The 55,273-nt window shown below is 41.3% G+C and overlaps 2 protein-coding genes across 3 annotated transcripts; one reads left to right on the top strand and one right to left on the bottom strand.

The window, feature by feature from the left end:
• The first annotated feature begins 6,216 nt into the window (after positions 1–6,216).
• abcd3a (ATP-binding cassette, sub-family D (ALD), member 3a) lies at positions 6,217–36,053 on the top strand. Of its 2 annotated transcripts, none has more exons than XM_086102030.1 (23): positions 6,217–6,559; positions 7,679–7,715; positions 9,964–10,062; positions 11,775–11,863; positions 12,853–12,922; positions 15,289–15,386; positions 18,028–18,151; positions 18,882–18,938; positions 20,932–21,074; positions 23,152–23,221; positions 23,682–23,751; positions 24,613–24,710; positions 25,771–25,862; positions 26,463–26,551; positions 27,247–27,319; positions 27,391–27,454; positions 27,707–27,784; positions 27,951–28,016; positions 28,108–28,197; positions 30,259–30,378; positions 30,944–31,048; positions 33,539–33,595; positions 35,049–36,053. In XM_086102030.1, the coding sequence occupies exons 1-23, from the start codon at positions 6,450–6,452 to the stop codon at positions 35,124–35,126; spliced, it is 1,977 nt and encodes a 658-aa protein (XP_085958156.1). In that variant the 5' UTR covers positions 6,217–6,449; the 3' UTR covers positions 35,127–36,053. The 2 variants fall into 2 exon arrangements, with proteins under 2 accessions (XP_085958156.1, XP_085958155.1); XM_086102029.1 differs by having other exon boundaries at positions 26,463–26,560.
• Positions 36,054–41,130: 5,077 nt separating this feature from the next.
• Positions 41,131–54,080, bottom strand: f3a (coagulation factor III, tissue factor a). The gene is made up of 6 exons (XM_086102097.1): positions 53,848–54,080; positions 51,418–51,526; positions 51,113–51,306; positions 45,866–46,047; positions 45,601–45,769; positions 41,131–41,854 (listed from the first exon to the last, which is right to left on the bottom strand). The coding sequence occupies exons 1-6, from the start codon at positions 53,921–53,923 to the stop codon at positions 41,712–41,714; spliced, it is 873 nt and encodes a 290-aa protein (XP_085958223.1). The 5' UTR covers positions 53,924–54,080; the 3' UTR covers positions 41,131–41,711.
• Positions 54,081–55,273: the final 1,193 nt, after the last annotated feature.

The raw sequence follows: 55,273 nt of genomic DNA, 5'->3' as shown, positions 1-55,273 counted from the left end.
GAAAAGGTGCTTCTTTTGGAATATAGAAAAAGGACAGCACTGTTTCAAATGAATTTGGCTCCACTTTTCCCAAGACGGAGAAAAAAAAATAGTGTGTTTCTGGTAACGCGACCGACCGAGAATTTCTACGTCGAAAATGCCGACCGTAACGTTTTTTTTCCAAACAACCCTCTACATTTTTGTGTAGAGGGTTTACATCGGTGCAAACTCTCGCAATATTCACGTTGAGCACTTGCGTTGTTTGCCCAGTCAACAACATTGAATCATGGCGGCGGCCGCGAACTCCGACGACAGTTTAAACCGCGTTTTCTGTGTTACAGTCGCATGCTCGCACCATAATGTTAAGAAAATAGCATCCATTGATGTATCTAAAAAATTCAGTGAACTATTTGATGAACACCACGGGGGGAGTATAAACCACGCGAAAATAGCACAGTGTCAATGTGCCAACGGTGAATTCTATGACATTGATGATATGAATATGTCAGTGTTTCAAGTTTTAAATACTTCACCTGACCTAAGATCGATTCGATTGAGATATATAGAAAAAACACAAGAAACCGTGGCAAAAACAGAAAGTGTAGACGTATTTGATGTCATGATGAAAGCAGACTGCGGTCAAGCCAGCCTCCACTCGCAAAATCGAAGTCAAGTGAGCCGCCACTGCAATTGTCAATACTGTGCATTACGGTAATCTGTTGCCAGCGAGCGGCGTTGGCCACCTTCAAAATAAAATAGCCACCACTCATGCATAAACGTCATTTGTTTGGGTTAAAAGAAATTAATAAAAGTATAAAATAAGTAATTTCTTGGCTGTCGGGTAAAGATTCACCGAGGAAGAACAAGAACTCTCAGAACAGCACCAATAAGCGTTCTCAAGTGGAGATAGAAAATAAAGTCAATGGTAATTCTACATCAATTTCACCTGATATTAAAAAAAAAAATCTGGGTGATCGCGCAACCACACCAGGTTGTCGACATACTAGGGCACGCCAGGTATACAACCACAGTACTGGCATTCAGATCGAATGTTCCATTACCAATTAAAATGCCTCTCAAATATGACATTTGGAGCTCCTCTGCTTATTTCAAAAGATTCTTGAAAATGAATTTGAGTTATCCCTCAATCAAACCAGACCTGCAGAACACTCGAGCACTGCAGGTATCCAACAAGACCATTCGGATCTGACAACATGGCCTGCGTTCTGACATGACCTGCATTCTTATATGTTAATCTTTTTGCCCATTTATAGAACATCCTAAAAGAAGGAATCCAGCACCCCGGCTCTACACCCAGACCACCCTCGTCTGGATCAGATGTTGCATTTTGAAATGAAAGGCCTCTGAAAACTGGCATGTTGACCTGATTTCTGACGAGATGATCTGAACGCCTAACATGTTGACATTTCAACCGTTTTGAAAATATTCCTGAAAATTGAGTTTTCGTTATCCCGCGAGGGCTGTAGGTCTGGGGATAACTCCAGCACTCCAGCTATCCAACGTGACATCTCCCGTCCGAATCTGATTATGCATTTGGGAATAAAAGGCCTCTGAAATGTGGCAAGATGACCTGGGTCCCGACAAGTTGATCTGAACATGTTGACATTTTCAACCGTTTTGAAAAAATTCCTAAAAATTTAGTTTTCGTTATCCCGTGAAGGCTGTAGGTGTGGGGATAACTACAGCACCCCGGCTTTCCATCGCGACCACTCCCGTCCGAATCTGATTATGCATTTGGGAATAAGAAGCCTCTGAAATGTGGCAAGATTACCTTATTTCTGACAAGGTGGCCTGAATGCCTGACATGTTGACATTTTCGACCGTTTTGAAAAATTTCCTAAAAATTGAAAGTTTGTTATCCCGTGAGGGCTGTAGGTCTGGGGATAACTACAGCACTACGGCTTTGCAACGCGACCACTTCTGTCCGAATCTGATATGCATTTGGGAATAAGAGGCCTCATTAGTTCTACCAACAGTTAACATTAGCATTACTACACCTTGTGACGAATGTTTTATTCATAAAGTTACCATGCTACAACCAGTAAATTATAGAATAACCAATACTGTTTCATAATATTTTTCATAGAGATTATCCTACAAATCTAATGACCAACTTGCCTCATAATCATGCCTCTTGCTCTCGTGTTCTGTGCATACGTCACAGGTGAGTTTAGTGATACGCCCTTTGGACGATTCATACGATAAATCAGACTGGCATTCCCATTCTTAAATGTCGTAATTAGTAGACATTTGTGAGTTTTTTTCGCCGCCATCTCAAACTTTCATCCGCGCGATTCCTCAGTTTGCGGACTAAAATAGCAACCCGCATGCGCACATAACGTTATCTGTTGCGTCCCCCCAACACTGAAAACAAAACAAAACGAAAGTAAATTCGAAGAAACACACTCACAAACCACACCACAAACACACGTACAGGCGTAGTGAAATCGCGTTGATCACACAGTCAACTCGTGTGCGGTGACTTTTATGGTTAAACTATTTTCGGTACCGTATTTTCATCTGATATTAAAAAAAATAAATAAAATTAATCAATCTGGGTGATCGCGCAACCACACCAGGTTGTTGACACACTCGGGCACCCCAGGTATCCAACCTCAGTACAGGCATTTAGATTGAATATTCCATTACCAATTAAAATGCTTCTCAAATATGACATTTTGAGCTCCTCTCCGAATTTCAAAAGATTCTTGAAAATGAATTTCAGTTATCCCTCAATCAAACCAGACCTGCAGGACACGAGAGCACTCCAGGTATTCAACAAGACCATTCGGATCTGATGTCGGCCTCTGAAAAGTGACAAGATGACCTGCATTCTAACATGTTGATCTTTCCGTCCATTTTTAGAACATCCTAAAAGAAGGAATCCAGCACCCCGGCTCTCCACTCAGACCACCCTCATCCGGATCCGATTTTGCATTTTGAAATAAAAGGCCTCTGAAAACGGTCATGTTGACTTGATTTCTGACAAGTTGGCCTGAACGCCTAACATGTTGACATTTTCGACCGTTTTAAAAAAAATCCAAAAAATTGAGTTTTTGTTATCCCGTGAGGGCTGCATGTCTGGGGATAACTACAGCTCTCCAGCTATCCAACGCGACCTCTCCCGTCCGAATCTGATGATGCATTTGGGAATAAGAGGCCTCTGAAATGTGGCAAGATGACCTGGGTCCCAACAAGTTGATCTGAACATGTTGACATTTTCAACCGTTTTGAAAGAATTCTTAAAAATTGAATCCTAATTATCCCTCAACCGGACCCGCTGTGTGTATCATCTGTAAAAAGTAATATGGTTATTGTGGAGATGGATAAACAAGTTGCTTTTTTAAATCTAAACTTTAAATGATTACAATACGATACAATAAAGCCTTTCAGCCAGAGGTGATTGCTCTCAGACTGCAAAGGGAGCTCAGCTTCCCCTAAAATGTCTAAAAATAAGTGATAGAATATATGTGTGGATGTTATGCGGCGAAACAGCAGGCCAGGTGAAAAAAGAATAAAAAGGCAATTCAGCCAGGATTCAGGAAGGTGATTTTCCAGTTTTCTTTATTTTCAGGAGTGACAGTTGACCAGTTTTGAGCAGCCCACGTGTAGCACTGCTCTCCAAGTTGTCCGGCCCCCAGTGACTTCCTCATTCATCTTTTAAAGGGAGTTCACTTGAGCTTCAGGCCAATCAGGTCCAAGCAACAATTGGCCCTTCCCAGGTGGTTGCAATTACCTCATATGAAATCATTCATATGAAATAATTCATATGAGGTGTGTTAAATTCTTTCGTTAAATTGATAGTAGATTACACATGCATCGTCTTGGGAAGAGGATGTTAAGCCACATCAATAATATTAATGATTACCAGTAAATTAATCTTTGCAGTGTGAGGTTGGAAAAAATACTCTGATGATGCCACATGAGTACACCAGTTTTTGATCCATTTATTTTTTGGAATAAACCTGGAGTACACAGCTGCTGATGTAATGTTCATTGTTAATGCAGTTTTCAAACATTTAACCTTGAAACATTATACTTTTGAGTTTCAGAATTCTTGATTAAGAATATCAGTCAAAATAGAAAAATGGGTTCCCATGATGAACGTTTACGGAACCCAACATTAGTTACCGTGGTTTCCCATTGGGTAATCCGACGGAACCGAAAAACGGTTACCATGAATTTCCGAAATCCTCTGGCCTGCTCCTGAATTATTTAAATTTTTGCAGCATTTGTTTATAATTGTATGTATATGTTGTTGTTTGTGTTATTATCATATGCAATTGAATAAGTAGACTGTTTCAGAATTCAAAATTTGGGACTCTCTCAATTGGAGGGGGAGCTGTCAATTTGCTCTTGGCCCTCCTTGGACACAGGTTCTTTTATCTCTCTATAAGGTGGAAGAAGACCCAACACCACGTCGTCTTTTCTTCAGTTTATCACAACGCAACACGAATCGATTCGGGCTCCTGTGAGTCTCAGATTTCATCAGGAAGCCCCGACAAAATACAGTCACACGTTTATATAGGCGTACTATGGTAATGAGGGGCGAGCAGTCCTTCCCCTTATGTAAAAATCGGAAACAAAGAAAGGTCAATGCAGTTCGATCTTGGCATTTTGACAAAGTACAGACCACGTCTGCTGTGCACAAATTATGAGATTGGAGTTCCTTTCTCAGGGAACTTGACAACCCTGAGGGGCTCAGCATAGGTGGGAGACCAGAAGAAGACACTTGGGGGCTGTTAATCACTCAAGGGGAAATAGGATCTAAACTTCACACTACATTCTTTGTTTTAAGTACTTCAGCAGATGTTCAGGACAGAGACTAGCATCAATAGTTCTCATAGCAAGGTGAAATTCCTCAACAATGTTCTACTAACTACTTCTGGCAGAATAATTCCTTAAAACAATGCATAATGGGACTCATACTTTTCTGATCAGCGAACTGCCAGTAAACTGTAAAATTATCACTGATGGCATACATTGACATAATTTTTCCTTAAAAAGTTTTTCCTCTTGTCTTGTTGTCTGTTTGAGAGGGAAGAAATTTAATCTGCGCTGTATGTTGCACATACCGCACATTTGACAATAAAGTTGTACTTGACTTTATAATATACAACTACAGGCTGTGCTTGGTTTAGGACAGAAGTTGCAGTCCAATGGAGTCCATCTTTTGGAGCTTCCCCGTACAACGTGAAACAGGAAGTGTCTCACGCAACAACATCCGATGTGCCCTTCGCAATACTTTACAAAATAGAGCAGCTCTGTAACTGTAGAACAGGGGTGGACAACCAGTCAGAGACGAAGAGCCAATTTTTTTACTGAGTTACTGCAAAGAGCCACATCATACCCTTCCTCGCGCACGCGCGTGCACACACACACACACACACACACGCACACACACTTTTTTAGCCAAATATCGACTTTTGAAGCGACCAACTTCTCACGAACGACCCGATCGCGCATGTGCAAGCATACACAGACGCGCGCACACACACACACACACACACACACACACACTCGCGAGCCGCGGGTTGGCCACCCCTGCTGTAGAAACAGAAAACAAATGTTACATGGCTCTTCAGGAGCTCGAATAGATGTTATTGTGTGATGCTGAGTATTGCTGGTGTAAGTCTCGTGAAAAATAAATAAATAAAAAATGAAAAATGTGTCTTTTCAGATAATTGACAGATTTAACCCATGGAAAGTGTTTCAACAACAATAAGAATGCTGTTTACGGGGCAGGATTGGAAAAGATGGAATCTATCTTGCAAACAGGAAGACATCACTCAAACAGCATTACATTTAAGTTACCCGTTCAAATGACATTTTTTCACCATAGTGGCCGAGATGGAGGTGAACCAGATATAACCTATAATATTCTGCCAGAAAAAGACGCATGATTTAAATTGCGGGTTAATTTGTTTTGAGAGGGTATGCCCACTCGTGCAACCACACAACTTTGTTTGTTCAGTTTTATTTTCCCTCTTGAAAAGAGTCAAATCCCCCCCCCCCCCCCCCCCAAATGAGTTGTACCGTTACGTTCAAAACCCGAAAAAATATTACTTCCTTAATATGACCGACAGACGGCGATATTGCAACCAGGAAAATAGAGAAACCACACGCATCCTGTTTTAGCCAGACAAAGATCTTATAAGGGCAGAGATTTTAACGAAATGTGGGAGGAAGTGTAGTACCACGTGACCATCGTTTCCCTAAAACATTTAGCAGTCCTGAATCTGGCTCTTACTAAAGCAGACTTGACAACATGGTCGTATTTTTAGCTATTAAGGAAATACGAACAACAGTTTTTGAGATACAAAGTCTAAGTAGCGTAATACCAGACTTTGAGGCGTAAAGTAGTTTTCGTCGAATCTTCTTTTTCGACGCAGCGTCTCTGAAGCACATACAGACCATTCGACTCATAGATCAACCCTTGTGTTGAAACAATGGCGGCTTTTAGTAAATATGTCACAGCCAAGAATTCCTCAATAGCAGGTGCCATTTTGCTGGTGTTATATGTGGTGAAAAACAGAAGACGAAAGCCAAAGCAGCACGGGTAAGTGGATCATGGTGTAACACGAAAATACTTTACGAAAACCTGAAGCTCGTTCTTCGATAGTTGGTGGTTGGTGACTTTGACAGGTGACCATCTAAGTGTGCTAAACTTCAAATTGCAGAACGGAACACAGATTTATATGTACCTAGCGAAACTTGTCGTCAGCTCAAATAGGCTAACCTTTTACTTTTCACTAGATACTATCGAATGCTGTGTCAAATTGATATTGATACTGGTCAACGATAAAATGCATTCAGTTTGCTTATGCATGTATTCTCATGCCACTGAAAAGTGTAGTTTAATTCAACAAATCACCTCGAACACATCGTGATCAATACCTATTTTCTATCTTAATTTCGATGCAAATGTCAAGCATTCTCAAGTTATCTCTGGTTAAAATATGCCAAAGGTCATTGTGCATTATCAAATCACGGTTGGTTAATATTTGCATGTCATGTTGGCAAAGTCTAGCTACACAGTGTGTTATCAGTTTCTCAAAATCATCAGATTAATTTTGCTTCGAAAATGTTATTAAGCCAGTAATGTGGTAATTAACCGTATTTTGTATAAAAACAAAAGGTACATCAACAGTATTTGAGTATTGAGCAAACACTATAAAATGTTTTGTTAAAATGGAAAAAAAATCACTTGCACTTGCTCACTTGCTTTTTTCCCCCATTTTCCTATGTTAGGTGTACTATATGTAGTGCTGTCAGCGAAGTGTTTTCAGCTTCACTTCTCAGCTTACTGTGTTTGCGTTTATGAAATACTATAATTCTTACAGACTATAATGCGATGCCGTTAAAAAACAATCACTTTTTGTGGCTCCGGTACAGTGCACAAATATTACTTCAAGTTATGGCTATTTGAGGACAGGTGTATTGTAATGATATGTAAATCAATGTAAAAGGGTTTAAAATGTTGATATTTTTTTGGTCACAGCAATGATATTTCTCCGGATTCACAAAATATTCAAAGGAATGACAATGCGTAGTTTTGATATGTAGTCTATGTAGTTAATAAATGACAGCTCTCACAAAGGGATGTTAACCTCTACTTGTCAAAGGAAAATATTGAACAATATAGCCTGTTCAACTTAATTTTGTTCTTTTCTTGCAGTCCAAAACAAGGATCAGATTTGGTGCTGAACTTGGATGTAAGTGGATTTTTTTCAAATATTATAATAATATCATGCCTCTGTGAGCCATCACCTCACTGTGGAGGTTTACATGTCCCCAATAATCCTACGAGTTAAATTGTCTGGGATTTTATGCCTCTGCTTAGAGTCACCCATGGCAAACAAGTTCTAGATGAGGGACCAGACAAAGCATGCCGGGCCTGGAGGTGGGGCTCGCTGGCGATTGCTTGCTGGCACAGCCCGAAAAGGCATGGTGATTCCTTCTTCCCATGGGTTCACCACCAGTGGGAGAGGCCAATGGATCGAGTGCTCTGTGAGCTGGACAGCGACAAAAGGCAGGGATTTTGGCGGTCCAATTCCCGGCGACAGAAACTGGCTCTAGGGATGTGTAACGTCACCTCTCTGGCAGCAAAAGAGCACGAGCTGGGCTGCATGTCAGAGATGTTCTTTCCGACTAGATATAATCAGGCTCACCTCCACAAAAAGCTTGGACTCTGGTACCAGTCCTCTCGAGAAGAATTGGACACTCATCTGTAGCATTGCCAACAGTGAGAAGTGTCGAGCAGTGAATGGGGTGCTGCTAACCTCAATTCGGGACGTTATGAGTCAGTGGTGAGAATACTTCGAAGACCTTTTAAATTCCACTGATACAGTACTCCTTCCATTGAGGAACCCCAGCCTGGAGACTCTGAGGTGGGCTCTCCTATCTCTGTGTTTGAAATCACCAAGGTGGTTAAAGAGCTCTTCGGTGGCAAAGACTCGTGGGTGGATGAGAACCGCCCGAAGTTCCAAAAGGCTCTGGATGTTGTGGGGCTGTCCTGGTTGACACGCCTCTACAACATCGCATGGCCATCAGGGACAGTACCTCTGTATTGGCAGACCAGGTTGGTGGTCTCCCTTTTTAGGGGCCCGCAGGGTGTGTTCCATTTATAGCGGAGTCACACTCCTCAGCTTCCCTGGTAAGGTCTGTTCAGGGGTGCTAGAGAGGAGTCCATTGGTTGAATATCAGAATCTGGAGGAGCCATGTGGTTTTCGTCCCGGCTGTGGAGTAGTGGACCAGGTCTACACCCTCCGCAGGGTCCTTGAGAGTGCATGAAAGCTCAATCAACCAGTCGACATGTGTTTAGTGGACTAGGTGAAGGTATTCATCTGTGTCCCTCAGGACATTCTCTTGAGGGTGCTTCGGGTGTGCAACGTAACTGATAAAGACAGTTCAGTCCCTGTACCGCCAGAGTTTGGATTGCATTGCCAGCAGTAAATCGGATTTATTTCCTCTGAGGGTTGGACTCCACACTGCTTGCTCTTTGTCATTTGTTTTTTTCATAATTTTTATGGACAGAATTTCTTGCCATAGCCGAGGCGTGGAGCAGGTCCGGTTTGGGAGCTTCAGAGTTGCATCTCTGCTTTTTGCAGATGATTTGGTACGCTTGGCTTCTTCAAGCCGTGATCTCCAACTCTCACTGGACCGGATCGCAGCCGATTGTGAAGCGCTTGGGATGAAAATCCAACCTTCAAATCTGAGGCCATGGTCCTCAGTCGGGAAAGTGTGGAACGCCCCTTTTCCACTTCTTGGATGAAATCCTGCCCCAAGTGGAGGACTCTAAGTATCTTGGGGTTTTGTTCACGAGTCAGGGCAGATGGAGTGGGAGAACGACAGACGAATCAGTGCGCCGTCTGCTGTGATGTGACTCTGTATTCTGTCATGGTGAAGAAGGAGCTGAGCCAAAAAGGCGCACAGCTCTTGATTTACTGCTCCCTCTACGTTCCTGCCCTCACTTATGGTCATGTCCAAAAGAACAAGATCCCGGACACAAGCGACTAAAATGAGTTTCCCACGCACGGTGTCCAGGCTCTCCCTAAGAGAAGGGTGAAGAGCTCAGCCACCCGGGAGGGACTCAGAGTTGAGCTGCTGCTCCTCCACGTTGAGAGGAGCCAGATGATGTGGCTGAATCTAATTAGGATGCCTCCTCGACGCCTCCCTGCTGGAGTGTTCCTGGGAGGTCTCACTGGCCATAGTACCCCGGACACACTACTAGAGAGAGTAGGTTTCCCAGCTTGCCTGGAAACGCTTTGGGATCCCTCCTTAAGAACTGATGGCTGAAGTTGCTGGGGAGAGTGAAATCTCAGCTTCCCTGTTTAAGCTGCTGACTTTGTGACCTGAGCCCGGATAAGAGGAAAACGATGGATGGGTGGATGGATGATCATATCAATTAAAATTATTCTATTTTTCTTAATTGCAATTTTATTTGTCATGTCTTTCACACAGAAGGATGGCAAGAAAGACCGTGCAGCAGTCGACAGAATTTTCTTTCTTCGAATTTTACGGATATTGCGGATCATGGTACCTCAGATTTTTTGCATGGAGGTAGGAATTCATTCTTATCTTGCTTTTGTTTTTCTATAACAATGATTGTCAACCAGTGTGCCATGGTACATAAGTGCGCCTTCAGAGATTATCAGGTGTGTTGCAGAAAATGATCCGATTTGAATTATTTGGACAAGAAATGTACTATTGTTAGTGTATGGGTCAACCGCATATTGTAACAGGCAAACAATGAAACACTCTTCCACTAGATGACCAAAGGTACATAATTAACCTGTTTATCCACTTTAAAAAAAGATTTTACTAAGTGGTGTGCCATGATTTTTTTTTGATATGAGTGTCATAATGCTGAATTTGGGGAAAAAAAACCCACTGACATACATAGATTTGGAATAACAGGCTTTATTTATAAATCACATATTTACAAGTACCCTGTACAACATTAAAGACATTTAAAAACAAAGTCTGGAAATAAAGATATCTTATTAGAACATACAATGCAAAAAAAAAAAATCTTTAAAAAAATGTTTTAAAACAACTCAATCACAATCACAGGCTTGGGAAAATAATCATCGTTTTTAACCTGGACTTGAAAACTTTCACACTTTGGGTTGACAACAAATTCCTTAATAAACCCTTTTATTGTTTAATGAATCTTTGGCTCAAATAGCTAACATTGTACTTGTTCATGAACCAAGTGTTCCATCAATGACTATATTCAGTGTCTTTTGGTGGGTGCAAAGGATCCTTTCTCCCAGTGACAAAGGTCATCATGGTTACATGCTCCACTTTATCTTCTTTCCTACATACCCTGCAAATGCACAAAGAATCAACAATGCAATTAGAGGCATATTTTTCCGTTCGCACACGAGCTGGGCACGTCACGTCTATGGATTTCACGACTGGTTAGAATGAAGAATGAATGAAGACCAGCTGATATTTTTGAAGGAAAATATGTAAGCCTTCGGCAAAATCGTTGACTGTTGCTCACAGTTGTTCTTTCAACAGAACAATCACTGCAGCAGGTTAATTGAATATGAAAATATACAAGTTTGGATATTTTCATATCGTCGTGTTTGTGTGTGTGTGCCCTTCATCGTTTTTTTACGTTGATGTTTTATTGCACAAAAATACCCTTTTTGTCTGATGATAAAGTAAGTTTCTGTTTAGAAGGAGAAATACTTTGTTGCATTGCACTTTTTGTATGCTAGAATATGAAGCTCGTTGTCACTTTTTTTTTTTTTTACATCTTGGAAACAGTGAATCTGAGCTAGTTTTAAAATATAATCCAATGGAAGATTTTTTTTTTCTCAGCATGACCTTTGACGAGGATAGGTTTATTTTCAGAAAAGTCATTTATATTGTATCCAAATATCATATTGAAGTCACTTTTATGGTATTGTATTGTTCAAAAAAAGTGATATTTCGCTTTGTTTTGAATCGTGAGGCCTTCTATTATATTGGTCAAAAACAGTTTTCGAACACACCTATTTACTGACATGTATGAAGGTAAAGATTTCCATAATATTTGCTGGTTTGTGTACATGTGTAAAATACATCATTGAACATGAAGTTGCAACACAAATGACAGATCTCTCAAAAATTGATAAGTTGGTTCCAAAAGTCAAGGTCACTGGCGCCATTTTGACTCGGCCTTAGTCGGTGAGCAAGGACAGAATGATAAAAAAAACATTATCATCAAGAGTGTTTTACAATCTGTAAGATTTCTTCTCTTGTTACTGTTTTCCTGCTAGACTGGATACCTGATCCTTATCGCCGTGATGTTGGTGGCAAGGACCTACTGTGACGTATGGATGATCCAGAATGGAACCATGATCGAAAGGTCAGGCTGTTTTCACAGTTGTGATGGTGCTGTATTTTACATCATAAATACTTTATATCTGCCATTGACTGGTAAGCAGTCCAGAGTGTGCCCCATCAATGGCCCAATGAGAGCTGGGATAAGCTCCAACTTTCTCATCATTTGGAAGAAAATGAAGTGTCTATAAAAAGTATCTATTTTTGGAGGATTGTATCGTGTGTTTGTATCAAGTCCATCCATCCATCAATCCATTTTCTGAACCGCTATATCTTCTCAAGGACGTGCTGGAGCCTATGCCAGCTGTCTTCGGGCAGTAGGCGGGGGACACCCTGAACCGGTTACCAGCCAATCGCAGGGCACACTTAAAACGAACAACAAGCACACCTAGGGACAATTTCGAGTGTTCAATCAGCCTGCCATGCATGTTTTTGGAATGTGGGAAGAAACCAGAGTACCCAGAGAAAACCCATGCAGGCATGGGGAGAACATGCAAATTCCACACAGGAAGGCCAGAGCTGGAATTGAACCCGGTCAAATGGTTAATGCATCGGCCGCACAGTGCAGAGGTGCAGGGTTCGATTCCGGCTCCGGCTTTCCTATGTGGAGTTTGCATGTTTTCATCGTGCCTGTGTGGCTTTTCTCCAGGTACTCCGGTTTCCTCCCACATTCCAAAAACATGCATGGCAGGCTGATTGAACACTCAAATTTGTCTCACCTGAGTACCTGGAGAAAACCCACGCTTGCACGGGAGAACATGCAAACTCAGGAAGGCTGGGGCTTTCCCACAATATGTCCTGTTCAATGTTGTTGAAGAGTTTGCAGCCCCAGGAGAAAACCCACTGAGGATTTTGAGGAACATGCAAATTCGACACAAAAAGGGCCAGGAGGATCATATTTGGATTTAGTGTCCAAGATGAAATTCAACCAGCAAACCCCGCCCACCACCCAAGTCAATAATCAGTGTGATACATGCTTTTTCTGACTTGTTTGTCTTTGTGTATGTTTTGCAGTGCAATAATTGGCCGCTCAACTAAAGATTTCAAGACCTTCTTGCTCAGCTTCATCCGATTCATGCCAGTTGTAAGTGTCTGTATTATTTCTATTTTTATGTTGTATTTTTATCGTGAACATCAACTTTATTTGCTTCACAATGTCTTCACAATTTCATTTCAAAAAGCTCTTTTATTTAGTTATTTTTTAACTCCTTCACTGTTAATATGGAAAATAACACAAAGGTTTTTTTTTCCTGATCTAGAATAAAAACTGAAAAATCACCTGTACATTTCAATTAAAAAATGAACAGTTTATGGATCAAAATGGATTGGTACAGTGATACCTTGACTTTTGAGTGACCCCACCTAGGTTTTTGGACTAATGAGCAGGTCTCTGTTGATTTTTCTTTTCCCCCTTGCCTTGTGTTGCGAGCCAAAATTTCAGTGGCCAGCATGCTTCAGACACATGACAGCACAGGCAATTGCCGCTGCGCTTTCAGCCGCACATTGTGCAAGACAAACAGTAAAAACATTGAAATACAGAAACAGAACTCTATTCGGCCAAAACTCAGATGTTCATACGCTGCTCAAACAGCTTCGATTTCTGAATTTCACTGATGAGGGCTTGGCCCTTGCCAGGCACACATATAGAAATTTTGCACGCCAAGTGCTATATGCTTACAGTACATTACATGCATATTATGTACAATGCCAATTTTTAGGACCAAATTGTGTGAACCTGATGATGTCAACGCGAAATTGTCCCAAACCGATTGCTATTGTTTCCTTGGTTGCTGGGCGTTATTTTCTCACTGTTGCACCCCCCCCCCCCCCCCCCCTCTTTTGCGCCCTTGTTCCACACTTCGGCTGAGCCCGCATCCATATCCATGTTTGATGACGCAGTCCAACACAGTAGCGCAATCTGATGACGTAAAAGGCGTTCTCTCAGTTCTGAAATTTTTGCACGCTTGTTTACTTTAATGACTCTGCGACACTGTTTTCTTCCTGATTGCTCAGCATCCAACTTACTGAAGAAATGCAATGAGCGCATTGCTTTTAGGAGAGCTGACTGGACCACCTATTTTATTTTATTTTATTTTATTTTTGGTGATGCCTCTAACCGAGAGAATGGCAAAAAAAAAAAATCCCACCCCACCCTTGAGGGTCTGCTGTCTTATTTTATCCATCTGTACTATCTCCATGTACCTTCCCCTTTCTGCATGCAAACTGTATACAGACTACATCTCCATCCTATTCCCTTCTTCTATTCCTGCTATTATACTTCTTTTGTAACATGATCCTTGCTGATTTTTTTTTTTTACAAACAGTGCCGCCTGATGGCAGGCGTTTAAAATGATTAATGTTGCAGTCAAGCCGGATCCTTAAGTCAGAAGTTGTGTGAGACTCTCCTGTCCATTTTCGAGTGAAAACCCCCCATAAAATACTTGTGTATAAGTTCTGGTTCGGTGAGGACTACGTTTTATACATATGTATACGTATTGCGTATGAAATGAGTGAAGCTTTTATGTTATGCAGTGCTGTTTCTTTATTTGTGGTTTGGTTTTAGATCTGGAATAGATAAATGGCATTTTAATTCATTTTAATGGAGAAAATGGATTGAAGTAAATTGGGTTGTCAAGCTGGGCGGCACGTCGGTTTCGCAGTGCAGAGGTGTAGGGTTCGACTCCGCTCCGGCCTTCCTGTGTGGAGTTTGCATGTCCTCCGCGTGCCTATGTGGGTTTTCTCCGGGTACTCTGGTTTCCTCCCATAATCCAAAAACATGCATGACAGGCTGATTGAACACAATAAATTGTCCCTTAGTGTGAGTGTGAGCATGGATGGTTGTTCGACTCTGTGTGCCCTGCGATTGGCTGGCAACCGATTCAGGGTGTCCCCCGCCTACTGCCCGAAGACAGCTGGGATAGGCTCCAGCATGCTCTTGTGATGATAAGTACATTAGAACATGGATGGATGGGTTTTCAAGCTTTGTCCTTGAATGAATCAAACTTGAACAGCCAGAAACAGTACACCGTGTTTGGAGTTGTTCATTCATCACTTGACAAAAGAGCCTGTTTCGGCTGAAGAAAAATGAACCCAAAGCATGATGTTGCAACCATTGTTTTTCACCATAGGTATGATCTGGTGATGCACAGGAGTTGAAATATGTTATTGAAAACCTGTTATTGTAACACATTATTGTATAAAGAAAGTGAATACACCAGTGTTCACTTTCTTTATCCGCTTTGTGTTTCTTTTAAAATTGAGCCAGGTAGTTCCTAGTGAGTTATTTCTGTGAGTTGCACATTTTTTTCTTTATAGTAAAAATACAAAACTTTACTTTCATTGACTATATTTCTCATTCCATTACTCCTTACACTACACTCCGTTTGAAGGTGTGTTTTTTTTTTTTTTTTTTTTTTTTACGAGGGATTAATGTGATCTGTTGCCTTGCAGATAGCCTTGGTGAACAACTTCCTGAAGTTGGGACTGAATGAGCTGAAACTGAGGTTTCGAGAGCGGCTCACAAAGAACCTATATGACCAGTACCTGCAGTAAGTAATACACCATAATCAAATTAGCAAAAGAGGCTTTGTATAAGCATCTCTTTAAACTTAAATAACCTTCTCTTTTTGCGGTTTTATGCTTATAACTATATTTATTAGGGGTGTAACCAAATGTCTTTTTGACCGACATGATACATCTCGATTCAAAAGGCTCAACGGTTCGACACAAAGTGCTGTATCACTTTTTTGGAATGACACGATTCAATACGATAAAGCTGATTTCCATACAATAATAAGGATCCGGTCATTTTTGATTTTTGTGAATAAATTAACAGTAACGGCAAATATAAGGCACATTCAATTCAAGCATTCATTTTTCTCAAAAGCCAACAGTGCGCTCTATAATAGATGCACCTGATATGAAGAGACTGTAACTCTCTTTACATTCCCCATCAAGTTATTGTCCTCTTAGTGTTCCTATTCCATCTAGTGGTGATTATTAGCAGGAATTAATTGTAACCTGAAAGGGTTCTGCCCGATACGAATTGACATGTGCAGTTGCCAACACACACTCAAACAGACAACTACTTTGTCAGCTTTGCACAGCCATATTAGGGGTGTTCACACAGCACACATTTGCTCCGGCGCTGCACCGATGTATTTTGTTGCGATATATTTTGCACCGCAGCAAATTGTGTGCAGCGTTCACACGTACAAAGCCGCTGAGCGTGTCAGCACCAGCACAGCGTCGGTGCAGCCCCACTTGCGTTCACACGGCAGTTTCTGCAGCGGAGCAAAACGACAGAAAACAAATGAGCTGTCGTGTTGGTTCTTTTTAAAACGTATACACAACTCAAGCGACTACTGGACAGGCACGTCCTTCTCCTTCTCGGTGTCTGTGCCTTCTGCTCGAGAGTGACCGCCCCCGATAACGTAAATCAACGATGACTTCAATGACACTCAGAAAAGCAAACACGTAATGCGCCAAACAGAAAATCAAGAGAGGAAATCACAAAATAAATGATATGGGGGCCGGGGGGTTGTGAACACACAACAAAGGAACAAACTACACAAACAACTCCGAGACAGTCCAGTCTCCTACAAAAGGAAAGATGTTACCAGCCAAATCTTGTGTCGTTATTAAACAAACACATGACGGAAGTCCGACAGCACGAAAGCAACGCATTCTCGCCGTATGTACTCTTCACAAGCATTTGCTCTAGAGCAAATTTAACCGAGTTGCGTTCACACGTGCAAATTTACATCGGTGCTGCTTCGCAAACGAGCATTTGCTCCGGAGCAAATTTTTAAACCACCTCCCTGAGGTGGATCAAATTTGGTCCAGTGTAAGCTGTTTTCCGGGGCTACGCCGGAGCTAATTTGCACGTGTGAACGCTCTACTGGGGCAGCCCCGGCGTAGCACCAGACCAAATCTTGCCGTGTGAACACCCCTATTGAAACAAAGATAGTACTGAAAGCATAGTTAACTACTGACTAAGAAGGAAGGAGGAGACAAGCAAGCCTTCTGGGGATATTTAGCCCTTTGTGGATGCAAGCCTTTTTGTTGAATCAATTGTCTTCAAAACTTTTGTCTTTATTTTTTTTATTATGCCATTTGTATTTATACATTTCATGTCCATGTTTGTGACCAGTTCTAATGGCTTTGTCACAGCTGCAGCGGTTGTGAAGGCTCTGTGGGAAGAAAGCTGAACAGTATTGGATTGTATTGTATTCCCTTTAGAGTAGCACCATCTAGTGGATGCATCGCGCAACCGCAGCCGTATTGTCGCAGTGCTCCTATATCTGAAAACAGTTTTAAAATAGGCCATTCATTGAAGGTGCGCCTTGTCATCTGAAGTGCCTTATAGTGCAGAAAATACTGTTATAAAAATCACAGTTGAAGATATCTTTCAAACAATTAAAAGGCAAAATTGAGAGCAAACCTCCAGATCTGAACTTCGACACCAAACCAAAATTCTGTGAGCCGTCATCCGTTTGGCTTTTGGAGCGTGTAGCGGAGCCTTGACCTGAATTTAAAAATACATTGGGAAAAAGGAGCACTATTTTACAGAACAATCAAATTTTGGCAAAATAAATGCTTGAACACACGGCAAGTGCTCACAAAGGTCTCTGAAGGCGAATGCTGATCACCCAAATTGCATAAGGTCTGTAGAAAGAAGTGAAACACGTTTTTGAGAAAGACACTTTTAATGATTTAATCGGATACGTTGCTTCATTGCCCAAACCGTGCAGAGTCGCAACATAAGGATGAAAGAGCTGCATGTGGCTCCCGAGCCATGGGTTGCCGACAACGCCAAGGGGGACTCTTTGCCAGCTGTGGGCCCACAATCTGTAATTTCTAGAAAAATGTACTATTACCACTTTTTTTTTTTTTTTGCAACAGACTTATTTCCCCATCTCTCTCTCCACTCTCTTACACATACATGCTGCCTATTGTTCAGCATCCCACTGCAGAATCCAGACAAAACATTTTTTCAATGGCTGCAGCATGTTGGGACTCTTCCCGTCAGATATTCATTTCAACCAAATTGAACTCTGTCTTGAGCGGTGGACAGTTGAAAACTGAACACGTTGGAAAGCGCGCCTTTTTTATATGGGTATCCTTTTTTATTCTTGATATCCAGTTATTGTTCATGTATTCCCTGAAATCTTTTTTCCTGTCTTACAGGGGTTTCACCTACTACAAAATGGGCAACTTGGACAACCGGATTGCCAATGCAGACCAGTTGTTGACTCAAGATGTTGAAAAATTTTGCAACAGTGTGGTGGATCTCTATTCCAACCTCAGTAAGGTACAGAACTTAGACGCTTGGCATAATGGTTCTTGAGCTCATAAAAATCACATTGAATACGATTTGGGAAATAGTTTAATACTGTACACGCATGTCAGAAGTCATTGGCCAACCTCAGTTTAATTTGCTGCGTACCTGTAAACGTACACCAACCTTTTTGAAGCTGAGAGCTTGTGCTTGGCTGCAGATTGGTGCGACAGTCTACCAGTGTGATACACACTTCTGACAAAACAAATTTGCTGAAACTACATAAACAATTATTGTTATTGTAATGTATTATTTTAGTTTGGGGGGGGGGAAGTTGACCACAAAATTTGCTGGCTTGAAATGGGAGTAGGGTTTGATTTCCCGAGCAATCAATGGAGTTATTGATAATCAATTCTAAAAATACTTAACTGACTGTCCCCATTATTATTCATAACTACTAACATTCATTTATGTGCAGATCCTGATCATGTTAATGTTTTCGCACAATAATTAGGAAACCTTAATACCAATGTGCAACACTTTATTTGTAAAAATCCCTTCCATTGTTAACATTTTCAAATTATCACTTCTATCTACTACAATATTCTTGGAAAATCACAATGCCCTGTCATTGAAAAATGTGTGGTTTCTTTTTTGGTGTTCTTAAATTGAAGGGAACCAAATTTTTGTTCACGAGTGTAATACATAGAGATGCCCTTGAGTTGTTGTCAAACACTGATAGTCAGTTTTGTCTTTTCCGCAGCCTTTGCTTGATATTGGTTTGTACATCTTCAAGCTGACAAGTGCCATTGGAGCTCAGGTATGCGACACTATGCTTGTTTCCAAGGTCATTGAAATTGTCGAAGTGTCTAAATTAGGGGTGGGATGTGGCCCCCCGGCTCAGTGCCTGTACATTGGGGTTCACACAGGTAGACGACAGGGTTGCCTCCCTCTGCCTTCGGGTGGGGGGATGACTGTTGAACAGCAGCTCAGCGTACCCACCCCTTTTTGGAGTCCTTAGACTCTTAGAGGGTGTGCTGGAGAGCGCTCCTGCTGGGGACTCCATGTTCTGCTGGGGGACTTCGATGCTCACATGGGCAATGACATTTAGACCTGGAACAGTGTGATTGGGAGGAATTGGGATTTGCGGCCGCATGTTTTGGACACTCGGGTGAAGAGAGGGGTGGCACTGTCAACTGATCACAACCCAGTGGTGAGTTGTCTCTGATGGTGGGGGAAGATGCCGGTCCAACCTGGCAGACCCAAACGTATTGTGAGCATTTGTTGGGAACCTCTGGCGGAATCCCCTGTCAGAAGGAGTTTCAACTCCCACCTCTGGCAGAGCTTTTCCCATGTCCCGGGGGTGGCGGGGGAGATTGAGTCAGAGTAGACCATGTTCTGTGTCTCTATTGTTGTGGCGCGCCAACTGAGTTGTGGCCGGAAGGTGGTTGGTGCCTGTCGTGGCGACAACCCCTGTACTCGCTAGTGGACACCAGCAGTTAGGGATGCCGTCAAGCTGAAGTTCTATCGGGCCTTAATGGCCTGTGCGACCCCAGAGGCCGCTGATGAGCATTGACTGGCTCAGCGGAGCGCAAAAACTCAGGCGTGGGAAAGGTTTGGTGAGGCCATGGAAGCCGACTTCCTGACGGCTTTGAGGATTCTGGTCCACCATCCGACGTCTCAGGAGGGGGAAGCAGTGCACCATTAACACTGTGTACAGTGGGGATGGGGCACTGCTGACCTCGACTCGGGACGTTGTGAGTCGGTGGGCAGAATACTTCGAAGACCTCCGGAACTCCACCAACACGTGCAGGAAGCACAGTATGAGGACTCTGAGGTGGGCTCTCCTATCTCCGGGGTTGAAGTCACCGATGTGGTTCAAAAGCTCCTTTGTGGCAGAACCCCAGGGGTGGATGAGATTCACCTGGAGTTCCTCAAGGCTCTCGATGTTGTATGGCTGTCTGGTTGACACGCCCCTGCAACATCGCGTGGTCATTGGGGAGAGTGCCTCTGGATTGGCAGACCGGGTTGGTGGTCCCTCTTTTTAAAAAGGGGGACCGGAGGGCATGTTCCAACGACAGAGGGATCACACTCCTCAGCCTCCCTGGTAATAAGGTCTATTCAGGGGCGCTGGAGAGGAGGGTCTGTCAGGTAGTTGAGCCTCAGATTCAGGAGGAGCAGTGAGGTTTTCGTCTTGGCCGTGGAACAGTGGACTAGCCCTACACCCTACTGTGATGCGGACTTTGTATCAGTTTGTCGTGGTGAAGAAGGAGCTGAGCCAAAAGGCGAAGCTCTCAATTTACTGGTCGATCTCCGTTCCAACCCTCATCTATGGTCATGAGCTATGGGTCGTGACCGAAAGAACGAGATCCTGCATACAAGTGGCCGACATGAGTTTTCTCCGCAGGGTGTCCCGGCTCTCCCTTAGAGATAAGGTGAGAAGCTCGGTCATCCGGGAGGGGCTCAGAGTCATGCCGCTTCTCCTCCACGTCGAGAGGAGCCAGATGAGGTGGCTCGGGCATCTTATTAGGATGCCTCCTGAATGCCTCCCTGGTGAAGTGTTCCGGGCATGTCCCACCGGCAGGAGGCCCCGGGGACTAGCCAGGACACGCTGGAGAGACTATGTCCCCCCAGCTGGCCTTGGAACGCCTCGGGATACCCCTGGGAAGAGCTGGAACAAGTGGCTGGGGAGAGGGAAGTCTGGGCTTCCCTGCTAAAGCTGTTGGCCCTGCGAACCGACACAGGATAAGTGGAAGAAAATGGATGGATGGATGGATGTATTTATCGACATCTATAATTCTCTGCCTACCTAGGGCCCAGCCATTATGATGTCATACCTGCTCATCTCCGGTTTGCTGCTGACCCGATTGAGGAGACCCATTGGCAAAATGACTGTCACGGAGCAACGCTATGAGGGAGAGTACCGTTATGTAAACTCTCGCCTCATCACCAACAGGTAAATGAACCAGCACTGAGAATTTGGAAGTGGTTCGTCTGTTTCAATACAGTTATGATCCGTAATATTGACTCTCTTCCAGTATTTAAAACTCATCTCAAAACCTATTTAAAATGGCATATTTAGTTGAACTCATCGCTTTTTATTATTTATAATTTTATGTATGGTTTTATTGCTCTTTTTTGACTGTAAAGTGTCCTTGGATATTTTGAAAGGTGCTTATAAATAAAATGTATTTTTATTATTATTATGATCTCATATTATATCCTGTCTCATAAAGCTGTATCTCACTGAGCAGCGAATGCTTTCAAACCTCGCAAATGTTGGGGTTTTGTCAGGGTTCGTAAAAGGTTTCAAACAGTTCTCCTTGTGGCAAAGAAATTTCCTCCAACAATCCCAAAACCTGCATGGCAGGTTAACGGAACACTCTAAATTTTCCCAAGGTGTGATTGTGAGTGCGGATGGATCGTCTGCGTCCCCTGCGATTGGCTGGCAACCAGTTCAGGCTGTGACCCGCCCATTGCCCTGGGATCGGCTCCAGCACGCCTTGTAATGATGAGCGGATTGGAAAATGGATGGATGGATGGATGAATTTCTCCAAAAGTCTTTGGGATTAATGTGTTTTTTGGCCGTTTGGAACTCTCCCATGGATGCCATTTATGCACAATGTCTTCCAAATGGCTGTGTCACGAACCAATGCCAGTGAAAGACGACAGTTCTTTGAATGTCGCTCTGGGTTCACTTTATACGATGTCCGATTTAACCTCTTGCAACGCATTTGCCAGTAAGCAGGACAGTGTGGCCAGTGAAACTACAGTGCAGTCAAGTGTCTGTCCTCTTCTCAAATGTCATTATTTTTCATAACTCGAATACAGTGGTACCTCTTCTAACGAAATGAATTGGTTCTGGAAGAAAATTTTGTAAGTAGAGACGCGCTTTCCATGTAAATCTGTTCCAAAACCCCCCAAAATTCAGACATAAATGTTTTCTAAAGCATAAAAATGCATCGAAATATGTAACAAATACATGTTACAATTAGATTATTGCACAATAAATGAGAATTGTGCATAATGTAAAAAAGAAGAAAGAAAAGAATAAAAATTATGGTCATTTAACTTTTAACTGTGTCCTCATCGTAGTTAACCCTCTTTAGTTCATGTTCTCTCTCAGAAGTGGTTTTTGGTTGGCGTTTAGAAAGAACTAATCCAAGGACGTTTGCTTTTGTCGGCTTTTAACAATCTTTCGAAAATGTTCAAAGCAAACATCAGCATCGTGAGCGACAGCACGACTGGTGAACAACTTTTTTCTGGGTGATTCACAGTTACGTAAAACTATCGGAGTGCCTCATGGCCTGAGGGGCGATTGACGAAGAGGCTGCATAGACGCATAGGTATCTATCCTCTCACATAGACGCATACGGTAGAGGTCCCTTTAAGTCAATGGGATGCCAAGAAGATGCTAGGTAATAGCCAATGGCAGAGCAGCTATAAGAAAGTTGCGTTCAGGAAACTCGCAGCTGCGAATTGCAGCCCATACTGTATTTTCACCTTTTGTATCTTGAAATTTCTTTCTTAACAAGAGGCAATATTTTCCTGTTGAGGCATTTTGTAACTTGAAAATTTCATATGAAGAGACATTCGTAAGTCCTGTATATATTTTTTTAAATTTCAAGATCGAACAAATTTGAATACAGTAATCCCTCGTTTATCGCGGTTAATGGGGACTAAAACCACCCGCGCTAAACGAAAATCCGCGAAGTAGCGTCCAATTAACATAAACGGGTAAAAAAAATTTTTTTTTAAGCTGCAAAACAACAGCGAGTCACATAGAGCAACATATACAGTACTGTACTCCATGTATATGTAAAAAATAAATAATGTTATGTTTGAAAAAATCTGCGATCCACTGAACCCGCGATAAACGAACCGCTAAGTCGCGAGGGATCACTGTATTAGATAAAGATGACCCAATTAAACATGAAATGCAGGTTTTAAAGATGAATTATTTATCAAGCAGTTCAAAACATCCCATGAAAATTGCCATCTACTGTGTAAATCAACCTTTTTTTTTCCTGCAGTGAGGAGATTGCATTCTACAATGGGAACCTGAGAGAAAAACAGACCATTCACACTACTTTTAAAAAACTGGTGGGTATTAGTTGAGGTTGTAGTGTAGTGTGACTGTATGTGTTACTGTTTTGCATATCTCTCTCTGTCTCTCTATCTCTCTATCTTTACCTCTCTAGCTCTATCTTTATCTTTATCTATCTGTGATATGCAGTACGGTATATCGAAGCCATTACGAACCCTGACTCACAAATTTCGTCTTTTTACATCAACACTTAAGATTCATCAGTAATGTTGATATATTAGTAAACAAAAATAGCTTCTTTAAGCTTCTTCCTCCTCCTTTTTGTACATGAAAATAATCATGTTTGTGTAAACAGGCTAATTATTTGCCGTTTGTGTTGATTTTTTTCAAATAATATCAATCCTTTTATTTTACTCATTTTATACGCTTGAAATGAAAAAAAAGTGATACTTTTGATGGATAAGTGGTTCAGAATTCACACATGCTCAGTCAGATTTTTTCATATATATCTTCCAGGTTGACCACCTACATAACTTCATCTTCTTCCGTTTTACAATGGGATTTGTGGACAGCATAATTGCCAAATGTAAGTGGAATTTCTTTTTTTTTTTTTTACTTTTCAGTACGATTATGTTTTTCTAAGATAAGATAATCTTTATTTGAATCGCAATGGAGAAATTCCCAATTTACAGCAGCAAAATTATGAAAGGGAAAGTAGAAAGAAAGAAAGTAGAAGAACAAAAAATATATTAATAAATATAAAATATAAATATAAGCATATTAAAAATGGGTGAGTGGGGGTGAGTCCAGGATTTCAGGTCCATCTATTCAATAGCCTGACAGCAGTCGGCAGGAACGAGCGGCGGGACCTCTCCTTCTTGCAGCGCGGTTGTATCAGTCTCTGGCTGAAGGAGTGGCCTGGAGGGTGTGGGAGGGTCTGTCCATCATAGCTGTTAGCTTAGCTAGCATCCTCCTGTTGCCGACATCTTCCAGAGTGTCCAGGGAGCAGCCCATGTTATGATCCCGAGTTAGGTTTTTGAGATGCGTGCCACTATTCGGCTGGTTGTTTTGCTTTGCCCTCCGAGCGCAGACTTGAGATTAACATTATATGAGGGCATTGCAGGGCTCTAGACTAACTTTTTGCACTGGGTCCACTGGTGCGCCTGACATTTGTTTATGGACCAACCATTCGTTGCACCAATATTTTCAACTGTATCCCAGTTTTTCTGAATTTTCTTTTTTTTTTAACTTCTATTAAGAACATAATATGTATATCATATATATCATTCTTTGCTGTGGAGTGAAGAATGACTGACCAGAAAATTTTACTGCTACACCCACGTCTGCCAAGTTGTCGTATCTATGAACTGAAATTGAAAAACATGTGTGTCCATTTTCTAATTTGTTCGCATGTGTGTGCGCGTGTGCATGTGTGGATCTCCTGCAGACATTGCCACTGTTGTGGGATACCTGGTGGTTAGCAGGCCTTTCTTAAACTTGTCCCACCCGCGACATCATCACAGCACACAGTCTGAGCTCCTGGAGGTCAGCGAGATCAATCACACTCCTACATCAGAAAAAATGCAATTCCACTGCCTTTTCCCTCATTGTATTTTGAATTGTTTTAGCTAACAGTGGGCAAATAAAATCATTGTGTAAATTGTAAAAATAGTGGACCACACTTTTAAATGACTGACCATTTAGATTTGTAATCTCAGGAAGAAAATATAGTGTGGAATAATGATTTACTATGAAGAAAAATGGCAATACAATGTAGTCCGTCGCTTGTAACACAATGGAAATTTGCTGGCCCCTCAAAACAGCTGTTAATAACTCAACAAAAGTGGGTTTACTCCAGAGAGAAACATCCAAATTGGGCCCAATTATACATTTTTTCACTATCTATATTTTCCCCTATTTGGTGCCATCTGACTGGTAAGTGTAACTGGGGAACGTTTTAAAATTGGTGTAAACCTACTCACACGCTCTCATACTGGTCTGTGAAAGTTCAATTTGGCACTTGGTGGAAAATAACATTCTGCGTGTCTGAATAAAATAATTCTTGCTCCACATGATGATGGCCAAGGTGGCAAGAGTATTGATTTTGTTGACGTTATATGCTTCAGAGAGAAAATGTTCACGTCACTTAATGCACGAAAACCATGATTGATCATCATCCAAATTTATTTGCACATGTATATGCATGCACTCTTTGTATTCCAAAAGTATTAGAGACATTGCTCCCAAATTTAGGATTTTATAGATATCATTAACACATTTCCCTATGAAGAAGCAATGGCTCCCATTCACTGGAAAGAAATCTCAATTCTGTTTAGAGGCAAGAGCTACAAACTGTCTATATTTTAGCAAAATGTCTTCTCTCTTGTGTTGTTCCATGGAAACATAGGAAAAAATATTTACAAAAATAGGGGTGTACTCATGTTTGTGAGATACTATAGCCTGCTTAAATTCTTCATCCACCCAGATCATCTTGAACACTGAATGACAATGACCCGAATCAAAAAATATTTTGTTCTGAAAAATGTTTAGTGTATGTGTTTTGAAAGCTATGAGTCTTAAGGAATGTTGGACATTTTTTCGGTAGGATTATTACCAGAGTGGCAGGATGCTCCTTCGGATGTCCCAGGCTCTTGGCAGGATTGTTCTCGCTGGTCGAGAAATGACTCGGCTCTCAGGGTAAGTATTTAATTGAAAAAATACTGAAAAAACAACAACAATCGTGTGGAATGAGCAGTGACTTCTCTGCTTTTCACATTTTTTTCCCCTCATCATTATTCCTGAATAGGACTGCCACGAACAATGACAGTATTTTCCGCACTATAAGGCTTTGGAATATAAGGCGCACCTTCAATGAATGGCCTATTTAAAAACAGTTTTCACATATAGGGCACACCGCATTACAAGGCGCATAGTATAGAAACCACAATATTGGCTGCGCTTGCGTTATGCATCCACTAGATAAAGCTACGCTAAAGGGAATACAACTACAGCTTTATTTATATAGCGCTTTCACAACTGATGCAGCTGTAACATAGCGCTTTCCAGAAAATCTGAGTATTGATTCATGCAAGACGCATCCGGTTATAAGGCGCACTGTCGTCTTTTTAGAAAATTGAATGCTTTGAGGTGTGCCTTATTGTGCAGAAAACACGGTATTTTGCCAGTCGACTAGTCACCAAAACTAGAATAGTGCTTAGAGTAGAGTCAGTAGACTAATATTCTCTGCTCAATTCAGTTATTTCTGATCTCATTTGATTGTTGTTTTCTCCTCCATAGATTCACAACTCGTATCACTGAGCTGTTAAAAGTCTTGAAGGATTTAAATTCTGGCAAATACGAACGCACCATGGTCTCCCAACAGAAGGGTGAATATGGTTTGTCGCAATCACTGTTTTCTTTTGCGTTGCAGCAGCTGTTCTTGGTATGAAGTGACACAATGCTTGATGTAAATGTAAATAGGTTACAGTTTTTCAACAAAAATCCTACACATAGCTTACCTTCTGAGTAAGGTTACCAAATTGGACAAATACATTTCAATTAGACGTTGCATGACTTGAAATGAAAACATTTCATATTTTAGGCAAACAAATGATCCTAACACACTGGACTTCATGAACGTATTTTCCTAAATGAAATAAATTACAAATGTTTAATCTTTTGAGAATGGGACAGTTCCAGTCATGTTACTGAATGACTCGTGTTGCCAATTTGTTAAATATCCCGCGGAAGCATTTTTATCTTTTATATCTTTTTATCTGCTTTGCGAGATAATTCTGGTTCAAGATGGTCAATTTTCTCATTGATAATAAAACATATTTTATGTGTAAATAAGCTTTCGCCTGAATTCAGCTCGCCGTTGGTATAATTGTGGCCAGCCATGGTGCACTCTTGGACGTATTAATCTTGTATTAAAAGTGGATGCGGGTGATCACTTACTTGACCACCCTATTGTAGTTGTTCTTGTTAGAAAATCATGTTTTTAGTAATTCTGATGTTCAATGAATAATACAAAAAAAAATCAGTGGACTGGCTCTGACTGAATGGTGTATTTTACTTACAGAGACTGACGCAACAGAAAGTCTGACACTCGTGCCTGGAAAAGGTCAAATTATCAACACAGATAACATCATCAAGTAAGTATATTTGTGCCTCTTTTTCTTTTTTTTTTCTTTTTTCTTTAGCTGAAACCCTTTTTACTTTGCAGATTTGACCATACCCCTCTGGCAACACCAAATGGAGACATTCTAATCAGAGACCTCACATTTGAGGTAAAGTGATTCCTTTTACTGTGGATACATTTTTGCAAAATCGAAACTGAATTTTGCCTGTTGGAAAAGCCTTATTCAAGTGTGCGATTATCTCAGTTTGACTTTCACTTTCATGATGATACGATAGATGTCTCCTTTTCAATTAGTTTTTTTTTTTTAAATACTAGAAGTGAAATTAGATCATGAACGAAAACTAAAAGCGTGACAATAGTGTTGAGTATAATAAAAAACAAATTTTCTTGCCCGCTAAAGGTGTGTTCTGGCACCAATGTTCTTGTGTGCGGACCAAATGGTTGTGGCAAGAGCTCGCTGTTCAGAGTCCTTGGAGAAGTAAGTTTTTTTGTAAAATGTTTTTTTTCCATCTGCTGTTTATTTCATGTAGCATGCATTTCATCAGAGAAATGACTCACACGGTCCAACAGCTAAAAGGACGGAGCCCTCTATACATACGTTAGCACGATTGAACCTTTCAAGTAACTGTCGATGTGTTTTCTAGCTTTGGCCTCTGTTTGGGGGACAACTGACGAAACCAGAGAGAGGGAAGCTCTTTTATGTTCCACAGGTAACATATCCAAACTGGCGACAGTGCCAACACTGACAAATAAATGAAAAGGAAAAATGTGTTCAGCAACACCATTTTTTTTCCCTCCCAGAGACCCTATATGACCCTCGGTTCTCTGAGGGACCAAGTGATTTACCCTGACACAATTGAAGAACAAAGAAGGAAAGGAATATCTGATCAGGTGAGACAAAGTCCACTTTGACATTAAAAGCCAAACTGTACTATGTTGGGCATGCACATGCAGAAGGGGTGGTGGGGCTTCTCCCGGAGGGCCGCGACCGCTCAGCCCGAGACAAAAAAGACAAAAGTGGGGCAGGAGAGGGAGAAGTATAGTGCAATGCTCAACAGTTCTAATGGCCACTTGGAATTGGATTTGGAATACCATGTCCTCAGATTTATTATTACCATGATCGTATCTGCTGTCCATCTTCAGTTAATGAGACTGTCAATCCAGAGATATGTACAGTATGTGGGTTAGAGGTAATATCGGGCGGCCCGACCCGACCTGAAATTCGGGTCGGGGTCGGGCCTAAAATGTCAATCTTTGCTTCGGGTTCGGGTCGGGTCGGGCCAGGCTTCTCTCTCGCTGGCTATTTTATTTTTTTTTTTTCGTTTCGAGGCTGTCAATAGTTTTGGCCATGAGAGACCGTGGTTCGCAAAAACACAAGTCGCCTCATCACAACACGTACTGTACTAAACTCTTGCAATGACAATTCAAAGAACTCTTTCCTGTCTCTGTCTATTATCCACCCGTCATTGTTCTTCGTTGTCTCTCTGCTTCTCCCTCTTAAAGTGCCGCGCTAGATTCTTAAGGACGTACTGCTGCTGTGGTTTATGGCCCAATTTTTAACCCGTCAAAATGACGGATGGCCTTAAATTTTCGCCGTCAATTCTTAAAAAAAATCCGCCACTGATGGAAAATTGTGGGTTATTGTACCCTCTGCAGAAACGGAAATCTAAAAGATGTAAATGTTTACACAATCTTGTTTAACTTAGATTTTGTTACAAAAGACCGGCTTTAATTTGTTATCATAAATCACCCCTCCTCCTCCCGAGTCCTCACAAATAAAATATTGAAAATTCGGGTTTGCTTCGGGCTCGGGCCTGCAAATCAAGTTAATTGGTCGGGCTCGCGCCGGGTCAGGCTTTATTACCCGCGGGCCGGGTTGGGTCGGGCTGGATTTTTTTAGGCCCGATCTTACCTCTAATGTGGGTCTCTGTCTCTCTCTCTCTCTCTCTGTGAGTGTGAGGAGAGAGATTTGTTCTGGAAGTAGATTGCCATAAATTGGCAGCACTGCTTTGGGTTTTTCTAATATTTTCACATTTTTTAACCTTGTTTCTTTGTGTTCGTGAGCATCTTTTATCATGGAGGACATTGAGGTATTTAAAATAAAACTTTAAAAAAATGCATGAAAATTTGGCAATAAAAAACGTATTGCGAAAATACTGAATTATGGGGCTAATGATAAATCAAACTGTGATTTTTGTTTATCGTTGCACCCCTAATACAATTTGTGCGTGAGCGTTTAAGTGCGTGTGCGTGTGTGCGTGTGTGTGTGTGTGTGTGTGTGTATTGATGAGGCAAAAAACAAACTGCTATGCTTGTATAGTTTGAATGCGTAGCCAGCATGCCTTAAGGGCATTTATTTGTAAATAGTTAATGAATAATAATAGTCAATAATTACGGGTTTGTTGTTTTTCATTATTTCTCTATGCAGTAGTATTTGTTACTCATATTCACCCACCACGTTATTTATTAATTTTCATTGACTCTTAGATTTAATTTTGCACCGTAGGTTTGTGATTTACAGTGACGATGTGTCTTGAGTCAGTTCCCTGTGTAGTTGTTCAATTTGCCACTTGGTGGCAGCGGTGCAACCATAAGACTGACAAGTGAAAGCTTTCAACTCATCAAATCAAGCTGGATTTGACGTATTGCATATTGCTTGCTGCAGATGACAAATGATGAATAGCACGATAAACATTCAATTAACAAATTTTCCATTCGTTTGAAACAGTTTTATTCAACAGTGCACCAAATGTAGAATAATATAAAATAACACTGTAAACTACTAAGAAATGGACCAATCCCTTAGAAGGGGAGCGCACCCCACGATTTGAGGACTGCTCTCATGTGAGGGCTCCCGCCAACCGTTGGAAATTTTTGGTGCTTGAGTTCTGTCTAACAGGAAATACAGTGGCGTCTTTGTAATCGGATTACTTTTGTTCCCCATGACTCCAGGTATTAAAGGAGTACTTGGACAATGTTCAACTGGGTCACATTTTAAACAGAGAGGGCAGTTGGGACTCAGTGCAGGACTGGATGGATGTTTTGAGTGGAGGAGAAAAGCAGAGGATGGCTGTAAGTATTCATCTCTCCTGTGTTTTATAACGGTCACTTTATAGAACAACCACAAGTACCTTCAATAAGTATTTAATCACATGTACACTGTTCATCAAGATTTGAGGAGAACATGCAAACTTTACTCTCTTGCTGTCGCTCTCCCCGCCACGCACGTAGCAAACGCAACCTCGTGACAAGATACTAATCAGAGAGTCAACGGCTGACAAAACATTGATTGATCAGAGAGTCAACAGCTTGACGAGACACAAGGGAATGTGCTGGCCGGGGGCTGCGAAGATGCGCAGCCAATCAGCTCACGGGATAAATCCACTCGTGCTGTCATTGGTCAACCTCGCGCTGGAAACCAATCATGCGTGCAGCCATGTACAAAACCTCTGAGCTATTCAGAATTTTTTTCTGAATACAGTATTTTGGGAAAAATAAAATGCGATGTAGTGAAGCCGCGATAAATGAAGCGCGATACAGTGAGGGATCACTGCATTATCTTTAAAACCTTCTACAAATATTCACATTGAAATCTGTAATGTTGCGTTTCATTCCTTTTTTTCTCGTGTCTTTGCAGATGGCCCGACTGTTCTACCACAAACCCCAATTTGCTATTCTGGACGAGTGCACCAGTGCCGTGAGTGTTGATGTGGAAGACTACATCTACAGCCATTGCAGAATGGTATGATGTCTTTCTATTGCAAACTTCTCATTAAAGGGGACTCTGAGATAGTAAGGAAACATGGATAACTCACTCAACAGTCAGTGGATAGAAAAAAATTGACTCCTTTTTGAAAATATTTCATGTTAAAACCGTGACCAAAATGGGATTATTTTTTTTTTACTTGCAAATTTAATGGGTAACACAGAAAAAAATCAAATTATCGTAAATTCCGAATTACAAGCCGCTACTTTTTTTCCACACTTTCAACACTGCGGCATGTAATATGAAGCGGCTTTTTAATGATTTTTTTTTCCATCGCGGGAAAAACATGGACCAATAAAATGAATGAGTAGTTCACTGAGGTCCAATGAGATTGTATGACTAATCACAACTTCCGCTCTTTTCGCCGTCGCGGGGAAAATTGTGTTACCCGGCAACAGTCGACCAATAAAATGAATGAGTAGTACACAGGGGTCCAATGAAATTGTATGATTACCGGTAATCATAACTTCCTTATTTCAGTCTTTCTTCTAACCCTGATCAACATGGAGAATACCAGACGAAAAGCATATGATGCAGCTTTTAAACTAAAAGCGATCACTCTGGCAGTTAACTCATTCACTTCCAAAGACGTTTTAAACGTCTTTTCAAACTTGGTCTAGAATTGGCTGGTACTAAATGAGTTAAAGAAGGAAATCGAGCTGCTGCCCGTAATCTTGGCATAGATGAGTCGATGGTGCGAAGGTGGAGGCTCCGGCAAGAAGAACTGAGCCAGTGTAAAAAGACAACCAAAAAGACCCATGCACATTTGATTTGCCCCTCACTCGGACTGTAAATAAAAAAGGTGACTCCTCCGTCATACTGAAAACAAGCGGCCACGAGAGAACACATTTTACCTGTGTTTTGAGCTGCGCAGCATCGGGCCTAAAGCTGCCACCGATGATCATTTTTAAGCGGCTGACTATAGAAATAATTTCATCTATCTTTTCCCATTTATATGATTTGCATTATTCTATTTAAAGCCTAGTGGGCTGCAGTATTTCTCCTCATAATTACGCAAATGCGCATCAAGATCTTTCTTTGTCTGGCCTCTTATTAGGTGTTTCAGCGTAATTTCCTTGTGCAAATGCATTTATCATGCTCATAAAAATATGGAGATTATTTTAACCTTAAGAAATGGTTGGGTTTTTTTCTGCGGGGGTTCAGTGGGGGACCGCGTCCGCGGCCTCACCCGGAGGGGCTCCAGGCGGCAGGGACGCGGAAGCAAACCCCCGCCTACTCATTGGCCAGTGGTTTATAAGATGGTGTGGTGCATATAATTACAAAATTGATTTTTCTTCATAAATCTCAGTATGCGGCTCTTAATCAGGTGCGGTCTGTCGCCCGGAATTTACGGTACTGTAATTTAAAGAGAATAAAACACTCACATATTGTTTGTACCCTGAAACTAGCCCTTTCAAATCTAGTACTCAAGGATTTGCTGTTTTTTGCTGTCGGGGTGGGGTAGACAAAAAAAAAAAACAAAAAAATGATTCGATAAGTCCGCCGACACAGAATCTGATAAACAGCCGCCATATCTTTAACAATTTCCCACACAGATTTTTTTCACACCATATCCAAATGTGAATTGTAGTCAAACTACCAATGAACGTTTCACAGCTGACTGCTCTCCCAGCGACCCACACGGTTGTTGAAGGCTCAAGTTTGGTTTAACGACCATCAATAAGTTAGAATGTGGTATGGTATCCATGGCATCAAAAATGGAAATATTATCTGTATAATGACTTTATACAAAACATAAATTGGATTTCACTATCACACATCTTCCCGATGAGATTGCGGGGGCGGGGGGTGTTGTTGTTTTGTGAGTGTGAATTGATAAGTGTCAGTTAGGGGAGCTATTTCTTTATTGAACACATCTACAACACATTGCATTATTGGACGCAGGCATGGTAAAATGTAAGCTAGCTGAAACAATAGCGCAGGATACATGCACGCTGGCGTGTTTTTTTTTTCTTTCTAAATTTGCAGACACAATCGAGTTCCTTCTGCTCTTCCCTCTCGTTGTTGTGCAGCATTGTTTCAGAAATATCTCATTGTTGGCATGACATAAAAGAATAATTAGTTAAAAAAAAATGTTACCTTTCGGCGCCCCCTCAAAGCATACATTAAAATTCAACTTGCAACTTTCACAGATGGTTTTGTCAAGGCTTACCTTGAAAACCCTTTAATGGGTTTTGCACAGGCGATGGCCAACACCAAAGGTTAGGTTGATAAAATCCAAAGTTGTTTCATGAACATTTTAACATGTTCATGGAAATGTTACTGCTTTTATTCCGCGCAGTACATTTCTCACTGATCAATAAATGTGTATTTGAATAGCCAGAGCGAAAACTAAACGGGTGAATTTTATTTTGGAATTTTATCAAACATATAAATGTGATCTAGTTTGAACAGCTTTTACTTTATTAACTCGGTAACTAGTCCTGTCTTGTCTTTCTTTTGTAGGTGGGCATTACTTTGTTCACAGTGTCTCACAGGAAGTCTCTTTGGAAGCATCACGAGGTAAGAATTGAGATGAACATTGGAACACAACGCAACGTGATTAATGGAACATGAAAAACAACAGCCCCAAAAAACATTTGATCAATCATTAAAAAAAAAACACACACACACATAAAAATACAATCATACATATTTTTGAGAATATGTAGTGCATTCTGAAGAAGTGCCAAACATCTCAAGCATTTAACTTACATGTCACTTTACATGTCAACTTAACTGTCAACAAAATAATCAATTAATCATATAGCGATCACGAGACAACCCTCAATAAGTTTACTATTAAAGGGGCCATATCATACAATACTAAAATTTTCTTTCAGCTTTTAGCCGTGTTAAATTGCTAATTCCTTCCCAAAAAAAGAATCCCCTAAATGTTTTTTTTCCCATTCACGCATTTCTGCTCATTCTTGCACTCTAAACAACAGCTCCCCCCAATAAAAAAAAACAACCTTTTACAGTACAGTATATGTAACAAAGTAAGGAGCCGCCGCCCCGTACCGCCCCTGCAGACTATACACACGTCCACTTTCACGATTAGACACCAGGTAAATTCTATATTTATGTTTTATCATTGCCCTGCGATTGGCTGGCAACCGATTCAGGGTGTCCCCCGCCTGCTGCCCGAAGACGGCTGGGATAGGCTCCAGCACCCCCCGCGACCCTAGTGAGGATCAAGCGGTTCGGAAAATGGATGGATGGATGTTTTATAATGTATATGTATATATATAATTTTTGCTCTTCTACTTCTCCCTTTCATAATTTTGCCGCTGTAAATTGGGAATTTCACCACTGTGAGAGGTTTTCTCATCTTAAGCATTTAAATTTTTGCATCAGCGTTGGGGAAAAGCGGCTCCCCTCGGCCCACTAAGATACTGATCAGAGAGTCAACATGGTGACGAGACACAAGGGAAGGTGCTGGTTGGAGCTGCGAAGATGCACAGCCAATCAGCTCATGGGATAAATCCACTCGTGCTGTCATTGGTCGACGTCACGCTGGGGACCAATCATGCGCCTTGAATGAGTGCCTGTTGCCTATCCAGGCACTCAAGCCGCGATAAATGAACTGCGATACAGCGAGGGATCACTGTATAATTATGTACGTCTATGCCCATAGTTAACTGTGGAAATCTTAAAATTGCATGATAATGGCCCCCTTTGACATGAAGAACTTAATTATCTTAATCCATCTTGAAGATTAGCAAAGTTTAACAGTGCTGATATCAGGTGACAAAATAGAGTTTAACGGTGTCGGTTCAAAGTCTTATGGAGTGTGATAATAGGTGAGGTGCAAAGAAAAATGGAGTTGGGATATTCTTGGGCTGTGATTGAAAATACATCCTTTCAAAATTCGACAAGAAATCATGTATGAAACCCTTTTCAAGATTTCTTCGGGATGATGCCGTTGTGACAAATGAATGAATTTGCTTCCACCTTTCACCCTTTTTCTGTCAAGTATTACCTGCACATGGATGGCCGAGGAAACTACGAATTCAAACCCATCACAGAAGAAACTGTGGAGTATGGTTCTTGACCGGTGACTCCTCACTGAAATGCACTTGTCTACTAATCCAGTCCAAAATTTGCACAGAAAACGGTGCCTATCACTGATATGCGGTAACGGTGTAGTAACTTTTTGGTTTGTTTTTTTTAATTAATTGGGACCTGTTCATTTGTTCATATGATTTTAGGAAAAATATCTGAATTGCAAACTTGAATGTTTTACGCGTGTAAAAATGATTAGAGATGATGACATCACTACATAATAGGGTCATGAAGCCTACTAACCACAATTGGAGTAAATTGTCCTGTTCCATTGTGAACGGTGTCCAGGACAGTGTATAAGACCCTATTTATACTGTTTTTATTTCAGAGGAAGATCATTTCCTCGTAAACTATTTCAGCATTTTCTGCCGATATTGTCTGGCACACCCAAAAATTTTTTTGTTTTTTTCTCAATCTAAATTGTTTGAAGGTTAACAGCTGTTTGATCCTTTAATGGCATTTTGGTTGATGAGCTGTGTCCACGCTGGCCAAACAAATCCTGAGTCAGCTGAGATGTCAAAGCAAGAGTCACATAATTAAATATCGGTACGTCAGGCTCGAGGTTATGTCAATGTGCCGTTTGTTGTTGTCAGCACTCTGTGGTGCAAGGTAATCGTTTCATCGGACCGCTGACTTAACGGCACTTTCACGTGACCGTTTTTTCTATTTGGATTAGAACGATAACCTCTGCAATGTAGGATCATTTAGAACTGACTATCTCTTGCTCCGTTGATTTTGACTTCTCTTAAATTTTACAGTGATATCAATCTGAAGTTTGTTGGGGGGTGGAGGGGGGGGTGCTATCGGTAATCTCATAAATTATGAAATGTATCTATAATTGGCTCATAGGTGCACAAGATTGTCTTCCAATGAGTCTCTGTATAAAATATCGAAATAAACGATGCACACAATTGAACTTGACACCACTGTATTTTTTTGGGGCTAAAACATGGGAAATATGCAATATTGCAGACCACCGGGTATAACAACTATGCAAAGCCAAAGCCATTTATCAACAACACCCAGAAACGCCGCTGGCTTCTCCTGCCCGAGCTCATCTAAAATGGACTGATTCAAGGTGAGTTCTCCATGTGCTTGCCCGGGATTTTTCTTCAGGTACTGCGGTTTCCTCCCGCATTCCAAAAACATGCATGGTAGGCTGATTGGACACTCTAAATTAGGAGGGCCCAACCAGTCTACCGCGCTCTACCTGTCGTCCGCGAAATAGTCCCTGTCATAGTTTTGTTCTGTTTGTCTCCAGCAGGGGGCATCAGAGGGCTTTCTCCCCCAGCATCACACTTGTTGGTCATTTCATCATCAGCTCTTTTTGTTTATAAGGACTGCCATGCCGACTACTCGTCATCGCGTCGGTGTGTTGCTGTCATAGGTTTTTGTATGTTTTCGTTATTGGGGTTTTAAGGATTGTCTTAGTGCTTTTGATTAAGTTTTCCCACAGTGTGCCCCTGTCAGAAGTTCGAAAGCCAGCATCCAGTGATGGTATATGGGGCAGTGTTCGTGTCAATGGCATGGGTAACTTACACATCTGTGAAGAAATGACTGTTGAAAAGCTGAAGCTATACATCAAGCAAGACTCCCTCAAGTTTGAAGCAGCCACCAGAACGCTTATCTTTGCAGAGAATAATTTCTTTATAAAAGAACCAAAATGTCACCATCAATCTATATCTTCACAAAAAGACTTCAAGGTGAACCAAAACCAAAACATTTCTTCCTGGTAAAATCAACACCTCTATCTTTGTTTCATCAATCCCAAGGTTAAAGTTCTTGCTTTGTATGACACCACTTCCTGGCCAGGTGTATAAATAATTACAGGCACAAATGTGTGATGCACAGGTGATTTTCGCGACGAATTACTGTACATTTCTCAACATAAAGTGCATTGGCCTAATACGGTATATTTATTCCCTGTGAATAAATGCTCTTCATCCTTTCTCATGGTCATAAAATATATTGGAATACAGTATTTGTTTCCCGGTGGCCCGGTGTTCCAGTCGTGAGCGTGTCAACCTCACAGCGCAGAGATTCCGGGTTCTCCGGCCTCCCTGTGTGGAGTTTGCATGTTCTCCCCGGGCCTGCGTGGGTTTTCTCCGGGTACTCCGGTTTCCTCCCACATTCCAAAAACATGCATGGCAGCCTGATTGAACACTCGAAATTGTCCTTAGGTGTGAGTGTGAGCGCGGATGGTTGTTCATCTCTGTGTGCCTTGCGTTTGGTTGGCAACCAGTTCAAGGTGTTCCCCGCCTACTGCCCGAAGACAGCTGGGATAGGGATTTGTTTCCCTTCCTGGTGAGGTGTTGTACTCACTTAACTTGGAACACAAACACCTCCCTGTTGAATAAGATAAAGAGTTAAAGTTACAATCAGGACATCTAGCCCGAGGATCAAACTGGCACCGTGTCTACATAGTTTTTAGGCGTGCACTTAACCACTATGCGAAACCTCTGTGTAGGAGACTGGACCAGTGTAGAATTGTGTCTGTTATGTTAAAAGAATAATTCACTTGTTGTGTGTTCACAAGCACCCCTATCGAATTTATTTTGTGATTTCCTTGTGAGAATTTCTGTTTTGGTGAATGTTTTTCTTAGTGCCGTTGAAGGTATCATTCATTTCCGTTTTTTCTGAGGCGGCCTTTGAACGTATCTCAAACCCAATTCGTAAGAAAAGGAATGTTGTGGAAGAAATGCGTGCATGAATTCGTTTGGGTGTTTTAAGAAAAGAATCAAGTGTACGCTTAAAAGACAACACTGTAGCTTTTTTTGTCTGCTCTGTTAATCTGCCGACAACGTTTTTTTTTGTAAGGATTTATTGGAGTGTGTAGTACGTACGAATCCAAACTATCTCAAACTAAATTAAACGCGACTGGAACATTTTTCCAACTGCAGTTTCCAAACTATAATATCTTTGTCCAAAGGATGAGCTGGCCGCGGCTCAATGAAAGCACACACACAAACATTTTGAATAGAGCCACTCCCGAGGGGTTTACGGTACAATACATGGCTATCAAACGTCGTGCAACAGTCTGAAGCGTTTCCCGAATTGGTCATGTGGTACTACAGCTCATGAAGCTTGACGTCATCATTTTCGACTCCTCCCCTACAGGAAGCAAGAACCGCCCCCTTCATGACTCGAAACACGCTTGTTTTCATTTAACTTCATAAGACATGCCGCTGAGCATGTGCGCTCGTTGCACTTTTTGTTAAAATTTTAAAACAATAGTTGTCCATATTCCAAAAATCTAAAACACAAACAAACACAAAACCTGTTTCATAAATGTACTTAATACAGTCAATAGCTGGAGTTTTTCTTATTAAGAAAAAAAATGCGGATATGAATATCGGCTTGAAATATGAATTATCATGCACATCAAAGACATCACAATTCCTGAAATTCATATTATTTGCAGATGAAACAAACATCCAGGGTAATTTTCAAAATTCACAGCAATTGTTGAACAGTATTATACATGATTGATCAAAATCAAAAACTGGTTTGACAAATATTAAATTATTACTGTGTGTGGATAACGGATCATTTTCTGTTCACTGGCTTTACTTTTCCTAAATTACTTCACAGAAGTGTGGATGAATACAAATAACAGTTTAATAATTTCACTCATCAGACTGCAAAAAAAGAGCTGTTAGAGTGGTTGTCCGAGATTTTCTCGGACAAAGTTAAAGAAATGACTCGGCACACAGGAAAATTGTCTTCAATATCGGCGGGAGCGGATCTCTGAGAGCGAACGACGGTTAGTTGCTCCGATGATACACACTCCGCTCCCTCTCCGCCGGTTCGAACTTTTATTGCAAAATACAAGAAAGACACTGCCCCAGAGATTTGCATACCGCGCCCCCCGGATCCGGCCCCTCGACAGTGATCTGATCTACCCGAATACACAAGTCACAGACTTTGCTGATGTCCACCTGGGCGCGACAGCTGTTCCCAAACTGTCTTTTGGTATTCAACAACTCTTTGTTCCCAATTTGTTTATTCCCACTCTGTGATTGAATCTAGCCTTCTTCCACCTGTTCGCCCCCCTTGCTTTGACGTGATTACTCAAGAAAAGGCCCTCCGCCCAAACGGCCGACACCTCTGCCCTGAGTATGCCCAAATTAACCGAAACTTCAAACATGATACAATTTTCTTCATAGATTTCTCTATCAGTGGTCTATGAGATGGGGGTAAAATGATTAAAAAAATAATATTGTCGAATAATACCAAACTCTTTTTATTTTGGGAGGGGGTGAGAGTTTATGGGTGAGGTGTAATCTTTGCTCCACTTGAAGAACGCATCAGAAACGTTTGTTTCAGACTTTGGTCATGCATGTATGAAGCGATGGTGCGCGTCAAGGTCTATGCACCACTGACTTGCGTATAAACATTTCAAATTAAAGATGGTTCCACAAAATGTTTGTGTTAACGAACGCTTTATTTAATCTGTCAATTGTATCTACCGTATTTTCTACACTATAAGGCGCACCTAAAAGCATTCAAGTTTCTCAAAAGCCGACAAGTGCACCTTATAATCTGATGCGCCTCATATATGGCTCAATATTCAGATTTCTTGGACGTAGTATTTTAAATCTTCTGTAAAGCGCTTTGTTACAGCTGCAGAGGTTGTGAAAGCTTGATATAAATAAAGCTGCACAGTGATTCCTTGCTATTTCGCGGTTCGTTTATCGCCGATTCAGTGCATTGCGGATCTTTTCAAACATATTCTTAAAAAAAAAATAAAAAAAATCATATACATGGAGTACAGTACTGTATATGTTGCTCCGTGTGACTCACTGTTGTTTTGCAGCTTCTTGCGGACTTAAAAAAAATTCCCTCTATATGTGAATTGGTCGCTACTTCGCAGATTTGCGTTTATCGCGGGTGGTTTTGGTCCCCATTAACCGCGATAAACGAGGGATTACTGTATTGCATTCCTTTAGAGTACCTCCATCTAGTGGATGCATAAAGCAACTGCAGCCTCTATTGTCGTTTCTATTCTATGCGCCTCATAATGCGGTGGCCCTGTGTATGAAAACAGTTTTAAAATAGGCCATTCATTAAAGGTGCGCCTTATAGTGCGGAAAATACGGTACTTTGAAAGACTTTTTGAAAGGTCCAGAAAGGTTCTTGGATTCAGAATCTGGCAATGAAAATGGCGAGACTGACTCCGAGACGGCTGGGAGAGAAATGGCAGCCGGGCATTGCATGCAGCAGAAGACTGATTTTGCATGCTTCTGTTGCCATGACCACGCATTTGCAGAAGATAAAATTGAAGAAAATGGACCCAAAGGTCAGCATATGTTGCTCACTTAACCATCGCTCAAACTCATGTAGATTGGTGGCATGATCAAGAAGTGTTGGCGTGGCCCCTCCAACGATTAGCAACCAGCAAGTTGTCATTTGGGCAATATAGTAGTCATTCCTTGTTGGAATTTGATATTTTGACTTAAAGAGAGAAAATCTCTTCCTAGCGACGGGGACTTCCGCCTTTGTCCTGTCCTTGTGACTTGTTTGAAAATGTATTTTTGTCATGAATCGAGCCAGAACTCGTCACCTACTGTTATTTTGCCGTGGATTACGCAAGAGCAAGGTAATCGACGCTATACTTGCCACGTGTGACTGTGAATGCTGTCGAGATGGATTTGAATTCTCTCTCAGTTGATGGGTGTTCTACATTTGAAAAAGTAGTGGACGTGATACCAGCTCAAGCAGGGTCCCGCCGATGGCAACCAATTGCGATTCACACTCACCTTTTCAACCGCTCCCAAAAAAAGTAATTTTCACCCGAGCCACGAATAGAGGATCTGACACAGAGCTGATTAAGCATCCTCGAACATATTTCTCTATTTTTCAGTGTTTTATCTTTTAGATTTTGTGTCAGTCAACAACACGCACACAACCACTCTCCAAGTGACGGTTTACTTGTTGTATTCCACTAGAGGGCGCAAAAGGACTTCGATACAGACAAACTTTGATCCGTCATGTAGCCTGTTATACCATCCGAATTTTTATTACATTATCAACAAACACCAGTTGTGCTTCATTTGGTGCTTTCAAACAGTAAACAAGAAAATGAACGTGTTCTGTCAAACCTTAAAAACAAGTCTCAGGAGCAAAGTGAGAGTGCTTATTTGTCAAAAACCAGTGGAGGTGATATTTCACAATGATTGGCAAAAGGAGCATGAATACACAAAACTGAACTGATTTTAAGGACAATATGTCAATCAAAAATGAGATTGGGATTTGTGTTTATCTTTTTCGGTTTGAAAAAAATTCTACTATCTGTACTCCAATTATTATGGTGATAAGGAGGATAATGATTTAAAAAAAAGTATTTTTACTTTTTTAATTTGAGCCTGACGGAATTCTCACGAGACAGCAAATAAGTTATTTTCTTAGTCTACAGAACATCTGTCCAATTAAAAAGTGGTTTCACAGAAACCGATGTATTGATTCTCGCGTTTAAAAAAAAAAAAAAAGAAACTCTTAGGACTAGTGTTATGTCCATCCAATATCTGTAACTATCGCGTACCGTAAAGTGATGGGTGGCTGTGATGCGAACCCTTTATATACTCTGGAGTGGAACTCCTTCTTTTTCCGTTTTGAGGGCACTTTTCTTGCGCCTGCAGCACACTATTATTACAACAGTTATGATGATCAGCAGCAAGATGAGGAGGATGACAGCGACAATCACGCCCACTGAATACACTGTAGGGAAAAAAAGACATTTGAGATACATTATCAGATGTGCTAATGACCAACATTGATCAATTAAAACAAAAATACAGACAGACACAAAAGTATGTCTTGAATCTTGCCCCAAAGTCTTCCTGCGAAGACGAGGGCATAGGAAGTCCCTCTTCAGATCTGACTGAAAAGTTAAAGTGTGATACAATTGATCAAAAACAAACTGTTGAACAGGTTGGAAACTTGGGTGTGATTCAAGTGAACAGTCCTAAAAGGGTTCAGGTCCTACTTCAAGGAAAGTAGTTCTTTGTGATCATTCTATGTTTTGAATCTAATCACATGGCCATGATGTGGGATCCCTCAAGGGTTTGTCATTGGACCCCTTTTCTTCAGTCACTATATGTTACCTTTGAGTCAGTGCTTCATGGTTTATGCAGGTGTCACACAGCTATTCATCAATTTCCCTGAATGACAGCAGTTCATTTAACATGCTGTGTCACTGTCTTGAGCGAAATAGCAACTGGATGAACCAAAATTTCCTTTGGCTGAACCAAAACAATATGGAGGTAGTTGCTTTCGGCAATCGAGAAAAAAAGGATTGCTGTGAGAAAACACCCGCAGTCACTGTCTTTTAAAACCAAAGACTTGGGGTAGGAAAAAAAAAATCAAACAAGTCAACCGACTAGATTTCAAAAAATGGTTGACGTATTTTTTTCCTTCTTGTTGCCCGAGTCGTTTCTGGGCTTCATTACACTGCATTCATACAGACATTTACAGAGCACATAAATCCATTTGACCAGGGTTACCCAACCGCCGGTCCGAGGACCATTCCCGGTCCGCAGGGCATTTGGTGCCAGGCCGCACAGAAAGAACTTGCCTTAATTCCGTTTTATTTATTTCGGAATACGAAAGATGTTTTATTTTGAAAAATTACCGGATTCTCCGTTACATCCGTCTCTGTCACGCTTGACACGTGTCAAACCACGCTTCTGCGTCACGTGACCGATTACGCGAAAAAAAAAGACTTGAAAAAATTAGTAAAAAAACTGCTGGAGATCGCCAATGACGGCGGCCTTAAAAGGGCCTTTGAGACAACTGGATTAAAATTATGGCTGAATATTCTGAGATCGCCACAATAGCACTGTTGCTATTTCCGACATGCTACCTGTGTGAGGCATGGGTTGTCTGCAGCAACGAGGACTAAAACAAAATTACGAAGTAGACTGGACATAAAACACACACCTGAGGTGTCATTGTCTCCTATTACCACGAGATGGCACCGTCTGGTTGCAGAAAATCAAGCTCGGGGCTGTGGTAAGTCATCATTTTCATGCACTTTGAATTTGCATTGTATCGTATTTTGAGGGCATTAAACATTACCATCGCGATCAGAGTGTTGCGGCCAGATTAGACGCTCCTTGTGTTTATTTTATTGTTATTATATTTCGAAAACGCCACAGTTTTTATGCAGCTCATATCATATGATTTTGTTGTATTATTTCCGCCACACCTTAAATGCCGGTCCCTGAAAATATTGTCTGACATAAACCGGTCCGTGGGGCAAAAAAGGTTGGGGACCCCTGCATTTGACAACTAAACCAAGACCCTTTTTGCAGTCGATTAGCACTCTCTAGTGGTGGAACGACGACACTGCAGTCAGTATGTTTTTGACATAATTTAGACACTCGATGCCCTTTCTGGTGCATTTTAACAGACAGTGGTTTGGAATTTGGGTCAATCAGATTATGATGTGAATGTCGTGACAAGGATTTAAACCGTGGTCCCCCGGTGTAAAAGATAGCAAGGTAACATTTATTCATCTATTCATTTTCTGAACCGCTTTATCCTCACTTGGGTCGCGGGGGGTGCTGGAGCCTATTCCAGCCATCTTCACAGCGCACACACAGACGAACAACCATCCGCGCTCACACTCACACCTAGGGGGAATTTAGAGTGTTCAGTCAGACTGCCATGCATGTTTTTGGAATGTCGGAGGAAACCGGAGTACCCGGAGAAAACCCACGCAGGCCCAGGGAGAACATGCAAACTCCACACAGGAAGGCCACAGCTGGAATTGAACCCTGCACCTCTGCACTGTGAAGTTGACACACTAACCACTCAACTACCGAGCCACCCCTACCCCTGAATAGTTAATGAGAATTATTGTTTGGTCTTTGTAGCCTGGATGTCATGTTAAGATGTGTAACAGTTGGAAAAGTCATTTGTATTGTCAAGTACGATTTTGAAAGAGGATAGCTTGAGTGCTAACAGGCTACCAGTAGCTATCCTAGCATATAGTAACGCCAGCCAGAGGCCACATGGGTGTCAAACTATAAATAACTATTCCAAATGTTTCCCATTGTTTCAGTACAAATCATGACGAATTAGTCAATTCAAACTGGACCTTTCAAATCAAAAACTCTGGACATACATGTTATTTTTGTTGTTGTTGTTGTTGTTGATCCCTGGACCCTGCGCGAGCGCGCGCAATCATTCACATCTTGTCACACTCAGATTGAAGCTCTGTTAGCAATGTGATGACAACAAACATTCTTGGAATGTTAAATTCTCTTCCAAATGCGACCTTCCAGGTCTCCCTGTCATTGATCGTATGAATATTGAAGGCCCCTCCCAGCACAACCAGTATCCAATGTTTACAATAACAATGGCAGGTTACTGGGTTACGTAAATGCTGCATAAGCCACTGTGCATGATATTGGTTTCACGGCAAGAACTTCTTCTCCTCTAGCTACAACTCAACTGTATTTATAGAGCACTTTCAAACAGCCATCGCTGCATACAAAATGCTGTACAAGGGACACTGACATCAATATCTATCACATGATCCTTACGAGGGTCACAGGCGTACGAGTAATTATCACAGCTGTCTTTGGGCAGCAGGCAGGGGACACCCTGAATTGGTTGCCAGCCAATCACGGGGCACACAGACAAACAACCATTCATACTCACAATCACACTTAGGAACATTTTAGAACAGTGGTCCAGAGCTGGCAGTCCGTGGTCCAGCTCATCCGGACCTACAAGAGTATGTATTAAAAAATACTGGGAATAAAAACATCGTTTTTACCAGTTCACAATTTTTGAATAGGCGTGCGCAAGGACAGCTTTGTCCGGTCCTTTGACAGAGTTGGCGTCTTGAAAGCTCACAAACGTTGGTTTGTTTCTCGGGCTACGCACTTTCTCACGGCAAACGTGGTAAAGTATGGCGCTGTCAAAAGTCCGAAAAGGAGGAAAAGGGGAAAATCGTCATATGTGGGGTTCCTCAGATTTTGGAAGTCTGCCGACAAGTTTAAAATGTTGCCGTGCAAACCAGGCTTTGATTGGGAAACACAAACCATTCCACCATGATAAGGAGACCGCTCAGAGAGGAGCAATGTGGCAACACTTTGAAACTTTGCATCATCATGAAGGCAATAGTTGAAATAGTTCTTTTATAAGGGTGTACACAACTTGCGATAAACCACACTAAATCTTTCAAAATGTGGGTCACGGACTTGCAAGAGGTCGCAAATATATTCAGGAATCTTTCTTGTGAGATTTTTTTTTTTACCTTCGCTCCCAATTGAATTTCTTTTTTTGTTGTAGTTTTTAAGTCCTCCAAAATCTAGGTCATATTGAAACTCGGGGAGGAAAAAAACCTACAGACATTCCTAATTTACTGACAACTTTATAAGTCTCCCTTCATGGGATTAATAAATTGTACCTTAATCTTTATTTTGTTTGCCACAAAAGAGCTAATCACTCACCTTCAAAGAAGGATTGTTCGTCGTCATCAGAGCACTGAGTTTGGCTCAACTCTCCCAGTTGTTTATCGATGCTGCGGCTTGGAATGAAGGCCTGAACATTAAAACAGTAGCTTTCTCCCTGATCCAGAGCAGACAGCTCGATCACACCAGTCGGCGAGATGAAAACTTTCTGAAAGAATACGGTGAAGAGAGGAACGACGGTTCCCCGATGAACTCAATCGTTCGTTTGCAATCGAAGCCGTTTGCAATGAAAGTTGACACTTACCTTGCCGGAGCTCTTATTTTTACGGTATGTTACTTTATAGTGCAGTTTATCTGAGAAAATGTCTCTGATGTTCAGCTGGCGACCATCTCGAAACAAGGCAGTGAGTGGGTCGGTCACATACAGCGTCGTCGTCTTTTTGTTGTCGCTCACCTCCAGCTTGAAATCCGGTCTGCCGATATCAGCTGGGAAGAGGACACTGATCAGATGTAGTTTGTTGGCAGAAAAGAAAACGTGTGAACTCTGAAAAACGGTCCATTTTAAAGTGTGTCCGCAATATTTTTGACAACGTGATCAAAACATTGAGGTCGAACTGACCGCGATCATATGAATGTGAGTTTGTGTAAATTTCACAAGCATCAGTGTAACTCAAAAAGATCTCCTCTGTGTTGGTGAGACTTTTATCGAAAACAACCAAGATAAGCTAAGAACACGACAAGGGGAAAAGAATGTTCATTGCAAGTTCAGGAAAAAAAAAATACGACGAAACCCCAGCGGTGTCCAAGTACCGGACTTGTGTCCAGCATTACAGAATGTTCCAGCGTCAAACCAGTTGGGAGACACAATATATCAGCAGTAGTCAGCCTGATGACCGAGTAGAAATAATCATAAGCGCTGTTCAGAAATTACTGCACTGAATTTTCACATGAACAATGGCCGACGGCCACTATATGACTGTGGAAGACCACACGAAGTTCACTCACGATAGCCTGATCGGGCCAGTGCAAATTTCCGAGATACAGGAACTGTACATACATTGAAATCAACATATATTTGTTTTTTTCAAACATTTTATGTTCTTAAAGTTTTCTCCACCTAATTTGAAAAATCATCAATGATCTTCGTACCACGCTGTGCACATTTTTTTTTTCAGTCATGTTAACACTTCCAATAAGGAATATCGTATTTTCAGCACTATAACGCACCGAGAAGCATTCAGTTTTCTCAAATGCCGACAATGTGCCTTATAATCCGATGCGCTTTAGATATGGATCAATGTTCTGATTTCTTGGACGGAGTATTTTAAATATTCTGTAAAGCGCTTTGTTACAGCTGTAGCGGTTGTGAAGGTTCGAGATAAATACAGCTGTGTTGTATTGTATTGTATTCCCTTTAGCAAAGCTCCATCTAGTGGATGCATACCACAACCACAGCCACCACTGTAGCTTCTATCTATGCGCCTTTTAAAGCGGTGCGCCCTAAATATCAAAACAGTTTTAAAATAGGCCATTCATTGAAGGTGCGCCTTATACTTGAAGCATCTTATAGTGCGGAAAATACGCCCGCTCGAATAACATATAAACCCCAGAAATCGTCAAATGTTAAGATTTTATATTGCCCCAAGTGGGATTCGAACCCCCGTCTCGCCTGCGCCAAAATGAGGCCTTACCAACTGAGCTATCCACCCCCCTCTCCCATCAGCAAATTGTATGTGAAACAAGCTTTGAATGATAATAATAAAAGTGACGACAGCTCTGATCCCGAGCTGCAATTGCAGACCACTGAGCGCTGACAACTTCCAATGATGCGGGTCACGCGCCACCGTTGCTCTTAAAGGGTTAAAAGGTGTCCTGCTTGATCAAGGTTCCCACTCTTCCACTTGCTTTTTATTTATGGACCTTTTAATGACTTTAGTGGACCAATTTAGCCATTTTTTAAGGACTTTTCTCCATTCAGCGGGGGATTCACGGTGGATTTAATGCCCGCTCAGCAATACACGGGCTGAACAGAAAGCCACATATCACTGAACTGGTGTTCAAATCATTGCTGCCAAAAGAAGGGCACATCTTTATTTTTAGGGGCAATCACTTAACCCTTTATTTGACATACTGTATGTCAAATTTTCACTTTGCTACCTGTAACACAGGTCGGAAAATGATATAAACATTTTTAATTAATTCTCAAATAAAACACACAAAGAAAATTTTAAACTGAGAAAATATAAAACCAAGTTATTTTTGAATAAACACAACACTAAGACAGAGCTAATGGTCATATGGGTCACCTGGACAGGGTTTAGAAAAATCTGGTTTCACTAACAGTAGTACTGAATGCCCATCTTAGCAGTATCCAGTATACCTGAACAGCTGAAATGCATGTCATTTGCCTATTATTTTCCCTCATATCACCTTCAATGATCAGACATGTTTTATAATGACAAATATGAAACTGATATGACAATTAGGGAATAGCAGACGGTGACTTAGTTTTCTCCTCAATCTCTTTTGCAAGTTCTTGGCGATCAATTTTCTTCCGTTTTGCTGTGTGCCTCAATGCATTTGACTTGACAAGGAGGCTATGACAAGTTTTACCTCTCACGGAGATGCCCTTCGTGCACACGCGGCAGTAGGCCGATGTATAATCGACAGCAATTTTTCCGACCCAAACACGGAACTCCGGCTTCTCCAGCCACGCCACTTGAAAATAGCATTGTCCCGGAATATTTGTAGCGACGCCACTCGAGCGAAGCGCGCCTCAGCTGTGTGTGCGTCTGCGGCAACATGTACGCACGCGCACGTCTTTTGGTTTCAACCAAGCAACCGACGTCACAAATCAAATACTCTTTGATCTACGACAACAAAAAGCTAGCCTAGCCGAAACAACAGCTAAGCTTAGCTGACGCGCACACAGCACAGAGCAGCGGACGATCGGCTGCTGAGGCGCGCTTCGCTCGAGTGGCGTCGCTACATATTTGTCTGTCACTTGTTGAGATCGATAAATTCGATGAGTAGCCGGCAACCAAACCATCCATTCACTGCCCCAGGATGGCGTCAATTTTATTGTTGTTTTCCGGAATGACCCGAAGTGATCACGTGTTCATCGTCGGAACTAATCGGAGACGGCGAAAAAGCGGAGCGGGTACCAGGTCCTGCATGTTCCGACAAAACTATGAATTGGAAGGGTGGGGAAAATGACATACACAAATGAAATGAACCCCGCAGGTTAATTTTTATGGATTTTAGAAGATTTCCCTGAAAATTATGGACAGTTAAGAACCTAATTTTACAACTTCTTTTTTAAATGATTTTTATGAACTTTAAGGACCCGTATTTTATTTTTTAAAGTACCGTATTTTCACGACTATAAGGCGCCATTAAAAGTCTTAAATTATCTCCAAAATGGACAGGACGCCTTATGATGCGGAGCGTCTTGTGTATGCGCTGAGTTCCAAAACCTGACTGAGAGCCGACACGCTGTTTATATAGAGAAAAGGCGGAAGTGACTGTGGACAAGCATGCGGCAAAGAAGTCGGCCAATCAGGGAAGGGTGGGCGTGTATATATACATATATGGAGAGAGAGAGAGAGAGAAAAGGCAGACGTGAGTGACGACAGGCATGCGGGGAAGAAGTCCGCCAATGAGTGAAGGGTGGGCGTGTAAGTGGACGCTAAAGCGACGCCACAAGCAGGTACCAACACCTGTATAGAGTGTGGCTATGTGCATTGTTGCAAAACAACTTCGGTTTTGGTTTCTAAGAACCCCCGAAAATAAATTCTACAAAGAGACACGCCTACGAAGCTCAGTTCAAACTTCAAGCCATCGGTTATGCTTTTGGCATGCGTGCCCATCTCACAGAAGCGGTGAAAAACCAAGTCAAGCAAATTAACTCTGAGCTTGCCGTTATTCCCGGAGGCTTGACTAAAGAACTCCAACCGCTGGACATCGGCATCAACCGGGCGTTCAAAGTAAAGTTGCGAACGGCATGGGAACAATCGATGGCAAACACAACTTTACAAAGAGTGGGAGGCAGCGCTAGGCGAGTTACGCCACAATTTGCAAATGGATTGTGGCTGCTTGGACGAACGTGTCTGCTTGCACTGTTGTTCGAGTTGTTGGCAAAGCCGGCATCATTTCTGTGGAGTCACATGGCAATGAGAGTGACTCTGACAACGAGAGGGAACACGGCGTTTTTGATGGATTACCGGTACTTGCACAATTGTTCAATTCTGATACAGAGGATGAGGACTTTGATGGATTTCTGGGTGATGATTGATCGAAAAACGTGAGTACATTGTACGATGGCTAAATAAAATACAATGGAACTCAGTTTTGCTTCCGTTGACTTTTTAAAAACGTGTTTTTAGCTTGTATCTGTATGTCTTGGCATGCTACCGTATGCTTCAAGCTAACGTGTTTTTAGCGTGCGCGCATGCATGCCGTATGTTTAAGCTGGCATATGTTTTACCACTTTAAAACTGCGCCCAATAATACAGTGCGTTTTGTCTATGTGTAAAATACAGAAATAGCACCCATTAATGAGACTGCGCCCAACCATACGGTGCGCCGAATGGTCGTGAAAATACGGTACTTTTTGTGAAAGTGACACTGATAGGATGAATAAAGTGCAGTGTGCATTAACACAAAAACATTTATAACATGCGCAGAGACACACAAAAGTTTTTTTTCCTCATCTACACCCCTTGCGATCGACATTTGTTTCGCAACATGTTAAATAAAGCAACAATATTGACATCGCAATATGAAACAACAATATCGCATGTTTTTTTCCCCCAGTATCATCCAGCCGCACAAAAGCAAGTAGGGGACGAGCGACCAAATCATGTGCTGCTGCAACCAAGTGAAAAGTTGGTAGCACCAGTGCTATCAGGTGATAAATTGGAAGTACAGCCCTGCAGGAACACTGTTGTTGCATCATGCACCGCGCATCACGCCAAACACAAATAGCACCTGACATCATTCATCATAGAACGTGGGCATACTGAAAACATGGAATAAGAAAGTAGAATGAAACTTGGAAGTGGTCGCTGAAATACAAAATACCTACCAGGGAAAGTAAATATTATTTTGAGAACAAATCTTTCATTTCTAAATATTTCCGAGTTGCCAATAATCAAGGTATCCAGCGGATCGTTTGACATCCATGCAGTGAATGCATGTGCCCACTGGGTGGCAGTGTCTGAATAGAAGCACTACGTTGAGGAAAAGCCTGTTGACCTCAGCAACTCTGAATCTTTTGTTGTACAATTCAGCACCGAAAATGGAGAGAAATATACTACTCTCAACCCCCAACATTTACAGGTAGCCTAATTCTCAGCCTCTCTCAAGCTTGTCATGTCTATTATGTACAAACCCAATTCCAATGAAGTTGGGACATTGTGGTACACATCAATAAAAACAGAATCACAATGATTTGCGAATCATCCTCAACCATTTGTTTCCGTCCAATGCCACATTGCTGTCATCTTTTTTTGGGATCCGGTTAAATGATGGGGATTTCAAGTCAACTTACTGTCATTGGCAGGGCAGAATCGGGAGGAGCTTGTGTGTGGGAACTCAGTGAGGTCAGAGGTTACTCCCAGCGGGGGTTCAGACAGGACATCAGCTACATAGCAGGAATTTAAGTCAGCCAGTGAACTGGTCAGATCGCACGTAGTTGTTGAGATACGTATGCAATTAGAGTTCCTCTGTTTGTCTCTGGCAACTCTGCAAAAGGTTTCACACACATAATCCATTACATAATTGCAAATGACGATAGGGCAAAACGTTGCTGTTGGAAGAACTGAACTGCTGTACATTATCTATGAAAGGGCTTACGGAGAGAACTCGACAGTGTAGGAGTAGTCAGTCGGTAACGGTTCCCAGGTCAAAATGGTTTTAAAGTTTGTGGATTTCCAGGTGACGGTCTGTGCAGTGGGATAAATCCCTGAAAAATGAGATCGACACAAAACATTTTAAATGTTGTTCAAAGTTTGTCGTCAAATTATAGTAAAGTAACTAATAATATAACCAAAACCAAATACAGTGGTACCTCTACTTACGAACGTCTCTTCATATGAAATTTTCAAGTTACGAAACGCCTCAACAGAAAAATATTGCCTCTTGTTACGAAAGAAATTTCAAGATATGAAAGGTAAAAATACAGCTGCGAGTTTCCTGAACGAGACATACCTATAGCTGCTCTGACATTGGTTATTACCTAGCATCTTCCTGGCTTCGAATTGGCTAAGAGGGACCTCTACCCTATGTGTCTACACGTGTAGATAGAATGTGTTTATACAGCATCCTCGTCATTCGCCCCTTGAGTCATGAGGTGTTCCGATAGTTTTATGTAAATGTGAATCACCCAGAAAAATTGTTCACCATTCGGGCGATCGCACACTATGCTGATTTTTGCCTTGGACATTTTCGAAGGACTGTTAAAAGCCGACAAAAGCAAACACCCTTGGATCAGTCCTTTACAAAACGCCAGGCAAAAACCACTTCTGAGAGAGAACATAACCTAAAGAAGGCAGAAAACGATGGGTGCGCAGTTAAAAGTTGAATGACCATCATTTTTATTCTTTACTCATCTTTGTTTTTTACATTATGCACAACTCTCATTTATTGTGCAATAATCTAATTGTAACATGTATTTGTTACATATTTTGATGCATTTTTATTGCTTTATAAAACATTTATGTCTGAATTTTGGGGGGCTTGCAACGGGTTAGGACATTTACATGGAAAACGCATCTCTGCTTACAAAATTTTCTAGTTAAGAAATTTCTTCCAGAAACAATTAATTTCCTAAGTAGAGGTACCACTATATCGCTCTGGACACACACACACACACACACCGACACACACACATACTTGCATGAACATGAAAGAACCCTGTTTTTCCAACTCGAAATTCAATTACCGGTACCTCAAAAGAATGCGGCTTACAGAAAACTCTAGATCATAAATGCCAACTTTGAACTCTATGGCCCATCCTTTCTGGATAAAAAGCTTTGCAGTTATAAAACACATTGAGTCAGTCGTGAGTTGGTCTGCGGTTTGCGACTGATTAAGTGTTCTTTTGACACGGACAGTGACTGACATGAGGGTAATGTTGCATTAGAAGAAAATGATAAGCACTCCTGCTCGTCCAATTACTTTCCACGCTAATTTGATTTCTATTTGTTTTTATTTCAACAATCTTGATCCACGCAAGGCGATTAAAAATAGATTCTCGTTTGGGATGCCGAACTGACAGCAGGGGAAAGCAAAGCAAAATTAAAGCTAATACATCTGGATGTAGTATATGCACCTTGTGTCTTAAACACAACAAATTGAAGAATAACTACTTTTAAAGTCAGAAGCCAGTTAAAAAAAAAAGGTTTCTCCTACCTTTCAATGGCCGTTGGTTAAAAAAAATGAAAAAAATGATTGCAATCTTCTTGTTGTTAAAAGTGAAGATGATTTGCAATTTTTAGTATTTTAGCAAAAAAACACAATGTCGATGTACATGATTTGCCTTGGTGGGCCCCACATAAAATAATGTGGCAGACCGGTTCTGGCCCCCAGGCTTTGAATTTGACACCTGTTGGTATGGACGATTAACTGTACAGTGTAATATTGTCAATTATATGTACTGTATGATATAGAAAAATGCAGGTGGAATGTTTAGCATGGCTATAAGTATCAAAATTGTAGATGAACTGCTAAATTAAGGAGAAATGTATTCAACAAAATCTAACTTTTATGTACAATTTATGTTTGAATTGATTTATTATGATGATTTTTCCCCACCCTTTATGGCCAGCATTTGTCTTTTCATCGTACGCGTTTACCCACTTCTACCTCCATGTTCTGTATTTATTGCATTATTTATTTCTTTTTTTTTTTATTATGCTTTTTTTTTTACTTTGCACAGCTATTTGGTTGCAGTGGTCTCTCCTTTTAAAGCGATTAACAAATAAAGTTGGATTGATTATCTATTTAAAAAAACAAATAACATTGCTCAATCACATATCTTTCGTGAATTAAAACGGTTGAAATTCTAGGTGTCTTTAAAGCACTTTTTATGGTAGATTTTAACGCGATGATACAAGTTTTCAATCATGTCGACAACACTGTACAATAAATAGAGTACTGTATATAGTATACACACGCACAGTCACACACACCAAACATTAATTATGCGTGTTTAGTTGAAATACATTTGAAAGTAAACCTTCCATCAGCGACACCCATAAAAGGAAGCGGACGGGAAAAACGCACCTGTGACGGCATTTGAGCGGAGAAAGATGAGTGTTACCAGCGTCACAGCGGCTGCTGTCCTCTTTGTCCTCAGCATTTTGCATTCAATTCCACCGAGTTGATATAATCCGGTTCGAAAATGCGTCTACAGTACTTTGTTCTCGGAGGTTGTGTTAGGAGCGTATATAGTACCCAAGTGACTCCTTTCGGTGACGCTTGTATGACTATTCCGATTTGAATGTGCACTTTGTGCAGTCCTTCAATTCAAACCATTGACATTGAATAGGAATAGACTCCGCCTGAAAGGGGTTGACCGGTTGCTGGGATACGTAAGCGCGTGCGCCATATTTAATGTGGTAGCTCTGCCTCACCAGTCTTAACCCACTGAATGTTAATGTACTGCATTTTACAACGTAACAACCCACACTGTGCACAAAGTTTATGCCTCTCATTCAAGCTTTTACAAACACTCACGAATAGATTCAGGAAACAGTATGTTGGGGGGAGGGGGAGAAAAAGTCTTTAACTTGTTTGATTTTAAACGTTGTCCCCCCCCCCCCACCCACCAATACATAGGGACGTAACATAAAAGAATGTTTTTCCCAGCAAGAACAATGTCACCAGACAGAATTAGAAAAAAGGAACAAGTTATGCTATGAATGAATGAAGTTAGGACATTCGAAAGCACTGGTGTCAAAGTCAAGGTCTGGGGGCCAGATCTGGCCCACCACATGATTTTATGTGGCCCGCAAAAGCAATTCAAGCCTGTCAACTTCCATGATGCTTGCTGAAGTCTGAATTAAAATTTCTAATTATCATATATCATGTAATAATTACGTTTGAACAAGACATTATTCTTGATGTTGTCAAAACTAGATACTCATCTATTTGTTATTCGCTGTGTTTGTAATATGTGGGGGTGGTTAAATATTGATATGGTTTCACAAAATTCACAGTCATAACGGCCCTCCAAGGGAAACCGTAACTATAATGTGGCCCGCGACAAAAATGAGTTTGATACCCCTGTTCTAAAGGTTTCAAAATGTGGACAAAATGTCTAACATGTTTCTATTGTTACAATGGAGAGGTCTTTGACCGAATGTCTGTATGAAGTGGTGTGTGGCTGTTTGAAAAAAAGTAAGAGCAAAAATGTGTTTTGAGTCGAGATGAGAAATGTGCCCCCATCTGCCTGAAGTATATTATAGATTCCCACACCATCGCTGTCAATGGACGGCTAATTTATCCCGGTGAACAGCTCTCCTGCTTCTCACCCCATTCAAGGTCAGGTGACACACATTTTGGCAACGTATATATTCAATGTAACTTTGTGTGCATGTCCCTTCAAATCCTCACAATTAGCCGGGATAGGTTGATATAAATATTCCAGGTAATTATCAACTATAAACTATCACTTTTTGGGTGGTCAAAGTTGCGATAAAAATCGAAA

This window comes from Hippocampus guttulatus, chromosome 21, assembly GCF_054856545.1.
Source record: "Hippocampus guttulatus isolate MCC_2025c chromosome 21, RoL_Hgut_1.0, whole genome shotgun sequence".
Classification (NCBI taxonomy): Eukaryota; Metazoa; Chordata; class Actinopteri; order Syngnathiformes; family Syngnathidae; genus Hippocampus; species Hippocampus guttulatus.
Note: the sequence above shows the minus strand (reverse complement) of the source record. Positions and strands in the feature narration are given on the sequence as shown.

Excerpts from the sequence above, each read along its gene's own strand:
- abcd3a (XM_086102029.1), top strand. The coding sequence starts at position 6,450 with ATGGCGGCTTTTAGTAAATATGTCACAGCCAAGAATTCCTCAATAGCA. Across the intron at positions 12,923-15,288 it reads TCATCCGATTCATGCCAGTT|ATAGCCTTGGTGAACAACTT; the intron begins GTAAGTGTCTGT and ends GTTGCCTTGCAG. Across the intron at positions 25,863-26,462 it reads GAAATGACTCGGCTCTCAGG|ATTCACAACTCGTATCACTG; the intron begins GTAAGTATTTAA and ends TCTCCTCCATAG.
- f3a (XM_086102097.1), bottom strand. The coding sequence starts at position 53,923 with ATGCTGAGGACAAAGAGGACAGCAGCCGCTGTGACGCTGGTAACACTC. Across the intron at positions 51,307-51,417 it reads TACACTGTCGAGTTCTCTCC|AGTTGCCAGAGACAAACAGA; the intron begins GTAAGCCCTTTC and ends AACCTTTTGCAG. Across the intron at positions 45,770-45,865 it reads AAAATAAGAGCTCCGGCAAG|AAAGTTTTCATCTCGCCGAC; the intron begins GTAAGTGTCAAC and ends GTATTCTTTCAG.